The sequence below is a fragment of the Lathyrus oleraceus genome, chromosome 2, assembly GCF_024323335.1.
Source record: "Lathyrus oleraceus cultivar Zhongwan6 chromosome 2, CAAS_Psat_ZW6_1.0, whole genome shotgun sequence".
NCBI classification, from domain to species: Eukaryota; Viridiplantae; Streptophyta; class Magnoliopsida; order Fabales; family Fabaceae; genus Lathyrus; species Lathyrus oleraceus.
Window position 1 is genome coordinate 31384375 of NC_066580.1, and position 72089 is coordinate 31456463.

A 72089-nucleotide genomic window follows, 5' to 3' on the forward strand; every position below is an offset into this window, starting at 1 on the left:
CCTCACTCTGAAGAAACTAAGAAAACTTTTATAAGTATAAAATTCAAGGGGAGCTTACAAAACTATCTCTGATGTTTTATAAACACGATTAACCAAGTAAAAATTGCTCATCAAAAAATATGAATTTGTCATCATCAAAAAGGGGGAGATTGTTGGAACAAATTTGATCCTACAACTATCCTTGAATTTTGATGATAAAAAAGAATAGATAATAATTTGTACTCTAACTATTTTGATAAGTATATAGAAAATAGAAAACAGATTCTGACTCTGAAGACATCCAGAGTTTGAACTAAAAGATAAAATTAAAAGCATGTTTACAAAGAAGTCAACTATGTCTTGTCAAGTCAACATTTCTGAACAAAAACCATCCAGATAGACTCTGATAAAAGTTGTGAGTACCAGCATCTAAAATTCTCAGAACTTTACTCCAAAGACTTTGAAGCCTCACCAAATTATGAAGATAGACTTTGAACTCTAGTCAAGCTTCATCTTCTTGTATAATAAGCCTCTAACTAGAAGATTTAAATTCAAAAGTCAATAACTATTAATGTGACTGAAGTACAAAAGAAAATATACTTTCTATGTAAAGTATTGTACTTTGTACAAAAGAAGATTCTCACGTTCCATCCTCCTCACAAATTATTTGCTACAAGCGTCACTCTAATGTTGCAATATGAAGTGACCTTCATACAACGATTACATTGAGAATATTCCAACTTCACCCTCCAACAATTCTATTTATTCCTACATAAAGAGGTCTTTTTAAGATTGGAATAGAGATGAAATTATATATATCAACACATACACTCAAAGAGCATATGTGAAATAGAAAAATAAATGAAGTATTTCTCACACACATACACTTAGAACATTTTCCTTGAATATTTTTGTTAAGTGTAATATTTGATTTAAACTTGTGTACCTGCTTTTTGAAGAAACTTGTATCCACAAATCTTGTTTATCTTGACCTTTGGTTAATTTCCTTGAGAGATTAAGTGTAGTTAGAATTCTCAAAAAATCATTGACAATTATTCTTTGAGTTATTTTCCTTAAGAGACTAGGGTATAGTCAGAATTTCTCAAGAAATCTTAAATTGTGTGCGTTTGAGTTTATTGTAATCAGTTTGATTATTTGATTAAGTTCTTATTGAGAACGCAAAATCACTTAAGCGGGTGGACTAGATGTAACTTCCTTAACAACGAACCAAAATAAAAATACTTGTGTTATTATCTTTATCTTTGTTGTATGGTATACTGGATGACAGAATTTTTTAAATCCATAAATCCAATTCAAATTCCCCTTTTTTGTGTTCCATTCACCTTCAATTGATATAAGAACTCCGATTATATTTATGGACTCTTTATTAAAAAAGTTTAATGGCTCTGTATCGTCCTAGGGTATAGTATATCTGACCAACAACTTAATTTAATATCACCGAAATTAATGTTAGACTGTGTTCTACTAACATATATGATACTTACCAAATGATTTTTTGAAAATTCAAACAAAACCAATGACGAGTTAATTAAGTTGTCCTTAGATACACGATAGCATAACACCCTAGAACAAAGAATTTCTTTTACTAAATAAATTTCACCACATTTGAAAAATGTGTCGAATGAAAACTATACTAAAACTAATAATAAGAACAACAACAATTAGAAGAATTATAATATTTTCCCCTATAACAAAGTAAAAAATCATAGTTAATTTCATGTTAATTCTAACTCAAAATATAGATATAAAAAAATCAAACTCATAACAAATTGCAACCAATTTGTATTTTGTACGAGCACATTTAGTAAAATACATAAACAATCATATAATAGTTAACATGTAAAAGCAGAAATTATAATCAATTGTTCAATTGGTTCATAAATAATATTCCAAATGAATATGTTTGATTTTATTCATTTGATTTGAAAATAAATCATAATAGTCACATATTGTAAATATTATGTATTAAACCAAAAATCGAATCCCAAATCTTAGTGCTTTTTATTCTTAACTTATTTAGATTATCAGTTTAATAGAAGTTAAAAAAATATTATACATATATCCAATTAAAATATTTTAAAATATCAAATTATATAAATAATTTAAAATTTATGAGTCGATTTGACGAAATATATAATTGTCATTGATTAAAATATAAAAATAATTTCCACCATCAATGCACCATCTCTTTTAAATTATTTATAATAATAAAAAACAATTAATTCACATTTAAACCTAAAACTATCTATAGTTATAAAATATTCAAATGGGCTTATGAGCCAAGTCTAAATATTTTATTTATAAAAAAAAGTAAAAAATAAAGGACAAAAGAGTAATAATACAAAACCTAGATGCAAGGGAGGGTTTTAAGTTTTAACATCTTTTAACCATTATTTTTAATGCTATTAAATAAATTAAAAAATAGATAACAACATATAGAGGTCTTTTGCTATTAAATAAAGTGAAAAAGTGTGGTAAAAAGAATTGTGAAAGAGATTTGAATTTTGAATTAAAAGAAGAGAATGAGGATGAAGAAAGTTGAAGTTTAAAAATGAATGATTGTAATGAGGTCATATGTCACTTTGTAGTAGATTATATTGGAAAAAACTTGAAACATTAGTCATTTACTTTTTTTAATCTTTTGGTAATATAAATTAATATTAAGGAAAGAGCAATTTAAATAGTTTGGTGGTAGTTGATTTTAATAGATAGATAATTGAAGTGGCGTGAACAAATATGGCAAGGCAATATCAGGAGAAGGTTCACCTATAATGCATCTTCTCAAATTATATACTTGGTATTTGAATTAAAGATTTTAACATTTTTAATTGTACTTTTAAATTCAATTTTTGTATTTATTTTTTGAAATTGGTGAAAGGATTAAAATTAGAATAAGACTATGTGAATAATAATAATAATAATAATAATAATAATAATAAATATAAATCATAAAATGATATTTGTAAATAATTTAGTTGGATCCATTTATAAAAAAAATTATATTATTGATGTATAACTAAATTATTTTAAAAAATTATAAAAAATATTAACATGCAATTTAATTGGATTTACATTACAAATGTATATAAATTAAATTCTAAACTAGCTCGTTGATAGCTATGTAAGGATATTATATTGTAGGGACACAGATTCTAATCCACAATATTCCACTTATTCATCTTAAAAAAGTGAAATTGCAGCTAGACATGATAAAAATACTCGTACTTGCAATTATTCGTCTAAATCCACCACGAGTTTGACAGAAAAAATCCTCTTTGCATGAGTTAGAGTTTGGGTTTGAATTTTTCTCAATTTTAAAATATGGATATGAGATGAGTAATGACAACATTAGTCATGAAATTTCTCATTACAATGATGAAATCAAAGAGAAAACCAGAAAAGTAGAGAAAATGGGAACAAATGAAGATATCTCATTGATTAAAAAAAGTTAGTTATTTGATGTATTTAAAGGAATTATACCTCATAGGTAAGAGATAAAGTAGCTTCCCATCTAACCTTCTATAGTTTAGAATATCTTCAAAAGGCTTGTTCGTGTCCTGATACAAATTGAAAGATGGATCAATATGAGTTTTGACAGGTTTAGACTCAAGGAGACATGTGTTTTTCAACAAATTCAAGAAATACTTTCTTTGACAAATAATAATTTCAATTTTTGAATGAGAAACTTCTACTCTTAGACATGTGTTTTTCAACAAATTCAAGAAATACTTTCTTTGACAAATAATAATTTCAATTTTTGAATGAGAAACTTCTACTCTTATGAAGTACTTTAACTTGCCAAAGTATTTGATTTTAAATTCAACATAAAGTTGTAATGAAGCCAAAAGAGAAAGAGACAAAACAGAGGGAGGGCCCACAAAATATGCACGGAAAGGAAGTGGCTAACAATAACGCGGAAATATTGGACATACGCACAGGAGCAAGGCCACGCAAACCGCACAGCATGTGGAGGGACTACGTGAAGGAATGAGTCAGTACAAATACTGCAGTAGTGAGGAATTTTAGGGTTTATGTGATGAGTAAAGTTATTATTCTTCTCCCTCAACTTTCTGTTCACATCTGGATTTTTATTGTATGCCAACTGTTTGATTAAAGTCTTATAATATTATCCTCACTTTGCTTCCCATCTTTTCTGCCATATTTAGTACTGCTACATTGGTGCTTTCATTACACCATGGCCGAACCCCAAAACAAAGAGCTGCAAGCTGAGATCAAGCGCACTAATGAGGAGATGCGGTTGTTTCAGACTGAAGTCCTTGAGCGTATGGAACGATTAGAAGCTAGTAACACATCAAAGTTTGATGATATCCACTCAGCGCTTGACATCCTCATTCAGCAGACACCGTCGAAGCATCGCCATGGTGCAGAACTCAACAACAGGCCTCCGTTTCAGGTGAGAAATGTCAAACTCGAATTTCCTCGTTTCGATGGCACTAACGTGCATGAGTGGATCTTTCGTGCTGAGCAATTTTTTGGTTATTCCGATACCCCTGATCCTGATAGATTAACTATTGCATCTGTGCATCTGGATAAGGATGTGGTTCCTTGGTTTCAAATGTTACAACGTTCTAATCCGTTCCATTCTTGGTTAGATTTTACTCGTGCGTTAGAACTGGATTTTGGTCCATCCATCTATGAATGTCCCCGTGCTACCCTGTTTAAATTGACTCAAACTGGAACTGTTTCTGAGTATTATCTACAATTTACATCATTAGCTAATAGAGTTTATGGCCTAAGTAATGATGCCTTCACTACGCCAAAAATGACTTTTAACAGCGCATCTTAGACAGCGCTTTTAAAAGAAAGCGCTGTCTAAGGTTAAAATTAAAATAAAACACGGAAAATGTTCCAAGAAAATAATGAAAGCGCTGTCTAAGGGGGGGGTCTTAGACAGCGCTTTCTAAAAGCGCTGTCTAAGACCCCCCCTTAGACAGCGCTTTTAGAAAGCGCTTTTAAATATAGACCTTAGTCAGCGCTTTTGATAAAGCGCTGTCTAAAGTCTTTAAATTAAAAAAAAATTAAAACCAAAAGCGCTGTCTAAGGGGGGGTTTAGAAAGCGCTTTTGGAAAGCGCTGTCTAAGGCATACCTTAGAAAGCGCTTTCCACAAAAGCGCTGTCTAAGGTCTAATTAAAATAAAATTTCAGACCACAAAAGCGCTTTCGTTCTCTGTTCTTTTGTTTTCCCTCTTCTTCACTCACCTCACAAACTTCCGCCATTTCCTCTTCCCCTCAATCTCCATCAGCCATAACCTTCTTCTCAACTCACACAACATCACGCAGACACTCCAAAACACGACATCCCCATATCACCCTATTTTCCTTCAACTTCCGAAAACCCTATTTTCCGCCTTCGAGGGTCCCTCCGCCGTCACCCAAACAATCGACCGCCGCACTCGCCTCTCACCTCCGAACCTCCGCCGTCACCCAAACAATCGAAGGTTGCAGCGCAAGGAGATCACTTGAATACGGTACGTTCTGCTCTAATGCTCTTCCTCTTCTTCCATCTTTTGAAGTTGAATACGGTACGTTCTACTCTAATGCTAACATAATGCTAACTTGTTAGATGTTAGTCAATATGGTTAAATAATTAGCTTGGCTTAGAATAGAGTTAGTTTAGTTATGCTTATGATGTTATCACAGTCGATTTCCATTGTCAATTACAATAAGAAAAATTAATGAACTCAGTGGGATTTCTGTCATAGAATGAAGTTAGAATGTTGGAGTGTTCTTGGATTTGTCAATGATGCTAACTGAGCTATTGTGTTAGTTAGCTAGCTTACTAGTTATGCAATGCCATAACGCCTGCTTGTTTGACTTTGGCTTGAACTGAAATGTTGGTGTTAAAAATGTGCTTGTTTGATTGTAATGCCATGAGTTCAAATAACTTGGATTGTTACTGCAATAGTTTCTTTCTTTTATACTTGTTGCACTTGTATGTTTTGCCTATGTTAATTGCTCTGCTTGAATGGACCCGTTGTTGTTTATTATAGCCTTGTATGTGTGCAATTAGATCCATGGCTGAACGTATGTGTATGGGTTGGTGTTAGCATATGGCTGCCCTGTTTGAATCTACACTCAATGCTTGTGGTTTGTCCATTGCCCTGTTGCAATCTTGATCAAATTTTTACTATCCACCACAACTGCCATTGTTAAGATGATTAATAGGGTTGTTACTGTAGGAAATGATTGTTAGCAATGCATTCATGCCCCCTTTTGAAATGGTGTTAATGGATTGCACGTGAATTGATGTATGCTGGTTGAAAAATATGTATTGCTTGGTCTTGTTATGTAAATTTGGTCTGCAACTGTCATAGAAGTAAAAGTATGTTATGTTAATGTGCACGAAGTTTGCCATGTAATGCTATGTACTAATGCTTTGGTGTACATGTTTCTTCATTGAAATTTATAATTATGATAATTATGGTTAACTGTTTGTTGAAAATGCTATGCTAATCGGTTAGTTGCTGGTGTTACAAATGCAATGTTTAATGATAGTTGGTGATTTGGGAGTTGTTAGTTTGTGTATGTATGTATATTGAATTGTGTATGTATATGTGTATGCAATTTGATTTTCTTTATACTTGCTTGGTATGCATGATGAATTTTGAAATGCATTGCATGTTGGGGCTGTCATGACTAGGCTTGGATTTAGATGTTCAATATTGTTCAAACTTCATGTTTCCTTAGTGATTATACTTGAAGATTGAATAGGTAGTTTTTTTTTCTTTTTAACTGTGAAAGTGTTGTTCATCTCACTTTCATTCTAAAGGAACAAGATTTCTCCCATAAAATGATTGAACGAACTCTAATATAGTTATAGGTATACTTATAGGTATATTGTAATAGAAAAAGTTTGATTCTTGTAATATAAAAAATGAAAGTGATGAGGTAATTAAAGTTGGTATATTGGCGTATCGGATACGTTATTGAAGTTTATATTAACATTGGTTATGTATAGGTTTTTGAAGTTTAAAATGAATTGAACTTTATAATTGTTAGGATATTCAAAGATACTACCTTAGTTATTTATTTTCGTATGGATTAATTGTTTACTTTAATAAGTAGGAAAACCATGGATAAAACATGGATCTGTGTCGATCGAATGACCAAAGAGTACGAGAGTGGGGTTGCGGAATTCGTTAAGTATGCTGTTCAACACGCTGAAAACCCCAGACGAATGCATTGTCCTTGCTTGTGTTGTTGTTATATTGGTAAGGTTGACGCACATGGATTGAAATCGCATTTGCTGAGGCATGGAATTGATCAAAGTTATCAGTGTTGGATATTTCATGGTGAGAAAATTAACGAGAATGTTGAATCGAGTGGAAAAAGTAATACGACCTATGCTTCATACGACAAAGACACGGAAACATACGATTGTGATCGAGTTGAAGAGATTGTAGAAGCACTGGAAGAAGATCTTCATGATTGTCCTGAAATGTTTGAGAGGATGGTAAGCGATGCAGAGAAACCGTTGTACAAAGGTTGCACTAAATTCTCAAGACTTTCTGCGGTATTAAAGTTGTACAACTTAAAGGCGGGCAATGGATGGTCGGATAAAAGTTTCACAGAGTTGTTGGCCCTTATGAGAGAAATGCTACCGGATGATAATGTTCTTCCTAATCGAACCTATGAGGCAAAAAAAATGCTGTGCTCTATTGGCATGAGCTATGATAAGATACATGCTTGTCCTAACGATTGCATTTTGTTTCGTAACGAATATGCAATGTTAACTGAGTGCCCTAAATGCGGTTTGTCTCGATATAAGAAAAGATTATCTCCCGCAAAAGTCTTATGGTATTTTCCGATAATTCCGAGATTTAGGCGCATGTTTCGTAGTGAAACCGATGCAAGACATCTTACTTGGCATGCAGATGAAAGAATTATTGATGGAATGTATCGGCATCCGGCTGATTCACCACAGTGGTCGAAGATTGATAATGATTATCCTGAGTTTGGATCAGAAGCAAGAAACCTTCGATTGACATTATCTACTGATGGAATGAACCCACATGGTCTTCAAAGTATCTCACATACCACATGGCCTATGATTCTTATGATTTATAACCTACCTCCGTGGCTATGTATGAAGCGTAAGTACATGATGTTATCTATGTTAATCTCTGGGCCTAAACAACCAGGGAATGATATAGACGTATACTTGACACCTCTGATCGAAGATTTAAAGATTTTGTGGGAGAACGGTGTGGAGGTTTATGATGGATATAGGAAAGAAAGTTTCAATTTGAGGGCGATGTTGTTTGGCACAATTAATGATTTTCCAGCATACGGGAATCTATCTGGGTATAACATTAAAGGTCAACGTGCGTGTCCTGTTTGTGAAGACGGAACCGATACGATTCGATTGGAACTTTGCCAGAAGAATGTGTTTCTCGGTCATCGTAGATTCTTACATTCTAAACATCACTACCGTGGGTGGAGAAAAGCATTCAATGGAGACACCGAACATCGTAGAGCTCCACCCGCATTGTCAGGTGAACAAGTTTTTAAAAAGGTGAAAGATGTGCGTACTGAGTTTGGTAAGCCTTTTGCACATAAGATTGTGAAAGGTGGGTGGAAGAAAAGGTCGATATTTTTTGAATTGCCATATTGGAAGTCTTTGTACGTGAGACATTTTCTCGATGTTATGCATATTGAAAAAAACGTATTTGAAAGTGTTATCGGTACATTACTCAATATAAAAGGCAAGTCTAAGGATGGCCTTAAAGCAAGGGAGGACATGTTAAAAATGGGAATGAGAACTGAATTAGCACCCGTGAAGAAAGGAAGATGAACATATCTACCACCTGCTGCTTTTACTTTATCTAGAAAGGAGAAAAAAATTTTGTGTAAGTCTCTGAGTGAAGTTAAGGTTCCAGAAGGATACTCATCTGATATCAGAAGACTTGTTTCTATGAAAGACCTCAAGTTGAAGAATTTGAAGACACATGATTGCCATGTTATAATGGAACATTTTCTACCGATAGGTATACGTTCTATTTTGCCAAAAAAAGTAAGAAGTGCCATAACTAAATTGTGTTTTTTCTTTAGGTCAATTTGTAGTAAGGTGATCGATCCCGAGATCTTACCAACACTACAAAAAGAGATTGTAATTACCTTGTGTGAGCTTGAAATGTATTTTCCTCCGTCTTTTTTTGACATAATGGTTCATTTAGTTGTTCATCTTGTGAAAGAGACACAGTTGTGTGGACCAGCTTATATGAGATGGATGTACCCTGCTGAACGGTATATGAAAATATTAAAAGGGTACGTGAAATCCCGAAGTCGACCAGAGGGTTGTATTGTTGAACGATACATTGTTGAAGAAGCTGTTGAGTTTTGTACTGAATATTTGTCTAACGTTCAATCGATTGGACTCCCCAGAGCTCAGATTTTCGACAAAATGGAAGGTAAAAAATTAATTGGGAATAAAATTGTGACAATATCAAGGGATGAACGGGATCAAGTTCATTTGTATGTTCTGCACAATAATAATGAGGTTGAGCCATATGTTGAAATGCACAAGGATGTACTCCGAAGGTTAAATCCGCACAAAAATGAAAATTGGATAGTTATAGAGCACAATCAAAGTTTCATACAATGGTTGTAGGATCATATTTATTTGAAGCGCTCTTCAGATCCTTCTTCGGTAACAGAAATATTGAGATGTTTGGCATATGGTCCAAGTTTGCATGTGTTTTCTCATAGCGCATATTCAATTAATGGATACACATTTTATACCAAAGAACAAGATGATAAGAGTACTATGCAAAATAGTGGTGTCACCGTGCTAGCTGAAGCAATGCATATATCAAGTATGAAGGACTTAAACCCCAAATATGCAAATTTGTCATATTTTGGAGTTATTGAGCACATTTGGGTATTTGATTACGAGAAGTTTCAGATTCCCATCTTTGGTTGCAAGTGGGTGAATAGTAGTGGCATACGAATGGATAAGTCTGGATTTTTGCAAGTTGATCTTACTAGGGTGGGGTACAAAGATGAACCTTTTATTCTAGCATCTCAAGCTAAACAAGTGTTCTATGTGAATGACCCGAAGAGTACAAAATGGTCTATAGTGCTTTTCTCTAACAAAGTGACTGATGATAGCGGTGTCGATCAATGTGATATTGATGTTGAGAATGAGTCATGCATTAGACGGAATGAGTTGAATAGAAATGATGAAGTTGAGGATCTTATACCGGATGAGTCATATATAAGAAACGATCATAATGAGGGAATTTGGATCAATTCATCCGTACGCATTGCTAAGAAACAAGTGATTAATATTCCAAGTGATAATGTTCTTCCTAATCGAACCTATTTGTTCATCATATATTAGTTTTATCTGATCAAATTGTATGACATAATGTGTAGCTGCAGAAGGAGGAAAGTTCAGAAACATCTCTTCCTGCACATGTTTTGTGGAAGGAAGCCCGTGTGGGCAAATCTGGAGTTCCTCAAGAAGAAGTTTTACACGTATACCAGAAATGTGTAAGTATAACATTTTTTCATTAATTGAATAACATTTTTATACACAAATATTTGACAAGTATACGGTATTCATCTGATTTTTCAGGAGGAGCTATCTCAGTCTTTATCTCCCGATGATACTAAGGGCATACTTAGTCGGGCATTAGATGTCCCTGAGTATTCTGGTCGGGTGAGGGGTAAGGGATTTGGAGTCACTCCGACCTCCCTGAGTATTAAAAAAGGAAAGGCTCCTAGTAATCGGGAGCTTCATGCAAGATTGGAAGCCATGCAAGCTGAGCTTGATGCATTGAGGAGAGAAAGAGAGGCTAGCGCCTCAACAGTATACAGAGATGCTTTGGACAAAAACAGTATCAACTGTACCTTTCAGCCGAACATTCCAGAGGTAATTACATATAATTGTCTTAAATTGAACTATTTGCTTAAATTATGTATTTGACATATATACACATTAACGATTTCTTGTTATTATTGGTTTTAGGGCATTTCCCATTGTCAGCTGTATTTATCGTCACCATACTATCGGATGGTTGGCAAGGGAAAAGTGCATAACGTTAGCGGAGTATTACTCCACACTAGAGAGCTCCCTGCTGGATGTTTGAAGGTATCAGTTGATATTGCAGTTGAGCCGAATGCAGCATTACCATATCCTAGCGATGATTCGGATGCAACAACGGTGCACGAAGCAGTAGGTTCGTTTGTTGCATGGCCGACAAACCTCATATGCGTAGGATATGAGGTATGCTTAAAACTTATGTTAACTTTAATGTGTATATTCAAAGTTTAAAATTTATGCTTAAAATTTTACTTACATATTTTCCTTGGTTATGTTAAATAGACTCCCACAAAATCCAAATCAAAAGATAATGCGATTCCACGGCATACCGAGTCCACAGTTTCAAGAAAAGAGGTAATATACAATTATATGACATATATTCATGAAAGTTGTTACATTCTTAATTTGATCTAACTATTTATATGACATGTAGCTTCAAGAAAATGAGGTTAGCAATGCCTCCGCACAACAAAAAAAGGAGGTTAGCAAAGCCTCCGCACGGGTAAAAAGTTCTGGTGCTAAGAAGACCGTAGCTAGGAAAAAACCTACCACCAAGTATAGGTCGTGCCTCAGGACATTTCTAGAGATGACCGATATACCGACCGGAGGTGTTCGGAATGTACATATGGAGGTAGGGATTTTCGGCTTTGATTACGACCAAATGATTGGTAATGAAGACTTCATGCAAGTTTTTGGTCATGAAGAAATCGGCGTCAACGTTGTCAATACATATATTAGGTAAATCCGGTCTACTTTGTTTTATTAATTAAACAACTTATGTTAATGATGTTTACTTTATGTTAATCCGGTTTACTTTATGTTTCAAAAGAGGTGTTAATGATGTTTTTATATTAGGTTTTTGTATGACAAATTGATGCGCCCCAATGATTTGGACGAGTCATTCGGATTCTTAGCACCCGCGACCGTCAACTTAGGTTTAATCTTAAATAGACCGGATACCGTGACGGAGTACGTTCTTCGGATCCTCATGGACAATAAAGATGCGGAGAAGTTGTTTTTTATACCGTTTAATACCGGGTTAGCATTTCATTCTAAATTCATCTATTATAATTATTTTCCAAGTTACCATCTAACATTTGCCTAATCATTACAGTGGACATTGGTTGTTGCTCGCAATCAATCCTATCCGAGAAATTGTGTATTATCTTGACTCGTTAGAAAATGATTGGACAACATACCCGGATATGAAGGTCCTAATTGACACGTAAGTGAGAATGTTCAAAATTTTTCTTAGTTTATGTGAATTGTTCTAATTGCTTCATTTTTATTTTATTAGCGTCCTACAAGCTTTTCGGGCCCAACGAGATATCCAAACCTCAAGGAGGGGCGCCAACTCCATTACATGGATTAAAGTGGCGGTATATTTTTAATTACCACATTTTTTATTATATTAGTGATGACACTTGATAAAACTTAGGATTTATAATCCATATTTTTTTTTCATATGTAGTGTCCTCAACAACGTAATCAAATAGATTGCGGGTATTTCATGTTGAGGTTTATGCAAGATACTCTTGCTTTGGACCGATTAATGATTCCCACCGATGTATGTATTTCTAACTTATGAGTTATTTTTATATTTACACATATCTCATATAATTAAATAGTTGGAATTAATTCAAAATATGTTATATTATTATGTAGTACTTTGAGGAATTCAAGTGTGCATTTTATACAAAGGATCAAGTGGACGAAATCAAAGAGGAGTGGTGTCAATTCATGATAGAGCTCAATGTTTTTTCATAAATTTGTGTAATTAATGTGTACATTTGTAGTATATGTAATGACTTGTAAATGTGTACATAAATTTGTATATATTTTGATACATTTAAGGCAAAATTGGTTTGAATTGGTATATATATATATATTTGTTAGCCAAAAATTGGTAGAAAAAAGGCCAAAATGGCATGTATAAAATGTGATAATTGTCTGTCAAAATCTGGTTGAAAACAGGTAGAAATTCTGGTTTATAAACCTGGAAAAAATGTGGTTTAAAACAAAAGCTTCAAAAATTTTCGTATACCTTAGACAGCGCTTTTGTAAAAAGCGCTGTCTAAGGGGGGGATTAGAAAGCGCTTTAGGCAAAAGCGCTGTCTAAGGGGGGGGGGGGACTTAGACAGCGCTTTTTGAAAAGCGTTGTCTAAGGTATACCTAAAAAAATTAAAATAGGAGGGTCTTAGAAAGCGCTTTAGGCAAAAGCGCTGTCTAAGGGGGGGGGGGGGGGGGGGGGGGGGCTTAGACAGCGCTTTTTGAAAAGCGCTGTCTAAGGTATACCTAAAAAAATTAAAATAGGAGGGTCTTAGAAAGCGCTTTTGGCCAAAGCGCTGTCTAAGGGGGGGGGGGGGCTTAGACAGCGCTTTTAAGATTTAAAAAAGCGCTGTCTAAACCTTTAGCAGCGGAGGTTTAGACAGCGCTTTAAAGCGCTGTCTAAGGCTAAAAGAAGCGTTGTCTAAGGTCTTGTTTGTTGTAGTGCTTAATTGACTGTTTCATAAGTGGTCTCAATTCTGAGATCCGTCGTGACGTGTTAATTCACACACCCACCTCCATTGTGAAAGCGGTATCTCTAGCCAAAGTCTATGAGGAAAAATACACTCAAACACACAAACCACAAAGAGCCAACCCATCCACATATATCAAACCACCCTTCAATTCATCCAAACTAGAAATTAACTAGAGAAACACGGCCCCCATCCTCAACACACCCCCCACCAGACCTATGAGTCAGTTCCAAAAGAATCCCAATATCAAACGCATTTCCCCTGCAGAGATGCAACTCAGACGGGACAAAGGACTTTGTTATTGGTGTGATGACAAATTTTCATTTACTCATAAATGCCCTAACAGACAACTTATGCTATTACATTATGATGATACTGAGGATGATCAACTCAGTGGGGATATCCTGAAACCATCTGATTTCAGCACAGACAGCATTCCCACCGTCGAGCCGGAGCATCATTTGTCATTAAATGCAATGAAAGGAGATTCTCATATGGGTGTGCTAAGATTTTCTGGGTTAATTGAGAACATTAAAGTGCAAGTGTTGATTGATGGTGGTAGTTCAGACAATTTTTTGCAGCCAAGAATCGCTAAGTTTCTGAAACTGCCCATAGAAACCGGTCTGGCATTCAGAGTTCTGGTTGGCAATGGGGAAATTATGAATGCAGAAGGGGTCATTTCAGACTTGTCAGTTAAGATACAGGGTCATGAACTGAAGGTTCCTGTGTTTTTGTTACCGGTGGCTGGGGCAGATATGATTTTGGGTGCATCGTGGCTAGCAACTCTAGGACCGCATGTGGCTGATTATGCTTCGCTCACACTGAAATTCTTTCTAAATGGAAAGTTTGTCACGCTAGAAGGAGAGAAAGTTCCCAGACCTTCAGTTGCTCAACTCAACCATTTGAAGAGGCTGCAGAACACTGATGCTATAGCAGAATGTTTCACCATTCAATGGCTCAAATCAAATGTTGTTGAGGACATGTTCAAGGAGCTACCTACTGATACCAAACCAGAGATTTCTAGGTTATTGCATACATACAAAGCGGTGTTTAACACACCAGTTGCATTGCCACCGGATAGGTCACATAACCATCATATTCCATTAATGGAGGGCTCTAATCGTGTCAAAGTTAAACCATATTGATACCCTCATAGCCAAAAGACACAAATTGAACAAATGATCCATGAAATGCTGCATCAAGGTATCATACAACCAAGTACGAGCCCATTTTCTTCACCAATCATATTGGTGAAAAAGAAAGATGGTACATGGAGGTTTTGCACGGATTACAGGGCATTAAATACTATCACTGTCAAGGATTCCTTTCCCATTCCTACAGTAGACGAACTATTGGATGAGCTATTCGGGGCTAAATATTTTTCAAAATTGGATCTCAGGTCTGGCTATCATCAAATATTGGTCCAACCCGAAGACAGGTATAAAACAGCTTTTCGAACACACCAAGGGCATTATGAATGGCTGGTCATGCCATTCGGACTGACCAACGCTCCAGCTACGTTTCAAAGCTTAATGAATCATATTTTTCACCATGCTTTGCGAAAATATGTTTTGGTTTTCTTTGATGATATTCTCATATACATCCCTACTTGGCAAGCACATCTGGACCATTTAGATGCAGTTCTAAAAATACTTCAAGACAATGTTCTGTTTGTCAAGTTATCTAAGTGTTCATTTGGAGTTTCAGAAATTGAGTACTTGGGACATAGAGTTACAGGTCAAGGAGTTGCCATGGATAAAGATAAAATCCAAGCTGTACAGGATTGGCCAGTACCTAAGAACGTGAAGCAATTGAGGGGTTTTTTAGGTCTCACAGGTTACTATAGGAGATTTATAAAATCATATGCAAGAGTGGCTGCACCATTGACTGAATTACTTAAGAAGGAGAGTTTTGTGTGGAATGACCAAGCTGAGATGGCATTTCACCAGTTAAAACTTGCAATGATTTCTGGTCCAGTTTTGGCTTTGCCGAATTTCAATAAACCCTTCATTTTGGAAACAGATGCCTCAGGGGTCGGAGTTGGTGCAGTGCTGCACCAAGATGGTCACCCCATTGCTTATTTTTCCAAGAAACTAGTTCCTCGCAATCAAAAGAAATCGGCTTATTTTCGAGAGAAGCTTGCCATATCTGAAGCTATAGCCAAATTCAGACATTATTTAATGGGTCATAGGTTCATTATTCGAACCGATCAAAAGAGTTTGCGGAGTTTGATGGACCAATCCCTCCAGACACCCAAACAGCAGCAGTGGTTACATAAGTTTTTGGGTTACGATTTTGTTATAGAGTACAAGCCTGGCAAAGAGAATCTGGCAGCTGATGCTTTATCGAGGTTAATGACTTTGTCGTGGTCAGAGCCTGAGTGTCAATTCATTCAACAAGTAAAGGAAGTGTTGAAAAGTGATAACCACTGGAGTGACATCATACAAAAGTGTAGTAGCCAAGGTAATTCTTATCTCCAATACACTTTCAGAGATGGACTGTTATATTGGAAGCAACGAATTGTGATTCCTCAACACACTGAATTGGTACAGCAAGTCTTATATGAATTACATACATCCCCACTAGGTGGTCATGCGGGTTTTACTAGAACTATGGCTAGAATAAAGTCCCAATTCTACTGGCCGGATATGAAAAAGGATATCTATCACTATGTGCAAAGTTGTGGTGTGTGCCAACAAGCTAAAACTGCTAACACAGTACCGGCGGGGTTATTATAACCACTTCCAATACCATCACAAGTATGGGAAGATGTGGCTATGGATTTTATCACAGGACTTCCTTTATCTTTTGGGTTCACTACTATTTTGGTGGTCATAGATAGATTATCAAAGTATGCTCATTTCTTTCCTATGAAAATTGATTACTCTAGTAAGTCAGTGGCTGAAATTTTTATGCACAATATTGTCAAATTACATGGAATGCCCAAATCCATTGTATCTGATAGGGATAAAGTGTTTACAAGTTCCTTTTGGCAACATTTGTTCAAGCTACAAGGTACAAGTTTGGCAATGCCGTCGGCGTATCATCCCCAATCTGATGGGCAGTCTGAGGCGCTTAATAAGGCAGTAGAGCTATTTCTTAGGTGTTTCACCTTTCACAACCCTAAGTCATGGTACAAGGCATTATCATGGGCTGAATTCTGGTACAACACAGCCTTACAGACCAGCATTGGCATGACACCCTTCAAGGCTCTTTATGGGAGAGATCCGCCGGCTTTATTAAGGTATGAACCTCAAGCTACTGACCCTCCAGCACTCCAAGAGCAGCTGATGGAGAGAGACAGAATTTTACAGCAGTTGAAAGCAAATTTAGAAAAGGCTCAGCAGTAGATGAAGAAACAAGCGGACAAGCATAGAATGGATGTGACCTTTCAGGTGGGAGAGCTAGTGTTGGTGAAGCTCCAACCTTATCGGCAACAGTCGGTGGCCTTGAGGAAGAATCAAAAGTTAGGCATGCGCTATTTTGGACCCTTTGAGATCATAGCTCGTGTGGGTTCCGTAGCTTACAAACTCAAACTTCCAGATCATGCTAAAATACACCCTGTTTTCCATGTGTCTCAGCTTAAACCATTCAAGGGAACTTTCCAAGAGCAATACTTGCCGTTACCTTTGACTATGTCAGACAGAGGACCAATTATAACTCCTATTAAAGTGTTGCAAGCTAGAACTGTTATCAAAGGCAACCAAACAATTCACCAAGTTTTAATTCAATGGGATCAGCAGGATGTCGCAGATGCTTCTTGGGAAGAAATAACTGACTTGCAACAGAAGTTTCCCTCTTTCAACCTTGAGGACAAGGTTGCTTTTAATGGGGATGGTATTGTAATGAAGCCAAAAGAGAAAGAGACAAAACTGAGGGAGGGCCCACAAAATATGCACGGAAAGGAAGTGGCTAACAATAATGCAGAAATATTGGACATACGCACAGGAGCAAGGCCACGCAAACCGTACAGCATGTGGAGGGACTACGTGAAGGAATGAGTCAGTACAAATACTGCAGTAGTGAGGAATTTTAGGGTTTATGTGATGAGTAAAGTTATTATTCTTCTCCCTCAACTTTCTGTTCACATCTGGATTTTTATTGTATGCCAACTGTTTGATTAAAGTCTTATAATATTATCCTCACTTTGCTTCCCATCTTTTCTGCCATATTTAGTACTGCTACAAAAGTTTGGTTTTCAATCTATCAATTTCATCCATGGAGTTTCCAGCCAAAATGATATCATCCATACACATTGTAGTGCACTAAAATATGAACCATTATTCAGTGTGAAGAAGGAATAATCTGAACCAGATTATTTATATCATTGATTAACTAAGAATGATGTTAATTTTATACCATTTTCTATTGGCTTGCCTTAAACCATAGAGTGACTTCAACAATTTGCATACTTGATTTGACTTTGGACTAGTAACACCTTATGGCACTGACGTGTATACATCTTCATGTAAATCTCCATTTATAAATACATTGTTTATATCCAATTGATGCAAGTTCTTGGAATTTATGGATTCCAATTCAAGTAGTGTCCTCACAGGAGTGATCTTTTCCACATGTGAAAAAGTATCAAACAAATCAAACCCCTTAACATGATTATAACCTTTGGATAATGGTCTAGCCTTGTACCTCTTTATAGTCCCATATTCTTTGTGTTTTACCTTGTAAACCAATTTTCTTATCATAGGCTTGATACTAGGTGGAACATAAAAAAAATCCAATTTTTGTTGTGCTTCAAAGCATCCAGCTCAGAGTTCAATGCCTTGATCTAACAATCATACTTCCTTATTTTTTGGTAACTATCTGGCTCAAAAATAATGGTGATAGACAAAGTAAAATGTTGATGTGAAGTAGAGAGATTGTTTAATGAAAGAAAATTCTGAATAAAATTAAGTATATTTGAAAAATTTTGGTCAGCTGTTTTCTTTGAAAAATTGCATATGAAGTCTGACAAATGATTAGACTTTTGGGTAGTCGATTATATCTTCTCAATACTTGTGGTGGTTCAGGTACCAACTCATTTTGTAACTCAGACTCATAAATATTTTATCATTGGACTTGATGATTACAGTAGATTCACTTGGATTATTCTTTGCAAATCCAAATTTAAAGTCACTAATCTTTTCCAAAAGTTCATACTCATGATAGAAATTCAATATAACTACAAAGTCAAGATTGTTAGGACAAATAGTGGTCCTGAGTTTTCTATGTCTGATTTTTATTCTTTAAATGGTATAGATCATCAAACTAGTTGTGTTAAGACCTCCCCCCTTCCATAAAATGGGAGGGTGGAAAGGAAGCATCAATGCATTTTAAATGTGGGGAGGACTTTACTTTTTCACTCAAAATTACCAAAGCAGTTTTTGTCTTATGCAGTTCTTCATGCGACTTATCTCATAAATCGTATCCATAATCCTTTACTTAAAACCAAGTTATCATTCTTTCATAGATTTGATAGTAATCCTGATATCGATGAATTAAAATCTTTTGGATCACTATGTTATGCCTCCACCTTACAAAATCATAGAACCAAGTTGGATTCTAGAGGTAGAAAAATATTTCTTAGGATACAAGAAAAATGTCAAAGGTATTGTAATCCTAGACCTAAATACCAAAGTCATAATCATATCTAGACATGTTATCCACCATGAACATGTTCTACCATATTGTAATCCAAATCAACCATTCCTTTTGGACATACTATTTTGATAATGATGTTGAACTTGAACCTACCATACTAGTTAATCATGATCATAACTAAGTCACAAATCCTCCTGGACAAAATAATGATCATGAAATTTTTCATTACTATGATGAAATCTAAGAGAAAACAAAAAAATAGTAGCTAAAAATGGGAACAAATGAAGTCATCTCATTGATTGAAGAAAGTTAGTTACATGATATATGTATATATAAAAGTTAGTTTCTCTAACAAACTTCAACTAACTAACTATAACTAACTCTCTAGTTTGTAGTGCTCCTCTATATGTGGTGTACCATTAGAAAAGCTGAAGCATATGATGAAGATACTAGGTAACTTACAGTGCAAGGTAGCTAATACAGGGTCCTATAACAATTAGTATCCACCCTGAGCATGTCATGTCCTGTTGATAATTTAAAATATTTGATTTTGATAGTTTAGAATATTAATTACTTTTTTCATACATTGATGTTTATTTAGTACTTTATTATATAAATTATTTGAAATGTATGTTTGGATATGGGGAAATAAAACCATCGTCGCCCCGTTGTCATGCCTAATTTCAGCCAATAAATTATTTGACATATCTTTTTTGAAAATTTCATTGTGTTTGATTAAATTACATATAAATTTTATATAAGCTAAATAATTCATTCGGAGTATATTAGTGATCGATTTTATTTCAATCTTAATGGAATGATTTTCTTTCAAATGTCTTTTTCTACACTCTTTTAAAATATTTTTAACTATGAAATTGTCTAAATTTAAAAAAATATATTTTTAAACTCATATTTATATTATTTTATTTTGAAAACAAGCTGATTTAAGAATTGAGAAAATGTTTTAGAAGAAAAGGATCGAGAAAATAGTATGCCTTTTTTCCAATAAAGGCAAATTATTAATAAAAAAGGAAAACAAAAAGGGATGAAGGGATATAAAACTTAACCCATCAAAAAGATAAAAAAAAATGATAGTTGAACATGCCCACCCTATATCTTAAAAAAGTTTCAAAAACATAAATAGTAAGTCAATTTCACCAAGTGTCATAATCAACAAAAAAAATCTCCATAAACTAATCTATCTTTATATGCATTTTCCTCTCTGAAAATGTGACATATCTTGAATATAAAGGAGAATATAGTGTGCAAAATATTCTTCCATTTAATTAAAAGTTACCGAGGGACTACATTCAAATTAGAAAAAGCATGATTGGTCGGTATTGAGCCAATTTCAAGTCAAAGATCTCCCTAATTCTTTTTGTTAGCATATTCGATAGCAATCATGATTTTATGAAATTCGGCTTGAAAGGAGGTCCAAACTCTAATCGTAGCTGAGAAAACTCCCAAGAATATTCTTAAATTATCCTTAAATATGCCATTATAAGTTAATATTCCACAATTTTCTCTTGAAGTTTCATTCATGTTGCACTTAATCTAGTTATTACTTGAAAAACATCAATTAAAATGTTTGATTTTATATACAGAAGGGGGTTGGCATTTGATGTCAAAGAATTTAATAATTATAAATTTGTAAATTAAAGAGTACGTGTGTCCTTGAAAGAAGTAGATGCATATAGACCAGTTGTAACATGAAGAATGTCTCTATCAAAGTCAATTTAGTATTTTGAAATCTAATATCATTTCTCGCATGCCTTGTTTTCTAAAGAATTATAATGATAAGAGTCATTATCAAATTCTGAATTTGAGGATTCTAACTTCTAACAATGTGTTTAAATAAGTTTTCGTAAGTAGTTCTATAAATGTTAATGCCAAAGAATCATTTCATTCAATTCCAAAAAAGTAAAATGTACTTGCATATCATAAATAAGTGGTTTGTAATTTCCATAAAATGATTACATAGAGAGCATCTTGAAATCATATGTATATCCGTTCAAATCAAGTTTTATTGTCTATTGCAATAACATTATGCATTAGTTTCTAAGTCACTAATGATTTAGCATGTGGTATGTAGGGATACCAAATGAATTTAGTTCAAGAAGGCTCAATGTGATCCCTCCTCATATAATTATAAACATCTTTAAAAGATAGATCACCATTTGTAGAGCAATTGCAAATGAGTTTATCAATAATAGTATTATCAAATGACAAGTTAATTTTCAAAATATATTTAACAATTTGAGGAGGCAAAATGGATAAACCACGAGGAATGTTTCAATCGATGTCTTGGATAATTAAATTGACCTTAATAGTTTGAATAAATTGAATATCCACTATAAATACTTAGAATAAATCTTTAATTCTGTATTCCAACTAATTGTTAGTTTATAATTTAATGTTCTTTTCATTACCAACCTGCTATATATATTATATTTCTCTAGAAAGATTTTTTTTTTATAAATATTGTGAAATACTCCACTAATAAATTAATTATGATTTCATAAAAAAAAACATGAGATTATCATTGAGTTTAATTTTTATCAAATTTAAATTTTTTATAAGATGATTTACATTTCAAACTTTGAAATGATATTAGTAATTTTTTTCTTTTTTGAGTAAAATAAATGTAAAACATTAGATAATTGCGATGAAAAATGCATCGCTTTCCTTTCCTTCACTTTATTATATGAAATCAAATATATACTTCGTTATGTGACAGCCAAAGGCCCAAATACAGATGAATTGTAACACCCCTTTTTCTACCCCAAAATACTTAACATATAATCAGAGTAAATAAGCACGCATATAAACAAAAGGGTGTCACATCGACGTTTTCAAAAACTAAGAGCTTTCAAAAACCAACATCATTCATCATCAATATACAATACATCTGGTCATTTAAAATAACACATTTCAATTATCATGAATATTCAAGCATATGCGTTCGCAGCGGAAAATAACGAATATCCATGCATTTCATCAAATGATCCATGTCCCATACCATGATCATCTCTCAATAATCTCTTCAATTAAACATGTTCACAATTAATAACATAAAACGTATCCGAATCAGATATGAGTTCCATACTACCAATCTACCCAGTGTTACATGACCAGAGCATTGACTCACTACTTAGTCTCTAAATGAAGTACCGCAGCTCTCCAGCTAATCTCGAGTGAGCTACCGTCCACTTACTTCAGCGATACTACTCCTGAGTATCTTCGCGATACCCATGTAAAGGTAACATTCAAACAGAAAGGGTGAGAATTCAAATCATTATGAAGAAGTATTAATCAAGCACAATGATTAAATCGACAATTAAAGGAATTCGTCACACTTCATATAACCATGTAAATAATATTAACCAACATTTATTTCACATGTTTCAAGCACACATAAAAACTCAAGGAGTATAATATTCAAATCCAATATTATATTCCCAAAAATACACATAACGACAATTATCACATAATCACATAATTTGTCAAGTTATGTATCCAAACATCACCAAATTCAATTACCATATCTCATACACACATCACAATCATAACAATGCAAACATTCAACTATCACATGACTCTAATGTGACTCAATGCAAGACATGTGACTCTATGCATATGGTACCATAATGTGAACCCAACGTTTCACCGCTTTTCGATTCAATATCTAGAATCCAAGCCACCGCGTCTATTTCCAATTAAGGATCAACGTCTGCTACGCCTATTTCCAATTAAGGATCAACGTCTATTTACCACGCCTATTTCCAATTAAGGATCAACGTCTGCTACGCCTATTTCCAATTAAGGATCAACGTCTATATGGACCCAACGTTCCACCGCTTTCCGATTCAATATCTAGAATCCAAGCCACTACGTCTATTTCCAATTAAGGATCAACGTCTGCTACGCCTATTTCCATTCAAGGATCAACATCTAATACCATGTGAACCCACAGTTTCACCGCTTCCACAATGAAGCCGATCATGCCATGAATGAATGTACAAATACCAATACATATGCAATTAAGATCATCTCTACCATCTTAACATTCCACATATCACCATAATTCAACTCTATGAATCATACACCAATGGTACATATACACATTCATAACAATATATCATTCACAATCCACCAATGGTACATATACACATTCATAACAATATATCATTCACAATCCACCAATGGTACATAAACACATTCATAACAATATATCATTCACAATCCACCAATGGTATATATACACATTCATAACAATATCATTCACAATCCACCAATGGTACATATAAACATTCATAACAATATAACATTCACAATCCAACAATGGTACATATACACATTCATAACAGTATATCATTCACAAATATAGGCCAATTATCAACTACACACACTTAGATTGCATTTCAAAATAAATACAGCATTTAAAATCTCAATTTTTCCCTTTTCAAACAGTGGTAACCGGTTAACGCTCGGTGAGTAACCGGTTACTGTGAAACAGATTTTTAAGCAAGTAACCGGTTAACGCTCGGTGAGTAACCCGTTACTCAGTTTAACAGAATGCAGATTTTTAATCAAGTAACCGATTAACGCTCGGTGAGTAACCCGTTACTCAGTTTAACAGGAATGCAGATTTTTAAGCAAGTAACCAGTTAACGCTCGGTGAGTAACCCGTTACTCAGTTTAACAGAATGCAGATTTTTAAGCAAGTAACCGGTTAATGCTCGGTGAGTAACCGGTTACTGTAAAACAGCATGCAGAATTTTCTGCGTTTTTCATCGTTGGAGGACTTCCGGACCTCCGATTTCGATTCCGTAAAAAGATACACGTTCAGAAACTTATAACTCATACAATACCATAATTATATAACGTTAATTTTCATTTTTAACAGAATTAAATCACCACAATCAAGAGTACTCATCAAACCTAACAATTCCAAACAACCATACAAAATTAGGGATTTTAACCTAAACATACATTTACCCATTGACCCGATCATACTAACCCATAATAATAAGGATTCCCCCTTACCTCTTCAATTTGATGGAAACCCTAGCTCCTCTCTTGTTCTTCCCCTCTTCTCCTCACTTTTCCTCTCCTCTTTCTCTATTGCCTTCAATGATCAAATGAATCCTAATTCTCACTCTCCTCACCGCTTACTATTTATGTTAGGATTCTATTTGGGCTTAAGTCATTATACTTCTAATTTAATTAATAGGCCCAATAAGACCTAATATTTAAATATCTCTAATAAATTAAACTAACACCATATATCCACCAAGTTAATTAATTCAATTATTCATGATATCTCCTATCAACTAAATAATTAATTAACACTCCACATAAGTAATAATAGTATAATAAATAAATACTAAAAATTGGGTTGTTACACGAATCACAATCATTATACAATGTATATAATCATCACACAAGAGATGTAAGATACATTTTTTATCTTCACTTTTAACTTCATTTATCTTTTGGGAATTGACTCAAATGACGCCCTTTTAGCTCAGTGGTAGAGTAACGCCACGGTAAGGCGTAAGTCGTCGGTTCAAATTCGATAGGGCTTTTTTTATCAAAAAATGATAACAATAGTATTCCTATTTGAAGGAAGATATACAAATATTCTTGATATTTGTAAGAAGTTTCTGTTTGTAATAAAATAAAAAAATCCGAAGGAATAGTTGAATCTCATTAAAAAATTGAATTTAGAATTGAAACTCTATTAAGTTATCAATCGACAAAAAAATATTTTTTCTATTCGAAACCCAATCGAAAACAAGGAACGGTCTACAAGAAATCATATCATATATAAAATGAAAAAAGCCTTGAAGGTTCCATCCCTGAAGATGCTAGGAGGTGTTCAGAAATGGTTTGAAATAGTTGAATATGAGGATTACTATGACTATAGCTCTTGGTAAATTTACCAAAGATCAAAATGATCTATTTGATATTATGGATGACTGGTTATGGAGGGACCGTTTTGTTTCTGTGGGTTGGTCAGATCTATTGCTCTTTCCTTGCGCCTATTTTGCCTTGGGGGGTTGGTTCATAGGTACCATCTTTGTAACTTCATGGTATACTCATGGATTGACAAGTTCCTATTTGGAAGGTTGTAACTTCTTAACTGCAACAGTCTCTACTCCTGCTAATAGTTTAACACACTCTATATGGTCTTGATGCATAGGGAGATTTGACCTGTCAGTGTCAATTAGGTGGTCTGTGGACTTTTGTTGCTCTTCGCGATGCTTTCGGATTAATAGGTTTTATGTTACGTTAATTTGAACTTGCTCGATCTGTTCAATTGCAGCCTTATAATGCAATCACATCCTCCGGTCCAATTGCCGTTTTTGTTTTTGTATTCCTTATATATCAACTGGGCCAGTCTGGTTGGTTCTTTGAGCCTAGTTTTGGTGTAGCAACTATATTTCGATTCATTCTCTTTTTCCAAGGGTTTCATAATTAGACATTAAACCCATTTCTTATGTAGAGAACTAAAAGTGAATTGGATATTAAAGTATTAATTTTACAGTTCCATCCCACACCACCGTATCGGAGATCAACACTACCACTTTAAGAGTCCAACAACACCAATTCTAGTTCACGCGTGGAACAAATACCCACCTTATATAATACACAATATTTACACTTAAGAATAACTAAAGTTCAAAATCGAAAGGAAGGCAATTTTAAAGTTAGTTAGATATTTTTCGACAGATAGCAAGTTAGGAGAGTATAAGTACATTAAAAACATGATTCAATTAAATCTTTTTCAAGTCGATTGAAATCTATCATAATTGACAATACTTTAGACAAAGTCAAAACATAGTAGGGTTGGATAATTGCACTTTACGACCATGCTTTATGTACATAGAGTCACAAAGCGAAACAAGATGAACATTGTAGAGTCATGGATTTGAAAAATCAGCATGAGGAGGAGTAAACTTAACAAGTCGAAAAATAAAAGACATTAAGTCGAAATTAGGGCATCATTTACCCCATAATAAATCTAACATCTCATGTATCATCCGTGTAAATAACTACATGAAAATTCTTTTTCTATATGCCACGATTTATGGACTAGAAATACTATTTTTTTCCTATCATCACTACACTGTTATCTTAAGCACTTTATACTTTTCATTTTCTATATGCCACGATCCATGATATATTATATTGGAATTTGTCTGAATTAAAGCCAACCGACCTAATGAACCTAGAATAACATCTTGAAGAATTGGTTTATGACTTCATATATAGGTTCATAAAAAGTTTGGAAAACATTTTTGTCTCGTTTCTTGATGAATTGGTTTATACATGAATTGACTTTATCCCTGAGAGCAGTCCTTGTGGGATCTGGAACTATGATTTGATGTGAAAACATACCACTAGGCCGAATCTCGTACATATTTATAGTGTTGGAAGATCTTCAAAATCTTATTCATAAATGAGATAGTCAACCATATATGGGATCAATCTACCAGTTACTATATACCCATTGATAGTATTAGAAATCCTTTCAGTTTCCCCGTCGGTTGTGACCGGATTACAAGACCACTTTTTACATCGGTTTTATACTTAAGCGATGTTAAATCTCTTATATTTTTAAAATAGTTTTTTTGCACAATACTATTCACCATTTTCTTATAACCAATGCCATAAGAATTTCGTGTAAATATATACTCATAACTTCTATTAAGTGGTAACGCGGAATTTGAGTAAATAAGTGTTAAATGACATGAGATCCAATATCATGATGAATGGAATAACTCATGAATCAATTGTCAACATTTCTACAAAATTACCAAATAAGCTATTAATGACAATATGTTTGGATTCTCTCTTTGTAAGATCCTAACTTAATCTCTTGTACATGTATCAAAGCACTAGTTGCATCTTAATGTTTACAATGCATTGCAAAGAGATTAATTTATTACACCTTGGCATTTGTAAAATTTATTAATGATGATACATAATTATCACAATTATGTTTATTCATAAAAAGCAAAAATGTATTTAAAACAAGAATTTAATTCTAGTATCATTGACTTATGGTGATTTTACATAAACTTTCAACGACAAAAGCAGTAAATGTAAAGCAAACAACATGATAAACAAAAACCAATAAAAATAAAATTACGTAGGCTTACAAACCCTCTCTCTATTGTTAATCATACAAAAATCTCTCATAAGGAAAGTATAAATTAAACAAATATACTACAAAAGAACATAATTCATATTAATTTTACCTAACTAGATCCATATCATAGCGATACAAACCATGTGCGCATAAAACAAAGGTATAAAATGAATGAAAGATATCCAAATCAATGGCAAAATGAAGTATAAGATGTGAAAGAATACTTAGTTTTGAAAACTAAAAATCCCACATAAACAAGAAAGAAACTTGCAAAGAAAAAAAAAGTCTAATCAGAAAGTTTGATGGAGATAGAAAAGGAGAACGATACCCGTATACAATAACATGGTAAAAACAACGATTGCAGTCCGACAAATAATAATATTTTTTCTTTCATTTAAGACAAACAAGACATTGTCTATATATTTTTTTTAAAATAAAGAAATTTTACATAGATATGTTATGTTTTATGTGAATTGATGAATTGAGAATATTTTGACCGTTATTTCTTTATAAATGGACGATAAAGATTCATTAGTTAATATTTTTATGAAACTGGACAAAAGGTTTCTCCTCGGTTGTCAACTCAATTGTGGGAATAGATCATGAATAAAATAAAAATATTATAAGGTGCTAAAATATAATTGTTGGAGTATGAATGCATGTCCCTTAAAGATTTTCCCCCTTACTTGTCAACTCAGTCGAGAGAATAGGTAGTATTTTTTAAAATAAAAAAATGTAGCGTGTCTTTGGTTCATATCTTGGTTGGTTGTTGATCGAGGTGAAAACTTTGTTATAGAATCTATTCTCTCTGGTCTCATATATAAGTAATTTTACAAAAAAAAAATTCATCCTTTAAGAAAAATGTCTAAATGCATTTAAATATTACATTCTTTTTAATTTTACCTCTATTTTTTATTTTGGAAATCGTTTAAAATATATAAATGTGAAAAAATATAGATATGTTTAGAATAATGATATTTAATGTATAATTATAAGTGACCTTTGCTTATATTTAAGACCATTAAATTTTGTTGTTGCTTATATTTGAGACTAAAGGGAGTAATTTTTGTTGTAGTGTATGTGTATCAAAACACAAGAATTATCATGAGAAGGAGTTAATTAGGAATTGCTTGAGGGATATACTTTATTGACTGTCATTTCTGATAATAAATATATCATCAAAACATATATTAAGACCACTATAAATCATGTCGAACATGATGTAATGAACAGAGAATAATCAGATTTTGATTAAAAATAATTTATAGAAATCAAATCAGAAGACAATTTAGAGAACCAATGTCGACTAGATTGTTATATGCGATATATGAACTTATTTAGTTTTCATACATGATTGTTTAAAGTATAAGTTATGCATGTAAATTTCTTTATCTATAGTGTCATGAAGAAATACATTATGAATATATAATTGGTGAATGACTAATTTTTAGTGGCAGCAATTGAAAGTAAAAGTCTCATAGTGGTTAATTTAGCTACAATATAGATTTCCAAATAATCTATGTATTCTATTTCATTAGATCTTTTGGCTAAAAATCTAGCCTTATATCTTTTTATGGAACCATAATTCAATTATATATCATGTTTTATTGAGATTGAGAGCCCGAATTTCATTGTTCATGGCCTCAATCCATTGTTGGGATTTAATTGCTTCTTTGTAAGTGGTAGATTCCATGGAATTGTTTAAGGATGACATAAAATCAAAATGAGATTTGGACAATTATCATATATAAGATACAAAAGAAATAAGATTCCATGAATTTTTGTGTCTTATAGATTTCTTAGTGGGAATGACTTCAAAATATTTAAAATCACTACGCCAAAAACTGGAATAGACAGCGCCCCTTAGAGGGCGCTTTATTACAAAAGCGCACTCTAAAGTGAAGAGAAAAAATAAGGAGCATACTATTGGAATAGACAGCGCACTTTAGAGGGCGCTTTTGTAACAAAGCGCACTCTAAAGTGAAGCGAAAAAATAATGAGGAAATGGAGGGACACCAATAGAGGTTGCTTTATTAAAAGCGCCCTCTAAGGGTAACCTTAGAGGGCGCTTTTTAAAAAACGCTCTCTATGTCCATGTACATTTCCAGTTTATAAGGCGCTTTTGGAAAGCCTTAGAGAGCGCTTTTAGAAGCGCCCTCTTAGGCCCCCTTTAGAGGGCGCTTTTGTAACAAAGCGCCCTCTAAAGTGAAGCCAAAAAAAAATAATGAGGAAATGGAGGGACAATAATAGAGGGCGCTTTAGTGAAAGCGCCCTCTAAGGTTACCCTTAGAGGGCGCTTTTAAAAAAGCGCTCTCTAAGTCCATGTACATTTCCAGTTTAGAAGGCGCTTTTGGAAAGCCTTAGAGAGCGCTTTCAGAAGCGCCCTCTAAGGTCCCCTTTAGTAAACATTAAAATTATAACATATACTGCATGTCTCTTTATTTTCCCTCTTTATCTGTAACTGGGTTTTCTCTCTACTGCGATTACTCTCGTCCTCCATTCGTTCTCCCTCCCTCACCGTCATCGTCGCCGTCGCCTTTTTCTGCTGCTGCGTTCACGTTCACTGAGTTATCTGCGTCCACCGTCATTGTTCACTTTCTTCTCCATCGTTACCGTCACCTTGAAGGTATTTCTCTTCTCCATCGTTACCGTTCACTTTCTTCATGTGTTTGATTAGGGCATTTTCTAAACTTAGTTTTACATTTTGTGCATTATGTTGATTAATGTTGTTTAGGGCAAACTGAGTTTTTTATTTCTGATTGAAAACTGATATCATTTGAAGTGCGTTTGAGCTTGTGCTTGGAAGTTTGATGATTATGGATGCAAGTTTGTTCATGTTCCAAACACCATAAGTTTGCATTGGTCTTTTGCATGCAGTAGGTGTGTGTGAGTTTGTATTCAATAATGATAAAAAAAAGAGTTTAGATTGTTGTAACATGAGAGAAATGGAAGGTATATGAATGTGTTCACGTATTGAATCATTGTCTTACTTGTGTTCACGTGCAAGAGACAAGGGTGTAAAATTTGAAGTACATTGGAGTGCTGAAGACCAACTAATTGAGCCTAACGGTTCAATGTTGGCAAGTTACATTGGTTTCCTTGTTCGACAACATATTCCGATTACATGTGATAATTGGAGAAGTCCGGACTTGAAGGTTGGCAAAGAAAAAATATGGTCGGAGATACAGGTACTTACCATATATTGTTATATGTTTTTTTTTGCATCAACTTTGCAGCCCTGTATTGTAGGCAGAATTTAGGACTTCTCAAAGTTGATTTCTTGTTGCTTTGTCGTTCATAAAATACACCACTAAATTCTCTGCGTTTAATTTTTAATTTTTTTCATCAGGCTTGTGTCTCAATAGAGGATGGGTATCTACCTAAAGTTACTTTTGTAGTGGTCCAAAAGAGACATCACACCCGTCTCTTTCCTGTCAACCCCAAAGAGACCGATAGAAGTGGAAATATTATGCCAGGTTTTTTCAATATATTTCTCAACGCAGCTGGTATATATTATCATTTGAATTTATCACTTTTTGCTGATTTTGTTGTTCTAAATTGTCAAAGGAACCGTGGTAGACACCAGCATTTGTCACCCTAGGGAATTTGATTTTTACCTTAACAGCCATGCAGGAATTCAGGTAATATTAGCTATGTCATTTAACTTTATGCCATTGTTTACTATTTGTTGCTCAATCGCCTTTTGACAGTTCTGTGTTATTTGCATTTGGACGTGTTCTTTTTGCAGGGGACTAGTCGACCAACGCATTATCATGTGCTGTATGATGAAAATAAATTCACTGCAGACCAGCTACAGAGTTTGACCAATAACTTGTGCTACACGTAATGATATGATTTGCTTTTTTAATCTTAATTAATGTTTTCTAAACTTGTATTGTTTTCATTTAATTTTAGAAGCCTTCTGATACTATTTTTTTCCATTCAGTTATGCGAGGTGTACTCGATCTGTCTCAATAGGTTTGTTACTCGATTCCCTTTGCTTGTTTTTGTTTTAGGCTATACAAAACTTTAGTTTAACAAAAATGTTATCTTGTATGCAGTTCCTCCTGCCTATTATGCACACTTGCTAGCTTTCCGCGCTAGATACTACATAAGTGAAGTTGAAAATTCTGATTCTGGTTCTGCAAGTGGAAATAGGAGTGCCACCAACTTTGTGTCGACTCTGCCATCTATCTTGAAAAACGTCAAAGAAGTAATGTTTTACTGTTGATCTTGATTTGTCGTACAAGCTTCGAGGATAGATTTGGGAGTTAGGATATTCACCATGCCTTTTTTGGATATACTACTTATGCTGCCATCTGTTTTTTTGGTTGAGCCTTATTTTGTATGGATGTGCGATAGAACTACTAGACAGCTTTTGGATATACAGAACATGTTTGCCACCATGGGTGGATGGGCGTTATTTTGTTTAGTATTGGTTAGAACTACTAGACAGCTTTTGGATACAGTGGTCACTGGGTGTTGGTTGCTATGGATCTTTCGAGACTAATAGTGTATTATCTCGATTCGTTATCTCGATTCGTCACTGGGTGTTGTTGTATATTGTTGATCAAAGAATCATATATTAATGTTGTATATATGGAGGATTAATGTTGTATATAAATGGATTCATGTTGTATATATCAATGGATTAATGGTGTATAACATTGGATTAAAGGATGAAATCAATATGAATTTTACACTTTTGCAGCATGCGAACAGGTTACCAATTAAATATCCACTATTTTTCAAACAAATTTTTTTAAAATAACTAACACTTTAGAGGGCGCTTTGTCCAGAAAGCGCCCTCTAAACACTTTACATTGACAACTTTAGAGGGCGCTTTTTCCTGAAAGCGCCCTCTAAACACTTTACATTGACAACTTTAGAGGGCGCTTTTTCCTGAAAGCGCCCTCTAAGGTATCACTTTATGGACCACTCCAGAGGGCGCTTTCTTCTGAAAGCGCACTATAATGTGGCCACTTTAGACAGCGCTTTCTCCAGGAAAACAAAGCGCTGTCTTTACCTATGCCAGCGCCACTTTAGAGGGCGCTTAAAAGCGCTGTTATAGGCCAAAATAAGCACTGTTATATTTTTAAAATAGTTTTTTTGCACAATACTATTCACCATTTTCTTATAACCAATGCCATAAGAATTTCGTGTAAATATATACTCATAACTTCTATTAAGTGGTAACGCGGAATTCGAGTAAATAAGTGTTAAATGACATGAGATCCAATATCATGATGAATGGAATAACTCATGAATCAATTGTCAACATTTCTACAAAATTACCAAATAAGCTATTAATGACAATATGTTTGGATTCTCTCTTTGTAAGATCCTAACTTAATCTCTTGTACATGTATCAAAGCACTAGTTGCATCTTAATGTTTACAATGCATTGCAAAGAGATTAATTTATTACACCTTGGCATTTGTAAAATTTATTAATGATGATACATAATTATCACAATTATGTTTATTCATAAAAAGCAAAAATGTATTTAAAACAAGAATTTAATTCTAGTATCATTGACTTATGGTGATTTTACATAAAATTTCAACGACAAAAGCAGTAAATGTAAAGCAAACAACATGATAAACAAAAACCAATAAAAATAAAATTACGTAGGCTTACAAACCCTCTCTCTATTGTTAATCATACAAAAATCTCTCATAAGAAAAGTATAAATTAAACAAATATACTACAAAAGAACATAATTCATATTAATTTTACCTAACTAGATCCATATCATAGCGATACAAACCATGTGCGCATAAAACAAAGGTATAAAATGAATGAAAGATATTCAAATCAATGGCAAAATGAAGTATAAGATGTGAAAGAATACTTAGTTTTGAAAACTAAAAATCCCACATAAACAAGAAAGAAACTTGCAAAGAAAAAAAAAGTCTAATCAGAAAGTTTGATGGAGATAGAAAAGGAGAACAATACCCGTATACAATAACGTGGTAAAAACAACGATTGCAGTCCGACAAATAATAATATTTTTTCTTTCATTTAAGACAAACAAGACATTGTCTATATATTTTTTTTAAAATAAAGAAATTTTACATAGATATGTTATGTTTTATGTGAATTGATGAATTGAGAATATTTTGACCGTTATTTTTCTATAAATGGACGATAAAGATTCATTAGTTAATATTTTTATGAAACTGGCCAAAAGGTTTCTCCTCGGTTGTCAACTCAATTGTGGGAATAGATCATGAATAAAATAAAAATATTATAAGGTGCTAAAATATAATTGTTGGAGTATGAATGCATGTCCCTTAAAGATTTTCCCCCTTACTTGTCAACTCAGTCGAGGGAATACGTAGTATTTTTTAAAATAAAAAAATGTAGCGTGTCTTTGGTTCATATCTTGGTTGGTTGTTGATCGAGGTGAAAACTTTGTTATAGAATCTATTCTCTCTGGTCTCATATATAAGTAATTTTACAAAAAAAAATTCATCCTTTAAGAAAAATGTCTAAATGCATTTAAATATTACATTCTTTTTAATTTTATCTCTATTTTTTTGTTTTGGAAATCGTTTAAAATATATAAATGTGAAAAAATATAGATATGTTTAGAATAATGATATTTAATGTATAATTATAAGTGACCTTTGCTTATATTTAAGACCATTAAATTTTGTTGTTGCTTATATTTGAGACTAAAGGGAGTAATTTTTGTTGTAGTGTATGTGTATCAAAACACAAGAATTATTATGAGAAGGAGTTAATTAGGAATTGCTTGAGGGATATACTTTATTGACTGTCATTTCTGATAATAAATATATCATCAAAACATATATTAAGACCACTATAAATCATGTCGAACATGATGTAATGAACAGAGAATAATCAGATTTTGATTAAAAATAATTTATAGAAATCAAATCAGAAGACAATTTAGAGAACCAATGTCGACTAGATTGTTATATGCGATATATGAACTTATTTAGTTTTCATACATGATTGTTTAAAGTATAAGTTATGCATGTAAATTTCTTTATCTATAGTGTCATGAAGAAATACATTATGAATATATAATTGGTGAATGACTAATTTTTAGTGGCAGCAATTGAAAGTAAAAGTCTCATAGTGGTTAATTTAGCTACAATATAGATTTCCAAATAATCTATGTATTCTATTTCATTAGATCTTTTGGCTAAAAATCTAGCCTTATATCTTTTTATGGAACCATAATTCAATTATATATCATGTTTTATTGAGATTGAGAGCCCGAATTTCATTGTTCATGGCCTCAATCCATTGTTGGGATTTAATTGCTTCTTTGTAAGTGGTAGATTCCATGGAATTGTTTAAGGATGACATAAAATCAAAATGAGATTTGGACAATTATCATATATAAGATACAAAAGAAATAAGATTCCATGAATTTTTGTGTCTTATAGATTTCTTAGTGGGGATGACTTCAAAATATTTAAAATGCTTAGGAATGTTTGTGCCAGGTGTGACTTGCCAGGTGTGACTTGGTGGTGATTTTGATGTGTGGCATACTTGCCTTTAGCGGTCTATAATAAGGACATTCATGAAGGTTAAATATTCAAATGTTGTGAAATTCTCATAGTTTTTATTTTGAATCAAATCAAAGAATATATATATAATTCAATAAAATCAATGAAATAAGGCGATTGTAAGGATCCAGCCCAATAACATGGTAATTTGTCTTCATGACAATGGTAATTTTACAAGAAAAACAACCATTGCAGTCCAACAAATAATAATATTTTTTCTTTCATTTAAGACAAACAAGTCATTATATATATATATATATATATATATATATATATATATATATATATATATATATATATATATATATATATATCTATATATATATATATATATATATATATATATATATATATATATATATATATATATTTTTTTTTTAAATAAAGAAATTTTACATAGATATGTTATGTTTTATGTGAATTGATGAATTGAGAATTTCACAACATTTGAATATTTAACCTTCACGAATGTCCTTATTATTTTCTATCAATCATTAAGTAAAATTATAAAAATAATCTATTCAAACTCTTCTTGCTCTTCATCCTCTTCATCCATATCATTTTCATCATCTGATCCGATATTATCCTCAGATCCAAACTCTTCATTCTCTTCGTCCACATTATTTTCTTCCAACAATATAAATGCATCAACTTGATGACCCTCAACCATTGTATCACACAAAATTTTAATTTGTTCAACTTCAATCACATCATTAATTTGAGAAATTTCATCAACTTGGTAAGCAATGTCTTCCACTAGATCGCCAGTTTTGATCTGAAACCCTAGAGTTTTTATGGTTGTTATTGATGTTGTTTTCTTTGAAGTTGTTGTCCTTGTTTATTGACGTTGTTGTTATTGATAATGTTGTTGTTTATTGACGTTGTTGTTCTTGATATTGTGTTTGATGTTGTTGTTGTTTTATTGTTATTTTTGTTGTTGATATTGATATTGAGATTATGTGTTTTATGATTCTTTGTGCAACTTGCCTTTTGTTCCGTCTAGTTGAGTTTTTTATATCTAATATCGATTGTTTGTTACACTAACCTTTGAACATATAACCTATTAAATTGATTTTGAAAATAATCATATGAAAAACTATGTTGTATCTGAAACTTATCTTACACTGATTAATGATTTTCTAGCATTCTGCAACTCATCATTCATCTCACATTGTTTTATTGTTAAAATCTCTCTAACACTTCTAGTTTTCGTTCAACTTTTTTTCATATTTGTTCATTTTTTAAAGCATTAAATTTTATGCTTTTAAGAATGAATTAGTAGAAAAGGAAGTGTTGAATAAAGAACTTGAAATATTGGAGAGATTTTAACCACAAAACAGCGTGAGAAGAATGATGAATTGCAAGATGCTTCAAAATCATAATCAATGTAAGTTGTTCTTAAAATATAACACAATCATTTATAAAATAATTTTCCTAACCAATTTTTAGAAGTTATATGTTCAGTATAGGGTTTAGTGAAATGAGTAATCCATATCAGATTTAATAAACTCAAAATTGTCTTACCCCTCGATTTTATGAGATAATCGAGGTGAAAATATGGTATATTCGTCAGTGAAATTACAAAACCGAGGGGACATGTGTTTTCGCCATTTCAGAATTCTAAAAAGGTCTTCCTGGGGATCAAATTCATGACCTTTTCATATACTCGTATGTTTTCTTAAAACTGAGAGTAGGGTTTTCACTTTACGTGACGCCTATCGTTACCTCGCCTTTGTAGCTGAGGTTAAATTCATTTCACGTCCGAGGTTAAATGTGATTTTTCTAGTAGCGTGGGTAGAGTTTGTGAGGTGAACCGTCATTGAGAGAATGTTTGATAAGATGGAAGAAAGTGAGAGAGTGGTGTATCTAGTGAGTGTGTGTGAAAGAAACAATAATACAAAATGTGTTCTAGGATAGTAGTTATAGTACCCTATTTTTGTCCAAGCGACGACTTGGATAGGGTTTGTGAGGTGAACCGATAAATGGTTGATAAAATGGAAGAAAGTGAGAGAGTGGTGTGTGTGAAAGAAACTCTAATATAAAACTCGTTTGAGATAGTAGTTGTAGTATTCTTATTTTGTTCAAGCAATTAAATATATATTTTAAAACATCAGTAGAATTTTTTTCATTTTTATTTTATTTTAGTAAAAAAAGAAGCCAAATTTCAGAAGAAAAAAAACTCAGAAAAAAACACTATTCTAGGAAGTGTTGGTGTGTGTTTGATTCAAGTTGTGTTGGTGTGTATTCTTTCTTTCTCAATCTCATCGTTTTTCTTCTAATGCAAAGAATATTGATATGAATCATTAGGTTAAATTTTTTTATTCACAACAACATTTTTCAGTAAAAAACTAAAAAAAAACACATTTTCTGCATATATATACAACTTGTTATTTACATATCCATATACACATTTTCTACAAGAAAAAAACACACAAATCACATTCTTTAAACTCAGAAGAAAAAAAACTTTGTAAAAAAGACTTTGTAAAAAAAATCATAAAACTCAAACAACGTAAAACACAAGAATCTTAAATGAAACTACAGATATGCAAATAACAAATAGAAGATAGGCAACACCAATCATCCCCATCACCAACAACAATAACAAAACTCCTCACCTTCAAAATTTCATTCTCAGCAACAACAAGAACTTGTAGTCCATTTTGATGGAAGGCCATCTTTTGAAATTGTCATTCTCATTTTTCAAACTCTCTATCTTCTTCATCCAATTCTTCGTCTTCTTCAGCTTCTAAAATACTCTTCATCTTATTGAGGCTTCTCCCGCAATCGCCACTAGATCTGAACCTTCGATACTTGAATCCACTCCTGAGCCAACAATAATCTTCAGATTTAACATTTCTCTACAAAATTATCAGAAATCCAGATCTCTAAAAAAAGAGATATGAACTCCAAAACATAGATTTATTTCACTAAAAGAAAGACATATATGGAATTTTTGTAGTTTCCTATGAATTGTGTTGTTTTAATAATGGTGATTTAGTAAGAATAAAGAAGGAATGTATTTTCTGGATTAACGATGTTTTATGGTGTTAAGTGAAAAACATATTTCTGGGTGATAAATTTTTGTTGGTGGTGATGAACAAAAATAAATTTAAGGAATTTGCTTCTTTTTTTTATGTTAACTTTTATTTGTCTTTTCCTCCTCATCTATTATAATGCTTTTATAATTTTTCCAACAGATCTTTCCAATGTCAATCCGTTTTTCCTTTTTCATTATCCTTTTAAAAAAATAACCAATCCAGATACATAAAACAATTGTAAGCTAAAAAAACACCAGCACTGCATCATTGTAAGCATCAATTTCCATCGTCTATGATAAATCAAACTTAACACAAGTAATGACTAAGTTTTCTGAGCAACTCCAAGAAAAGCATTATACTTTGAAATGATTCATTTATATTGATCTAAATATTTATAGTGAGATACAAGTAATGATAAAAAATTAATGTCCAAAATAGAAATCATGTGGCAAAGTATTACGATGTGATTTTCATGTGGCAAAAAAATCGTCACAATTACTTTTGCCGCATGATTTTCCACGACATTAATCAATTATTGTAACGGAATTTCCACTTTTGTGATGTGAAAATCACGTAATTAATAACAGTGTTTTTAGTGTTCTAAAACAATCTATTAAATAGTTTCCCATACAGAATTTTCTCAAAGGTATGATGGTAACTTTCCCAAGTTAAAGTCACTAAATCATTATCCACTAAAAGTTCATCACAACAACTCTTTCTCATTGAAGAATATTTTACAGTATCCTTTACATTTTATTTTGACTTGTAACCATTTAAAGCTTTAATAATTCATAGATTTGTTGCAACACTGTATTTTGGTCCCATCACAATCCTTACACATTTATCATTTTCCCTCGTCTTAACCCTAATTCTTCAATATAAATAGAGGCATAAAAATAGCTTTTTGGAAGGAGGTTGAAAAAGAATAGTTCTATCGCAACACAGAAACTCTTTGTACGCATACATTAAAATAGAATAGTTCTATCAAATATAATCGGCAAAAGTGTTTGTAATACAAATTAATTCTTAAAAAATAAAACATTAACTAAAGAAGGAAAAATTACATAATAATCATTGTAAACTAATTTTCTCTCTTACATATATAAATGTGTCTAAGATATCTTTTACATTGTGTGAAATACATTCACATATAATATTTACTATGTGGAGTAATAAGTTCTACCATCATCTCATGTTTTTCATCAATCAAGTTCACCAAAGAGGAATGCATTCAGATAGCAACCAAGGTTCTAAGATCTCATATTGAGGCTCCTCATATGATAGATCTGGATTTTGAAGATACTGGTTAGAATACATTTCTTGTGGAAATGGATAATCCATATCAAGATTGTATGGATAATATTGTGGAATTTGAGGAACATCTTGAACAAAAAGCATCTGACTTGATAGATTTGGATTTTGAAGATACTGGTTAGAATGCATTTCTTGTGGAAATGGATAATCCATATCAAGATTGTATGGATAATATTGTGGAATTTGAGGAACATCTTGATCAAAAAGCATCTGACTTGATAGATTTGGATTTTGAAGATACCGGTTAGAATGCATTTCTTGTGGAAATGGATAATCCATATCAAGATTGTATGGATAATATTGTGGAATCGGAGGAAGATCTTGATCAAAAAGCATCTGACTTGATAGATATGGATTTTGAAGATACTGGTCAGAATGCATTTCTTGTGGAAATGGAGAATCCATATCAAGATTGTATGGATAATATTGTGGAATTGGAGGAACATCTTGATCAAAAAACATATTACTTGATGGAAATGATGGGAGTCTAGGAGACCTGTTAGCATTCATAATATAAACTCTAATGTTAGTCTTGAAATATGTTAATGTAATTATAAATTTTAAAAAGAAAAAATATCCTTAAATTGTCTACTCACCTATCATCCAATGTTGGGACAACATGATTGTTGAAACAAGTACTTGAATCATCAGCCAACGTTGGTAATTGTTCAAAGTTGTTGATATTTTTGTCACCATAATTTTGATCAAGAAGATAGTTACCATGTAGAATATCTACTTGATGATCAAATTCCATTCTTGGTAGAGTCGTTTCTTCTTCTTGGGAGGCATTATTTTGTTGGTTACTAATTTCTCCAACATTGTTATTCAACTCATCAACATGGTTTATGTTTTCTGGAATGAGGTGCTTTCTAGAGTTTTTTAAACTCCTTTTTTTGGAATTAATAAAATTCTTTAACTCGTTATCGGTTCTTCCAGGAAACTATCACAACAAAAACAAACTCGTTATCGGTTTTCTGGAATGTTCTAAAAAAAATTGATTATTAATTAATAAGTAGACTTCATACAAAAAATTATTACAAAAAAAAAACCCTAATCTTAATGAACATAAAAAAAAAATCATTACCTATTATAAATGGTTACAATTATAGAAAGCCTAATAAACTTTAATTTTTTATTTATAAAAGTAAAAAAAAAAATCCTATAAGAGTGAAGCATGAATAAACAAACCTGTGAAACCATTTGAGACCATTTTGGTCCTACCTCATTATAGAGATGAATAAGTTTTCTTCCTTCTTCTTCATTGAACGAGCACTTTTTTAAAATTGGATTTAGATGATTTAACCATCTTATACGACAACTTTTTCCATCTCGAACAAGTTTTGTTTTCTTTCGTACGGAATCCCACTTTCCAACTCCATATTTTGTCACATATTCTCTTAATAATTGATCCTCTTCCTTTGACCATGTTCCTTTTTTTAACACAATATTTCTAGTATCCTCACCATGATTGCATTTTTCTTGTTGCAAAGATGAAGATTCCATGATTTGAGTGAATGTGATTTTTAACTACGTGAACAATAGTGTTACTGTGTTGAAATATATAAGAGAGAGTCCTAGTTTGAAAGTATTGTTTGTTAATTATATTTAGCATTGCAATAAAATTTAATACTTGAAAGTATTGTTTGAGTACTTTATCTTAAACATTGTGATGTGGTTTTTTCTTTGTTATTATGGTTTTATATTTTCAATAAAAAATATTTTATGCACAATTTTTTATGGGATAAATTATTATATAACGTATTTTTTTAGAAATATTAATAATTTGAGTTTTTCAATCGATTTATTTAAAGATTAATTAATTAAAAAATATAATAATCGTCTACGAAAAAAATATAATAATTAGTATAGAAAAAACAAAGAAAATTGTATGTTTATAATAGTTTTTCTATTGATTTATTTAAAAGTTAATTAAGTTTTTTTATGGTGAATAAGTGTGTGTAATAGAAAATAGAGTGAAAGTTTCATAAATTGAGTTCTGATATATGGATGATAAAAGATTTGTATATGTAATTTATAATAATTTATGTTTTGATGTATTGTAAATATACAATTTGTACATGCATGTAATTTTATGTATGGAATGGAAACACAAAGGAAATAAATTAATAGATATACATAAATTTTAAGAATATTAAGAGATGGTTTATGGAATATGAAAATATATGTATTTTAATTAATATAATTTTATAAATTAAAGTTACACATTTTTCTTATATGAATAATTAAAGTATTAATAGATTATGTTTTAACAAATGTCACTTTATATTTTTAATAATGTGATAAGTAAGAGAATGAATTATCAAAACAATAGTTATTTATTAAATTTTAATATTATAATAAATAGGTAATAAATATGTGTGAGATTTATCACAACACTGATACTCTAACATTAAAATAGAATAGTTCTATCGCAACATAGATACTTTTTGTACGAATACATTAAAATAGAATAGTTCTATCAAATATAATCGGCAAAAGTGTTTCGTAATACAAATTAATTCTTAAAAAATGAAAACATTAACTAAAGAAGGAAAAATTACATAATAATCATTGTAAACTAATTTTCTATTTTCTATTGTCACAAAATCCTTCACAAATCCGTAGGATGGAATTTCTTTTCCATATATAAATGTGTCTAAGATATCTTTTACATTGTGTGAAATATTCAGATATAATATCTACTATGTGGAGTAATAAGTTCTACCATCATCTCATGTTTTTCATCAATCAAGTTCACCAAAGAGGAACGCATTCAGATAGCAACCAAGGTTCTAAGATCTCATATTGAGGCTCCTCAGATGATAGATCTGGATTTTGAAGATACTGGTTAGAATGCATTTCTTGTGGAATTGGAGGAAAATCTTGATCAAAAAGCATCTGATTTGATAAATCTGGATTTTGAAGATACTGGTTAGAATGCATTTCTTGTGGAAATGGATAATCCATATTTAGATTGTCTGAATAATATTGTGGAATTGGAGGAAAATCTTGATCAAAAAGCATCTGATTTGATAGATCTGGATTTTGAAGATACTGGTTAGAATGCATTTCTTGTGGAAATGGATAATCCATATCTAGATTGTCTGGATAATATTGTGGAATTGGAGGAAAATCTTGATCAAAAAGCATATTACTTGATGGAAATGCTGGGAGTCTAGGAGACCTGTTAGTATTCATAATATAAATTCTAATGTTAGTCTTGAAATAGGTTAATGTAATTATAAATTTTAAAAAGAAAAAAACAACATTAAATTGTCTACTCACCTATCATCCAGTGTTGGGACAGCATGATTGTTGATACAAGTACTTGAATCATCAGCCAACGTTGAAAATTGTTGAAAGTTGTTAATATTTTTGTCACCATAATTTTGATCAAGAAGATAGTTACCATGTAGAGTATGTACTTGATGATCAAATTCCATTCTTGGTAGAGCCGTTTCTTCTTCTTGGGAGGCATTATTTTGTCCAACATTGTTATTCAACTCATCAACTTGGTTTATGCTTTCTGGAATGAGATGCTTTCTAGAGTTTTTTAAACTCCTTTTTTTGGAATTAATAAAATTCTTTAACTCGTTATCGGTTCTTCCAGGAAACTATGCAAAAAAAAAATTCAAAATAATTATATAACCAATTATCAGTTATTCTAAAAAAATATCGGTGCATTATTAATTAATAAGTAGACTTCATGCAAAAAATTATTACCAAAAAAACCCTAATCTTAGCGAACATACAAAAAAATCATTACCTATTATAAATGGTTACAATTATAGAAAGTCTAATAAACTTTAATTTTTTATTTATAAAAGTAATTTTTTTTTCCTATAAGAGTGAAGCATGAATAAACAAACCTGTGAAACCATTTGAGACCATTTGGGTCCTAACTCATTATAGAGATGAATAAGTTTTCTTCCTTCTTCTTCATTAAACGAGCACTTTTTTAAAATTGGATTTAGATGATTTAACCATCTTATACGGCAACTTTTTCCATCTCGAACAAGTTTTGTTTTCTTTCGTATGGAATCCCACTTTCCAACTCCATATTTTGTCACGTATTCTCTTAATAATTGATCATCTTCCTTTGACCATGTTCCTTTTTTTAACACAATATTTCTAGTATCATCACCATGATTGCATTTTTCTTGTTGCAAAGATGAAGATGCCATGATTTGAGTGAATGTGATTTTTAACTACGTGAACAATAGTGTTAGTGTCTTGAAATATATAAGAGAGAGTCCTAGTTTGAATAAAAATCATTTACCCTATTCTAACTCCTATTTTTGCGAACTAAATCACATTATCTAATATGGAAGATAAAACTAGACAAACTCCACTTTTCTATAACTTTTTAAATTAACTCATGTTTGATTGTGTCCAAGTCGTATATAAAAACTACCTCAGCTACATATCTGGTCCACCGCTTTTAAGTAAAATACAAATTAAAATGATAGCAAAATTAAAGATAAAAATTATATAATAATTCAATTTTAGTGATAAAAAGATAAAATAAAATATAATTTTTTTGAGAGACATGATTTTGGAGATTAAGGCGGATGTGATAAACTACGCTTTATAAGTGCCATCTTTTTATTTTAATTTAATAAGTTTAGTACCTCATCTTTCTATAACAAAAAAAACTTGTTAGTTTTTTTTTCAAAAGTTCACACTCATGATAGCAATTCAATATAATTACAAAATCAATATTTTTAGGACAAACAGTGGTCCTGAGTTTTCTATGCTTCATCTTTATTCTTCATACGACTTATCTTATAAATCGTGTCCATAATCCTTTACTTTAAATCAAGTCATCATTCTTTCAAAGATTTGGTAATGATCCTGACATCGATGAATTAATTTTTTTTGAATCACTATGTTATGCCTCCACCTTATGATGAAGATACTAGGTAACTTGTCGGGTAAGGTAGCTAATACTAGGTGCTTTAACAATTAGTACCTACACCAAACATGTTTTAATGATAATTTAAAATATTTTACTTTGTTAATTTAGAATATTAATTACTTTGTTAATACGTTGATATTTATTTTGTACTTTATTATATAAATTATTTGAAATGTATGTTTGGATACGGGGAAGATAAAACCATCATCGCCCCATTGTCATGCCTAATTTCAGCCAATAAATTATTTGACAAAAAAGTTCTAAAAAACTAGATATTGATTGATATATTCATATCTTTTTTAAACGTATCATTGTATTTGATTAAATTATATTTAAATTTTATATAACCTAAATAATTCTTTCCGAGTATATTAATTACCGATATTATTTCAATCTTAATGGAATGATTTTCTTTCAAATGTCTTTTTCTTCACTCTTTTAAAATATTTTCTAACTATGAAATTGTCTAAATTTAAAATATATATTTTTAATTAATAATTATATTATTTTATGTTGAAAACAAGTTGATTTAAGAATCGAAAAAATGTTTTCAAAGAAGCGGATGGAGAAAATAGTATGTTCTTTTTAAATAAAGGCAAATTAATAAACAAAAAAGGAAAACAAAAAAGGATGAAGGGATATATATAAAACCTAACATAAAAAAGATAGAAAAAAATGATAGTTGGATATGCCTAACCTATTTGTAAAAGAAAATTCAAAAATATAAATAGTAAGTGAATTTCACAAAGTGTCATAATCAACAAAAAAAACATGCATACACTAATCTATATGTATAAGCATTTTCCTCTCTAAAAATGTGACATATCTTGACTATAAAGGAGAATATAGTGTGCAAAATATTCTTCCATTTAATTAAAAGTTACCAAGGGACTACATTCAAATTAGAAAAAGCATGATTGGTCAGTATTGAGCCAATTTCAAGTTAAAGATCTATCTAATTCTTCTTATTAGCATATTCCATAGCAATCATTATTTCATACAATTCGGTTTGAAAGGAGGTGCAAACTCCAATCTTATGCATTTTTCTATAAAACAATTACATAATTCTTCTTGTTAGCATATTCCATAACAATCATTATTTCATACAATTCGGCTTGAAAGGAGGTGCAAACTCCAATCTTATGCATTTTTCTATAAAATAATTACATAAAGAGCATATCGAAATCATACACATTTTTCTTCGAATCAAGTTGTTGTCTATTACAATAATAGTATGCATCTGTTTCTAAGTCACAAATGATTTAACATGTGGTATATAGGGATGCCAAATAAATTTTGTCCAAAAAGGCTCAACGTGACCCCTCCTCATAGAATTGTAGATATTTTTAAAATATAGATCACAATTTGTAAATAATTTCCAAATTAGTTTATCAACAATAGTATTATCAAATGACAAGTTAATTTTCAAAATATCTTTAACAATTTGAGGAGGCAAAATGGATAAATCACGAGGAATGTTCCAATCGATGTGTTGGATAATAAAATTGACCTTAACAATTTGAATAAATTGAACATGCACTATAAATACTAAGAGTAAATCTTTAATTTTGTACTCCAACTAATTGTTAGTCCATATGTTAATGTTCTTCTCATTACCAACCTGCTATATACTATATTCCTCTAGAAAGAAAAAAAATTATGAATATTGTGAAATAGGCCACTAATAAATTAATTATGATTTCATAAAAAAATAAAAAAATAAAAAAGAGATTATCATCTAGTTTAATTTTTATAAAATATAAAGTTTTTACAAGATGATTTAAATATCAAACTTTGAAATAATTTTAGTAACTTTTTTCTTTTTTGAGTAAAAGAAATTTAAAACATTAAATAATTGAGATGAAAAATGTATGGCTTTCCTTTCCTTCACTTTAATCTATGAAATCAAATATATACTTCGTTATGGGACAACCAAATGCCCAATACAGGAGAAGCATAATCATTATACAATGTATATAATCAGCACACGAGAGATTTAAGATACATTTTATGATCATCACTTTTAACTTCATTTAGGTTGAACTCTATAACTAAATTGGGTATTGGAGTATTAACCTTGAAGGTCCATCCCACACAACCGTATCGAAGATCAACACCACCGCTTTAAGATTCCGACAACATCAATTCTAGTTCATGTATGGAACAAATACCCACCTTATATAATGCACAATATTTACACTTAAAAATTATTAAAGTTCAAAATCAAAAGGAAGACAATTTTAAAGTTAGTTGGATATTTTTCGACATATAGCAAGTTGGGAGAGTATAAGTACATTAAAAACAAGATTCAATTAAATACTTTTCAAGTTGAGTGAAATTTATCATAAATGACAATACTCTAGGCAAAGTCAAAACATAGTAGGGTTAGATAATTGCATTTTATGACCATACTTTGTGTACATAGAGCCACAAAGTGAAAAAAGATGAACATTATAGAGTCAGTGATTCGAAAAATCAGCATGAGGATATGAGTAAACTTAACAAGTCGAAAAATATAAGACATTAAATCGAAATTAGGACATCATTTATCCCATAAAAATAACATCTCATACATCATCCGTGTAAATAACTACATGAAAATTTATTTTCTATATGCCACGATCTATGGACTAGAAATACTATTTTTTCTATCAACACTACAATGTTATTTTACGCACTTTATACTTTTTATTATAATTTACTCTCTTTGGAGTAGTTAAGGATCTCATAGTTGAGGAACATAGTTCATTCCTCAACATAATCGTCTAAAGACACGGGAATCAAAGTTGATAGTTATGGCTAAGATCACTGAAGTTGGTACTCCTAGGGGGACACTATGGCTAAGATCACTGAAAAAATCCATTCACACGGTTAATCACTAGAACAAAAATGGATTTAGGCAACAACTGAAAACCGTCTCTTAAAGGTAGAAAACCGTGGTCTAAGTCATTAAGGGACGATTTACCAAGCGTGGAATAAACGGTCGTTGCCTATTTCTTTAGAGCGCGATTTTTTATTTATACCCACAGATTATGAGCACAGTCGCCTTAAATATCAAAAGTCCACGTATTTAGTTAAAGTTTTAGATCACAACTTTCTAGTAATAACATAAAACAACCGTACCCAAAATACATGAAAAGGAAACAGTTATTGATAACAACAAATTAAAACCGTAGCTCAATCTATAATTTCATTTAAACTAAATATATAATCGCCCCTAAATCATGGAAAAATCCACAGTTTTTAATAAGCTACAATAAAAAACGTTGCCTATAAATAGAAAACACATAAGTAATGCTAAATCTTGCAACACACACACACACACATATATATATATATATATATATATATATATATATATATATATATATATATATATATATATATATATATATATATATATATATATATATATATATATATTGAAATTTTAGTACGATAGAATCTCTTTTCGACAACAATGCAAATAATGGCAGTAGAAGAACATGAGAGTGATATAAGAAAACCTTTATACCATTTAAAATTTGTGCTAACATAAACAACAAAGGTGTCAAGTAACATCATTCATACAACAATTAAAAAAATTAATTATCCATTGTTAAATTCCATTTATTTAAAAAACAAATTAGAAGAATTCTAATGAATATATAGTTAAGTTAATCCACTAAATATGAGATAAGTAGCTCTATATCCTCCTTGTTTTGGATAATTCACTTCTATGTACTCAAAGTCTCTAACATTGAAATCAATCATCTTTGGAATCCTGCATTTTAAAATCAACACAAGTATATAGTTAAAAAAAGGGGTTACCAAAAAAAAATGAGACATTTATCTCAATGGAAAGTAAGATATACTTATAAAATATCTAAAAACTTCCACAAACACAATTATAGATCTCAGTTCAGATTATTAAAGTGGTCAAAATAATTTTAATTAAAAAGAAAGCTGCAAGAAGCTATAAATAGGGTCAAAATACATTGGATAAAAATCAAAAGCAGAACCATATTGATGATCATGTCAATCCATATCAAAGCTCCCATGCTTCTACTCTATTGAGATGATGACAATCAATGTCATCAAAAATCAATGACTAATGGTTTTAATCCCCCTTTTCAATTTAAACACCAAATATTAACTGTCTGATCTATAATATAAAACAAAATTTGTACATGTTTCATAATTAACAATAAAAATCTTAAAGCTATCATGACCCATTTGAAAAAATATAATGTCCCTCTAACATGAAACAAACACTCAGAATAAGAGCTACCTAAAAACAAACAATTACAACAAAACCCCTATAGAATGCTATTAACATAGAAAGGGTAGAGAAAATTAAATATATAATAGAAACCAAGTGCTCGAGATATTGTTCATTCTTAAGGACTCTTATTATGTTTGCCATTACTATAATTTTCTTCCCTATTCTTAGAACAAATTTTTTCATGTATAAAAGTATCAAATTCTTAAATCCAACTTACAATATGTCAGAATATGTCAGATTACTGGAATGAAAAGGAAAATAACATACCCTGAAGGATGGTGAGTTGACTATTCTTCCGTTACCTAAAGTAAAAGATAGTGTAGGAATACCCGCATTGCATATGCATCCACAATCTAAAAATATATTTTCCAAGATATTTTCTTACACCCACACTCTGAAACCGTAGTCTAAATTGAATAAGGGACGGTTTCTATACAGCCACACTTCAGAAACGTAGTATAAAACGAATAGGCGACAATTTTGTTATTACCACACTTTTAGAACCGTAGCCTAAAGTAAATACAAAACAAAATTCTAACATAAAACTTGACAACAAGAAAAAACGCAACCTATTACTACTTTAAGCTATGGTTTTTAAGCCGTTGACTATTCTTCCGTTGTCTAAAGTCAAAAATAGTGTAGGGAGTACTCGCATTGCATATACATCCACAGTGTAGAAATATATTTTCCAAGATGGATTTCCAAGATATGTTCTTACGCCCACACTCTAAAACCGTAGTCTAAATTGAATAAGGGACGATTGCTATACAGCCACACTTCAAAAACGTAGTTTAAAAGCAATTGGCAACAATTTTGTTATTACCACACTTTCAAAATCGTAGCTTAAAGTAAAAACACAACAAAATTCTAACATAATTCTAGAAACTTGAAAACGAGTAAAAAGCGCAGCCTATTCCCACTTTAAGATATGGTTTTTAAGCCATTGATTATTCTTCCGTTGCCTAAAGTCAAAAATAGTGTAGGGAATACTCGCATTACATATGCATCCACAGTCCAGAAAGATATTTTCTAAGATGGAATAACTATCACCATCAAATACAAGGATATCAATCCAACAAAGATCAAATGAACCTTACCAAATCATGTATTATATTGGAATTTGTCTAAATTTAAGTCAATCGACCTAATGAACCTAGAATAACATCTTCAAGAATTGGTTTATGACTTCATATATAGGTTCATAAAAAGGTTGGAAAATGTTTTTGTCTCGCTTCTTGATGAATTGGTCTATACATGAATTGAGTTTATCCTTAATAGCAGTCCTTGTGGGATCTGGAAGTATAAACTGATTTTTAATTTATTAACAACCGATATGTATCATGACCTTTCTTAATTGATTTAATGTGAAAACACACCACTAGACTGAATCTCGTACATCTTTATAATGTTTGGAGATCTTCAAAGTCTTGTTTATAACTGAGATAGTCAACAATATATGGGACCAATCTACCAGTTACTATATATCCATTGATAAGATTAGAAATCCTTTCAAATTCCATGGCCATTATGGACATTCCAAAATTTATTATAACTGACCCCCGAACATTATGGATATTGCAAGACATAGAACAGTCTAAAAACATCTTATCACTACCATTAAAAAAGGCTTTTACCTTGGTTGAAAAATGACTTTTACCTTTGTTAGGTGCGTGAGAAAACGTAGTGTGTTATAGAAAGTGTGTTATTTTCCCCTTGAGCCAGATGTCGATATATAAAACTTGAAAGTGTGCTAGATTTTACATCAGATGAACTGTGAATAGAGGTGAAAACTTTGAAAGCGTGTCACTTTTCACATAGGGTGGACAGTGAACCGAGGTAAAATCCTTCGGTTTCCCCCTCAGTTGTGACTGATAACCGAGGGGATAGGGAGTTGCAACACCACTTCTTACATCGGTTGTATATTTAAGCGATGTCAAATCCCTTGTATTTTTAAAATAGTTTTTTACACAATACTATTCACCATTCTCTTGTAACCAATGTCAGAAGAGTTTGGTGTGAAGATATACTCACAACTTCTATTAAGTGGTAATACATAATTTGAGTGAATAAGTGATGAATGTCATGATTTCCAATATCATGATGGATGCAATAACTCATGAGTCAATTGTCAACATTTCTACAAAATCACAAAATAAGCTATTGATTGCTCCAACTAAATAAATAAGTCATTTAACAACTCCAATTCCATTAGATGGAAATCCTATTTCTTTATGTATAAGAAGCAAATAAACAAGTCACTAAGAAAAAAAGTATGCATAATATGTTTGGATTTTCTGTGTAAGACCCTAACTTAATCTCTTGTACATGTATCAAAGCACTAGCTGCATCTTAATGTTTACAATGCATTGCAAAGTGATAAGTTTATTACACCTTGGCATTTGTAAAATTTATTAATGATGACACATGATTATCACAATTATGTTTATTCATAAAAAGCAAAAGTGTATTTAAAACAAGAATTGACTTAAAATTTTACATAAAACTTTCAACGGCAAAAGCAATAAAATTACTACGAATCATAATTAAAACCATACTAAAATCGTTCCCTATATGTTAATCATACAAAAATCTCTCATAATTGATATTAAGCCCTCAAATCATAGTGTTTCAAGCTACAATATGAATCAAATAGTTTCAACATTTCCAACAATTACAATATATAACGAAGTAATATAATTTTACCTAACTAGATCCGACAATCGCGTCGTAAATCCTGTGTGAGATCTTGTCACTTCTAGTCCTAAGAAATATTTTAGGTGTTCTAAATCTTTGATCTTGAATAAGGAGTTAATTAGGAATTGCTTAAGGGACATACTTTCTTGACTGTCATTTATAGACAGAGAATAATCAGATTTTGATTGAAAATAATTTTAAGTGTATTCAGATTTTGATTGAAAATAATTTTAAGTGTATTCATACATGATTGTTGAAAATAATTATAGTGTCATAAAGAAATGCATTATGAACATATAGTTGGTGAATGACTAATTGGTTAATTTAGTTACTTTCCAAATAATCTTTTTATGGAACCATCACTATCATGTTTGATTTTAAAATGCCATTTGCATCCAATAGACTTTTTATTGGATGATAATTCAGTTATATCTCATGTTCATGGCCTCAATCCATTGTTGGAATTTAATTGCTTCTTTGTAAGTGGTAGATTCCATGGAATTGTTTAAGGGTGGCATAAAATCAAAATGAGATTTGAACAATTATCATATATAATAACAATTGTATCAGGCTTGTCTTGACTAAGGACATCCATGAAGGTTAAATATTCAAATGTTATAGAATGTGATGTTTTTAGAGATAAAAGTGTTTCTAGTAAGTAAGTAATAAAAGACATATACATTTCCCTAGGATCTAATTTGGTCCTGTTAGACATTAGGTATAGGCAAGCAAATATATCTAAAAACTTAAGATTACGAAATGTGGGAGGGTATTTGGATAGAGACTCAAAAGGAGTTTTTATTGTTTAGAACATGATTATAAGAGTGTCTCAGCAAAAGAAGTTTGATGGGAAGATTCCTACTGAGGCATAGAAAAATGACACGAGGAATTCAACTCCATTGTCATTTTTAAAATAAGAAGAACAAAAGTGAACGAAGACCATGTAACGTCAGGATAATTGGAAGAGATAAATTATGGGAGTAAAAAGGGATGTGGATATGGTAATGGGTGGATTGATGGAGGTGGTTAAAGGTGAAAGAGTGATGACTTGGGTAGGGATTCTGAGGTGAATCATCATTGAGAGAAAAATGATTGATAGAACGGAAGAAAGTGAGAGAGTGGCGTGTCTAATTAGTCTGTGAAAGAAACTCTAATACAAAATGTGTTTTAGGGTAGTAGTTGTAGTATCTTAATTTTGTCTGAGCGACAATTTAGGTAGGGTTTGTGAGGTGAATCATCATTGAGAGAGAAATGATTGATAAAATGGAAGAAGGTGAGATAATGGTATGTGTGAAAGAAACTCTAATACAAAATGTGTTTTGGGATAGTAGTTGTAGTACTCTTATTTTGTCCGAGCAATTATATATATATTTTAAATTATCAGTATAATTTTTTTTTCATTTTTAATGTATTTAAAGAAAATCTCAAAAATAAATAAGTTAAGAGTTTTATTCCTTTTGACCATTAATTAAGCAAAAAAATGACATTACATTTTATTTAATTACATTTATCATTATTATTATTTTCCTTTTGAATTTTCAAAAAACCAAAAAATACATCTATTTGTTTTAAGTATGAATTTCTAATTAAAAAAACAAAATTAGATTTAACGTTGTTATTATTATTATTATTATTATTATTATTATTATTATTATTATTATTATTATTACTATTAAATCAACAAAACACATTTAAATCAACACATTATTTTCTACCAATAATTAAGTAAAATTACAAAAATGATCTATTCAAACTCTTCATGCTCTTCATCCATATCATTCTCATCATCTGATCTGATATTGTCCTCGGATCCAAACTCTTCATTCTCTTCATCCGCATTATTTTCTTCCAACAATATAGATGCATCAACTAGACGACCCTCAACCATTTTATGACACAAACTTGTAATTTGTTCAACTTCAATCACATCATTAATTTGAGAAATTTTATCAACTTGATAAACAATGTTTTCCATCAGGTCGTCAGTTTTAATATGATCCAATGATTTTGTTTGATTACAATACACCACCCTCGTTTACGTGGCACAGTTTAAGGATAATGAAAATAATAAACTTGCCTAACAATATGTGACACTATGAAAGGGTCATACTCTTTGTACCTTCGTCCCATTCGAATCTCAACAGAATTATATTTCTTTTCTATTTCGGTGCCTCTATCAGATGGATCATACCAATTACAATAAAACAATACAACTTTATTTTTCGAGTCCAACTAATTATATAACAAATCGTAGATATGCGTAACAACGCCATAGAAGTCTTCTTCACCATCATTTTTAACTCCTTTAACGAATACACCACTATTTATGGTTTTTTCCCTTCAATCCATGTCTCTGTGTGAAATTCATATTCGTTCACAAAGTATATGTGCCATTCAATTGCGCTTTGAACAGGACCTTCAGACAAGTTTCTCAAATGGAGTATTTCTTGAGTTGGTGCAACAATGCATGACAATTTCTCCTTGAACCATGCTGGAAAATACGCATGAATGAGATTGACAGTTGCTTGTTCACCTGTAGTATGAAAATAGGAGGTGTTAAATGGCCTATATACAAAGGAGCAATTTTACCAGGCTTGTCTTGACTAAGGACATCCACGAGGGTTAAATATTTAAATTTTATATAATGTGATATTTATATAGATAAAAGTGTTTCTAGTATGTGAGAAAAAAAGGAGACAACCTTTAGTATTGGTTTCAAAACCTAGACATGTACATTTTTCTAGGATCTAATTTGGTCCTGTTAGACATTAGGTATAGGCAAAGAAAATATATCTAAAAAATTAATATTACGAAGTGTGGGAGGGTATTTGGATAGAGACTCAAAAGGACTTTTATTCTTTAGAACATGATTACAAGAAGTGTCTCACCAAAAGAAGTTTGATGGAAAGATTCCTAGTGAATCATAGAAAACTGACATGAGGAATTCAACTCCATTGTCATTTTTAAAATAAGAAGAACAAAAGTGAACGAATACCATATACCGTTAGGATAACTGGAAGAGATAAATTATGGGAGTAAAAAATGATGTGGATATGGTAATGGGTGGATTGATGGAGGTGGTTAAAGGTGAAACAGTGATGACTTGAGTAGGGATCCTGAGGTGAACCATCATTGAGAGGGAAATGGTTGATAGAACGGAAGAAAGTGAGGAAGTGGTGTGTCCAATTGTCCAATTAGTGTGTGTGAAAGAAACTCTAATATAAAACATGTTTTGGGATAGTAGTTGTAGTATCCTAACTTTGTCCGAGCGACGACTTGGATAGGGTTTGTGAGGTGAATCTTCATTGAGAGAGAAATGATTGATAAAATGGAAGAAAGTGAGATAATGGTGTGTGAAAGAAACTCTAATACAAAATACGTTTTGGAATAGTAGTTGTAGTACCCTTATTTTGTTTGAGCAATTATATATATATATATATATATATATATATATATATATATATATATATATATATATATATATATATATATATATATATATATATATATATATATATATAATTTAAAATATCAGTATAATATTTTCATTTTTAATGTATTTTGGTAAAAAAAAATCTCAAAAATAAATAAATAAAGAGTTTTATTCCTTTTGACCATCAATTTCGCAAAATTCCTAAAAAATATAAGTTGTATTACATTTTATTTAAGGGTAATGTTAACTTGTTCTCTAGGGGCACATGTTAAGAAATCCACAAATGAAAAATTTATATTAAAAAAATAGTAAAAAAATTAATTACAAACTTTTGATAAAATCAATACACAATTTTTAAGAAATAATAATATTATATATTTAGTTCTTAACATGTGTTCTAAGGGCACAAGTTAGCATTACACTTTATTTAATTATGTTTATCATAATTATTATTTTCCTTTTGAATTTTCTAAATAACAAAAAAAACATCTATATGTTTTAAGTATGAATTTATGGTTTCCTTTATAATGATTCGTCGTGGAAACATTATGTTCAATGGGTTTAATCAACCTGCATAATGATTTTGGATATAAAATAGATTTTAGAATTCAAGCAAAGCAAATCATTATGCAGATGAAAAGATTGATTTTATTCTCTTTTTTAGGGTTTTTTAGTGATCACCAATTTCATGCAAAAAAGAGAAAAGTGAAAATAATTTGGAAAAATAAACATTTAACATGAATTTATTGAATGAATTGTATTTATGGGCCAACAATGTCATCACTTCTCCTTTTGGCATGGGAGAAGGATTTTTAAGCAAAAATGAACATTACGTGGACTTATGGACAACTGTTGGAACATCAACAGCGACCCAATTATTGCAGACCCCTCCAGGGATGACAAAGTTGCCAGAATCTTCCTCTACATCCTCTTCCATAATAGCAGCATCTTACTGATCTTCAACCGTGTGGATGAACCCACCACTATGAAACAGTCCGTGCTTGTTGAAAGTGCCTGAAGAATACCCTATGACAGCCCGGGATTTATTGTCTTCCAGCTTGATCATTTGTCCTAAACTAGTAGTTACGCCATGCTCAATGGCCAACTTCGCATCATTGTAGGACGCAAATGAAGAAGTTCCTTTCTTAGAAGGCTCAACAATAGACAAGGCTTGGAATGGCGTCCCAACCTCGTCCTCGGCATTAATATAAGAAAAGGAAGACATATGGCTAACCAAGAGAGCCTTCTCTCCCCCTACCACCACCAACTTTTTATTCTTCACGAACTTCAACTTTTGGTGTAGGGTGGATGTCACGGCGCCTGTCTCGTGAATCCATGGTCTTCCCAACAATCAGTTATATGATGGGTGGATATCCATGACCTGAAAAGTGATATGGAAATCACTAGGTCCAATCTTGACTGGGAGCTCAACCTCGCCAATCACAATCTTGCGGGATCCATCAAAAGCTTTCACGACCACTCCACTCTGCCTCATGGGAGACCCCTGGTATGAAAGTCTGGCGAGAGTGGATTTTGGCAACACATTCAGCGATGATCCAGTGTCTACCAGCACATTAGACATGGCATCATCCTTGCAATTCATGGAGATGTGAAGTGCCAAGTTGTGGTCTCTTCCCTCCTCGGGGAGATCAGCATCACAGAAACTCAGATTGTTACAAGCAGTAATGTTTGCAACAATGCTATCAAATTATTCTATAGTGACGTCATGATCTACGTACGCCACGTCCAACACCTTCTGCAAAGCTTCACAGTGTGGCTCAGAATTCATCAACAAAGACAACACAAAGATCTTTGAAGGCGTTTGTAGAAGTTGATCTACAACATTGTATTCACTCCTCTTGATGAGCCTCAACATCTCATCACTGTCCTCTTTCATCATGCCATTCTGGCCAGCAGGGACAGGAGTTTTAACAATAGCGGCAAGTCTATTAACAACAAGTGCTAGATTCGGAGAAATAGAAGAATTCCCCAAAGGACGAACGACACTATCAGCAGTATCAACTCTTCTAGTGTCAGCCTGAGGTTTCGGCGGCGCCGAGAAAACACGACCACTACGAGTCAGACCACTGACATCAGCAATATTCACAACAGAAGTGGAGGGTAGGGGCACCTCCTTCCCCTCTTCTAATGCAACTGCATTATAACGATAGGGAACAGCCTTGTCAGAAGAATATGGCACAGGGCCAGCTGGCTTAATTATGAGAGTAGGAGAAGCCTTCTGCTTGCTGCCATCATATCTGATGACAACAGGCTCAGGTATCCTGAATACAGGTGATATCACATTAACTTCATCATCCTTATCACGATACTGAAGTATCTCTATCACACCCTGATCCAGCATTTCTTCGATGTCTTTTCTGACTTGACGACATCCTCTCTCATTGACAGTGCAAATACGGCAGTTGTCATGGTCATGCTCATAATGACTGTATCCACACAACAGTCTATGCATATCGACCAGAGATTGTCGGATATGGCTGACATATCGGACCTTATATTTTCCAGGGCAACCCTGAACCATATTAACAGCAGATTTCCCATGCTCGGGCAATGGGTTTTTCTTGACATTAGGACCTACGTCCTCGAAAAATAATATACCGCTTATCACAAGGTCTTGAACCTTGGTCTTCAACGGGTAGCAGTTCTCCACGTCATGTCCGGGAGCACCGGAATGATAAACACAATGAAGCTCAGGCTTATACCACCACTGAGGGTTGGTAGGTATAGCAGGTGAGTCACGTGGAGTGATCAACTTCCTTTCAATTAAAGAAGGATATAGCTCTGCGAAGGTCATGGGAATAGGATCAAAACTGACCCTCTTCCTATCATAGCTTGTACTGGTCTGATTGTTGTTTCGAGGTTGGTAGGCCTGCTGTTGAGGACGGTGTTGTTGTTGTTGATGATATTGTTGATGTTGCTGTTGTTGGTTCTGATTTTGATGCTGATATTGTTGATGTTCTCTGAAAACAGGTGCTATATGAGCCACATGGTACTGGTTACTGGCTGGACACACAGTCTTCCTCTTTACAGAGGATCTTCTGGATTTAATATGGGAGGTCACAGCATGTTCCTCACTATCTTTCTTCTTCGCAAACGCCCCATAACATTTGGCAGAAGAGCCTTCTTCTCTAGTCAGGCGCCCTTCCCTGACTCCTTCTTCTAGACGCATCCCCATATTCACCATCTCGGTGAAATTAGAAGGAGCGCTAGCAATCATCCGCTCATAATAGAATAAACTCAAGGTCTTCAGAAAGATCTTGGTCATTTCCTTCTCTTCTAGCGGAGGCACAATATATGCAGCCAATTCTCGCCACCTCTGGGCGTACTCCTTAAAAGTTTCCTTATCCTTCTGGGACATGGCTCTCAGCTGGTCCTTATCAAGAGCCATATCAATGTTATATTTGTATTGCTTGACGAATGCTTCGCCAAGGTCGTTGAATGAGAGGATGTTCGCGCTGTCCAAACTCATGTACCATCTCAATGCGGCACCGGACAGGCTATCCTGGAAATAATGGATTAGGAGTTGATCATTGTCGGTCTGAGTCGACATTTTACGTGCATACATAACCAAATGGCTGAGCGGGCAAGTGTTTCCTTTATACTTTTCAAAGTCAGGCACTTTGAATTTGACAGGAATCTTGACATTAGGAACAAGGCAAAGCTCAGTAGCAGATTTGCCAAAGAGGTCTTTCCCTCTGAGATTTTTAAGTTCCTTGCGCAACTCAAGGAATTGATCGTTCATAGCATCCATTTTCTCATACACGTCTGGGCCCTCAGATGGCTCAGAGTAGTAAATTGTGTCATCTACTCTCGGCAAAGTATGCACAACTGGAGGTGGCACAGCAAGGACCGGGCTAGATGCCGACAGAGAAGCAAAAGTAGGGGCGAGACCCTCAAGAACAAAGTTCGTTGGCATCCCCCAAGGAAACCCGGCTGGCATAGCAGTAGGCGCGGAGTGGGCACTGGCAGCAGGCACGGTAGAGGAGGCAATCTCAGAAATGACTACCCTCTGGGGAGGAGTTGAAGGCGTTGGAGAAGACTGGCTTTGGGCGGCCAAGAAAGACTCCATCAGGGCAGTCAATATTGCCACTTCCTCCTTCAGTTCTCTGTTCTCTTGCTCTAGGTGATCCATTAGCTTTGATGAGTTGGCTCTGGTGTAGTACCAGTGCGTCATTTTGTCTTCAAAATAAATGAAGAACACAGAGTTAGACCACTGAACAAGACCTGCTTATGCACATGATGCATGCAATGTTTGTGCATATGATTTTATTTTTTAATCAGAGGAACTTTTAGAGTTCTATTTGCAAATATTAGTCATTTAGACATATATGAAAATATCATATCAATAATATCTGGAAAAAGTTTTACACCAAAGAAGTATAGTCTTGGTAACCAAATATAATACAAGAGAGAAGCAAAATGAACATCCTATGGAACCCTAGAAACAATCGTCCAAAGCTCTTGAGACTGGAAGATAAACTGCATGAAGCCTCTTCACCTCTCTCTCATAGGTTGCCTCCATATTTGCCTTCTCTTTGGCGAGTCGATCATACTTCCTCTTCCAAAACCTGGAAGATTGAGGAAGAAGAGAAGTCACCACATCATCAGGCTCGTCGATAACCTGATGCTCCAGAAACTCTATTAATGCATCCTTATCTCTAAGCTGCTGAAGTAGCTTCTCTCTCTCACGGACCCAAGCACGCGAACGGTCTTCATCTCTCAACTCCTCTACTCCTTGGTTAGGGAGGGTTGAAGGCCCAACCATAACCATAGGTGTATGTCTTGGATAGTCATAAGGCATAAGGTACTCATAAGCTCTCCTCCTAACCCATGAGGTGTAGGGTTCCAAAGCAATACAATTCTTTGGACCAAGCTCTTTCCTTCCCTTCCTATGAACCTTGTGCCAAGCGCGGACCATCCTGCCCTTCAAGTTTTAGGGATCATTACCCTCTTGAAAGAACACACCTTCTAACAAAATGTTATTAGGTTTATCCTTTAAGGGGAACCCAAGCTGACGACGTGCCAAAACAGGGTTGTAGTTAATCCCACCGCATGTACCAAGAAGAGGCACATTGGAGAATTCACCACAAGAGTCAATAATCTGCACACCATCCTATACACAGTTGTACCAAAAGATATCATCATTAGTGAGAGACATAAGTCTCGTGAACCACCGTAGACATCCTTTGTTGTCCTTGAAGGCGACCTTCTGTGGCAAGTGCGAAATAAACCACTTGTACAATAGAGGCAAATAACACACAATGGTACCACCTCCCTTTGCATTCCTCAGATGCAAAGAAAAGTAAGTTTCACCCAACAGAGTCGGAACGAGATTAAGAGTAGAGAAAATCCTAATAGCGTTCACATCCATAAACTTGTCAATGTTAGGGAATAACACTAGCCCATAGATGAGAAGTACAAATATGGCTTCAAAGGCGTCCTCACTCATGGCCTTCCCATACAAAGTAGCTTGAGCAATGAGGAAATCAGATGGGAGACCTTGAATTCCACCTTTGGTAGTCATATGAGCACCAATAATAGATTCATCTATATGCAACAGATCAGCAATCTCTTGAGAAGTAGGAACTCTCTCCAAGCCACTGAACGGAAACTGATCTAGAATGGGTACACCCACAAGATAGGCATACTCCTCAAGCGTAGGCAAAAGCTGGAAATCCGGGAATGTGAAGCAACGGTACAAGGGATCATAGAACTGCACCAACACACTCATCAAACCTTCATCCACCTGAGTAGCAAGAATAAACATAAGCTTCCCATGACGAGCCTTGAACTCCAAGGGATCTAATACATAGGATGTCAAACTCCTTAACTCTTTCAAGTCGGGTTGTCTAAAACTGTACTTCTTTGTATTCCTTCTTTGCTTATCCATGTCTGAAAATTTGCAAATAGACCTCTTAAGTTCCTTGAAAATTTTCTCATTGTTGATGATATGGATGTGTATGAATGCATGAATGCATGGATGCAACAATCACACTCAAGGATCAAGCAAATCACACCACACAAAGGTCATGGGATGGATCAAGTCATCCTTAATATCAATCATCCATTTTGGTGGATTATGGTTTACACCTTATCAACACCCAAGTTCCATTGATATTAAGGATATACAAGAACGGATCAACCATGAATCAAGGGTTTGTTGCAAGTCACGAGCATGGAGTCTCGGTTAAGAACCACCCAAAGGGAGTGTACTACGGTTAAACCTGACAATTATGTTCTACAAGAGGTTCCCATAGTCATCATCCTATCTTTCGGATATTATCGGATAAACGACTACTCGTATTCCAAAAATATTCTCAAGAGAGACTCTTATGAGTGTAGTATCGCATAACAATCGTATCAAATCTTACACTTGAACGATCTTCTCACTACATCCTAAAAATAGGCCAAGATGGGATAGGTAATCTAAGGTTCTTGGCTTCTAAGGCATATATTGGAAAGAGTAATGCCTAACCACGACTACTCGTGTGACATTATTGATCCCAACATAACCTCCACCAAGTGAATGGGCTTGCAAGTCAACTTGCTAAGGAATAACTCCACACAAGTCAACAAGACTATGCCATTCTTCTATCATAGTGCACTCGAGTTCGGGTATAGAACTCATCTCACAAGAGACCACCAAGCACACAAGCAATTGATATATCAAGCAATTCATACATTACAAACAATCCAGTCATCCCAAATTTGCACAAAATATGTCACAAAATAATATAAACAATACAATACAACAAAAGTGAAGAGTAGGCAAAACCCACTAGGAAAATGTCCCCAGCAGAGTCGCCACTTTTCTGTAGTGGGGTATTCGTTACCTTTAGATTTATTGACTAAACCAAAAGTAAATCATACAATTCGATTCACCACCGCACTTCTATTTATCCAAAGGAAAGGTTAGAAAGCGAACAAAAACCGAGAAGTTTTATCAAATCAAAAACTAATAAAAATGTCAGAGATCTGGGTAAGGGGGTTGGTTATGCAATGGGAAGGTTTTAAGCACCCAAAACATCCTTTGTACTCTAAGGGAGCCCTTTTCACTAATGTTGTAAGGTAGGTTGGTATTTGTGAAAAATATTTGTGCAAACATGATTGGGGAGATGAGAAGAGAATATACAATTTATTTACAATTTTGTTTTTGAATGGATAAATCCATTGCCTACGTACCATCTTAAAAAAAAGATTAGGATCAAAACCTCGTAGTTCGGGGTAAAAATCTCAAAAAAAGTTGGTGAATTGATTGGTCCAAAAGCCTTAAGATCTTTTGTTATCAAAGGGAGAAAACTCAACCTAAAACCACAAATCCACCATGTGAGGAGAGCTTCAACATGCTAGTGAGGGGCTAACCCTATAATAAGCATGGAAGTCTTATAGTCCATCACTAAGGATATAGGTGAGTATTATATCAACCTCTAGGATAACTCAAACCTAATAGCTAATGTTTATGAAAAGCTTTGGCAAAAGTGGCCATTGAAACCACAAAACAATTGAGTGAGTTGTATTTACAAATGGAAAGTATTCATAAAGTATGGTCAAGGTTGACTTAAGGATTCAATTCAAAATAAGTGTTATGAAAAGAGTTTGGAAAATCAAAAGCATAATGCTTAGGTTTTTAATTTTGAAAACAATGTTAATGTTTGCACAAAAGTTTGGCTTGGGTTAGAGTGGAGAGAAGAACAAGAATGGCTAAGTCCTAAACATACAAAGATGAAGGAAGAGAAATAAAACCACATGGAGTTCCCTTCTTGAGATCATAGTGATGATCCAAGTTGCTTCCATCCTTTGGAATTAGCAAGTAATAAGCAAATAACTCAAGCAATCAAGCAAATAACAATCAAGCTCCTAGGAATCTTCCAATGGCTTTTGTATCTCTCACTTTGGATGCTCATGACAATGGTTCTTCTACTTGGCAAATTTGGGGTCCCTAGCACAAGAACACACAAATCAAAAAGTTCCACAATGCAATAGAAAGAATGGACAAGAGTGAGTTTAGAATTAGGTCCTTTCAATGTTCATCTTCAAGCTTAAGCATTCTAAAGGCATGAGGCCTAGTTGCTCTTTGACATTTTATATCATTTTAAACGCATGAGGCCTAGTTGCTCTTCAAACTCCATTGGCATAGGTAAGGTCCTAAAATCTAAGTCCTTTGTCCATTTGCATTGGGTTCACACAATCAAAACAAAACAAGCATAATAGTATATACACAATAATGTGCTCAAGTGAGCAAAAGGCAAATTGCATTAACATAAACATGAGCTCAAGTGAGCAAAGGGAAAAAGCAAATGAATTAATGTACAAGAATATTAAATTGCATTAAAATAAATTGCAAGAATTAAATGACTTGAATTAAAAGTTAGTGTTAATAGTTAATGTTAGTGTGCCATAACGCAATTTAGCGCTATGTTAAGCAATCGTAAGTGGACTAATATAGTAGTCACACCTATCTGAGGCCGGTCAATAAAACTATAGGCAACAAACACAAGTTAGAGATCATGACTAGTAAGCCAAGCTCCTACAACTTGCCATGCCAAAAGAAAAGAAGAATGATCTTGTATTGATTTAGGTTTTTTGCTTGACTAAGAAGTAACCTATCTCTAATGCAAAGTCATTCACTTGATCTTTGATCAAGATGAATTAGATTTGAATCAAAGAAGGTTAAGCCCCTCATATGTCAAGGCTAACCACCAATCTCTAACTCATTGATCAAAAAGAAAAAGAAGAAGAAGAAGAAGAAGAAGAAGAAGAAGAATGTACATGAATTGAAATTCAAATGAAATATCCAACACACATTGACCAAACATGAATAGAATCAAAGTCAATCAATGGTAAACAGAAGCAAGATGAAGCTTAGAAGTCAAGAAACAAACAAAATATTTTTGGCATTTTTTAGAATTAAAATAATACTTGAATTAAAATAATCAAACAAAGGTCAAACTTCAAATCCATTTCAAATCAACTTGGAAAAGTCCAAATGGATCATCCTAAGTTCAACAAGGTCAAACAAAGTTTGACAAAAAATTTCAGCATTTTTGAAAACCAGAAACTATTTTTAAACAACTAAAATGAATAAAAAATAACATAATTGAACTAAAATCTCAAATAAATCTCAAACCAATTAGAAAATTGATGAGAATATTTTTCATAGATTCATCATCATTCAAAGATGTTAAGAAAATATTTTTGCATTTTTTGAATACTGGAAACTATTTAAAATGAATTAAAAATAACCAAAAAAGAGAAATTTCACAAAAAATATCAAATGACAAAATAAAAAATATTAAAAATCATTTTTAGAAACTAGAAATTGAAAGGAAAATAATGCAATTGGTCCCATATTTTTTGGATTTAAAATGAAAGAGATATGAATTTTTGAAATAAAAGGAAATAAAAGAAAATAAAATAGAAAAATCAGAAATTAGGAAAATCATGGTGCGTTAGATCAATTTCATTAAATGACATGGCACATCCTAAGGAGAAGAGACGCGCGCGCACCATGGACTTTGGTCAAATGAGAAACACCCAACATTATTAAAAGTCATAAGATCTGAGCGCTGGGATTCAATTTGGAAATGCAATCACACAGTCCAAATTCAATCTGGCAACGGGGACGGTGGTGTACACCACCATCTTCTCCGGCGAGCATGTTAGCTCCGGTGAAAGTTGCAGGTCATGAAATCTTAACCAAAATGGACGATCCTCGTATCATTGGAAAGCTGGGGTGATGTACATCACCCCTGTGCCATTGGTTTCTCCTCTAGACTCTCATAGAAAGAGAAATCAGAGAGAGAAAATTATGGTGTTCAATCTGAACTTGATGGATTCCTGAACTTAAATACACAATTCAATTGCCTCTTATGAGAGAACTTCAGAGGAGCCAACAAACACAAGAAATGAGCAAGATCCAATGAGATTCGAATTGAAAAAGTTTGAACAACAACCTTTGAAGTGCAGCTCTATGAAGCACGATCCTTCCCAATTCTTGATAGCAGTGTGTTCTTGAGATGGAAATAGAGCTAGGCTAAGGAATTAGAGTTCAATAATCAATCGAGGAAGTTGAAAATTGAAACTGAAAAATTGAAGTGAAATGCAAAAATTCCTTTGAGTGAGACAGGGATTCAGTTCTGCAGCATGTAAGGCGCCTTAAGGTTGATTTAGAATGAAGCTGAGCATCTCTATTTATAGCACAAGGTGATGTAAGTCATGGAAAAATCATGTGTGCATGAGATGAGGGCCTCCATGCATGGGCCTGTACAGGCGCATGGGAGGCCCAAATGCAATTGATTTGGCATGCTAAAATCATATTAAGCTGAATTGGACGTGTACATGGCATTGTAAGTGAGTGTGCATGAAGTTTCAACATTGTTTCCATAAATGCACACAAACTTTCACCTCTTCGAAAATGCACCTTGCCAAATTAAAACATGGCCTTGTGGGTAATGGTTGGAAAGGTCTTGACATGAGGAACAATTGTTATGTTGAACAAAATTCCATTTGGAGTTGGGAAATTAATGAAAACTGATCATAAAGTTCAAGATGCAAAACATGTGTATGTGAATTTTGCCAAAATGGACCAAATTCAACCCCTTCTGTTTCAATGATGCAAGCCTCAAATGACAAAACCTTCAACATCAAAGTTATGTATCTTTTCAACACAATCAATGTGGACTTAAATTTTGCATCATTTGGATTTTTGATGAGAAATTTATGGGCACTTGAAGTTGGACTTTTTCATATTTCAATGACTTTGGTCCAAAGTGACCTATAATGTTTTGCATTATCACATGTGTTTATTTTAGGATTATGAAAATTTGTTAAGCATAACAAATGAATTATACATCTTAAAATTTCCAATGCATTTGATCCCACCTCAAAATCATGAAAAATGAGTGAGTTAGGTCCTTGGGAAGTTGACCTAAAATTAGGGTTTCAGTCAAAATGACCTATAATGTTTTGAAATGGATGATGACCTTCCAAGCTTCAAATCAAATGTTTATGAACATGAAAGTTGTTCATATGGTTCTTAAGAACATTTTTTCTCTTGGGGTCATCTTCATTTGACAAACACATCAAAAGTTAGGTCTCAATGGATTTCAAAATAGTCAAATGAATTAACTGATCAACTTCTCAAGTCCAAACTACAAATCTTGATGAATTGATGATTGAGGACCCTCACATGGGCACATATATGCATAAAATTATGAATGAAAGAACTTACCTTGATTGTATTTGATCATGGGTTGAGGTTGCTTCATGAGCAAAGCACAGTCAATGCACCGATGAATTAGGGTTTCCTTGGGAAACAAGCCTTGCCCTTTGGTTTATCTTGATAAAATTTACAAATTGAGATGCTTGGGAGGCATATATGATGATTGGGAGCTTTGTGAACCATTTCCATGCTTGCTTTCATCTTCATCTGGCCACTTCAATAGGTATGGGGCCTCCTAGGAGCCTTGGATCTTATGATTGCTCAAGCTACAAAATAAAGTTAGTGACATATTTTATGCTTTTGGTTAGTAAACAAAATAAGAAAAGCAATAATATACAATTCAAGCATGCTTGGTGGTCTCAAACCAACTCACACAAATCCCAACCGTAGGGTTAAGGAGCCAAAATGCTATGATCCTTGAGGCAAAATGCAAAGTGCAATGATATGATGCCATGAGGGATCTTAGGGTCAAAACTAGGGTCTTACAATCCCCACCAACAGAGTCCTCAACATCGGTTCCTTCATTGTCATCACCACCCTGTTCAGCTTCCTTCATCTCTTCTTCCATCAAAGCCTTCATCAATTACTCAATTTTGATCTTTGTAGCAGTGCTAGACCTGATGAAAACCCTCCAACTCTTTACAAGTCTCCTTCATCTATGCAATAACACTCTTCTTGGAGGTAGCAGGGCCAGGTGCCTGAGAAGATGTCATGACAATATTTGGGACATGCGTTCCAGCAAAAAGTTTGTAGTGGAGTCATAAAGGGGAATCCCCTTTCTTCACACTATCTATAGGCAGTAAAATACCAGGATGTTGGTTCAGGATTATCCCACAGATGAGAGATGGAAAGCAGATAGGCATTTTCACAAAAGTAGAGAAGGCTTGTTTTAAAACTTGTTCAAAGATGTATTTCCCAAAGTCAAACACTATTCTTGTCCCAATAACATAAATAAACTTCCCAAGACCAGTAGAGATTGTTGAGGTTTGATTTGTGGGCACTTAGTTGGCATTCCCAATCCTATGAAGGATATCATATTTGACACTCAACTTTCCAGCAGACAACTTCCCTTTGTTTGGCCAGTGTCTAACCTGCTTGGCAGTTATCTCATTGCACACTTGGTCATCTATAACCTCTAGCTCAACCCGAGGTTCTTCTATTCTTCCTAGAAATTTCTTGATCACAGCTGGAGAAAATGTCACAACATTTCCTCTAACATACACCTTCCTATAGTCAACACTTTTCACATCATCACACCCATCAGGAATAGTCACCATAAACTCCTTGACTAGGCTTTCATAGCAAGGGCCAAATTTTGTGACAGTCTTCATCAACCTAAAAGCTTTTATAAGTTATACAACCTCCTTACATTTTAGGGCATCCTTACCCAATTCCCTCTCCAGATCTACCCTCATTTGAATAACATACTTCCACCTTTCAGCATTCTTCACATAATGTAAAGAAACATTGTCTAGTGGATCCTCGGGCACAACAACATGAGGCTTCTTGGTAGCAAATCTTTTTACAGGCGTGATGTCCTAGATATCCTTTTCGGCATCAAACTCATAATCACTAGAAGAGACATCTTTCATCTTTCTAGTAGGGGTAACAACTTTACTCCATGATCTAGTAGGACCAACAGGAGATTTTCCTATGATCTAGAGGGAGTGCTTTTTAAACCATCAGATTTTCTTTTCATCTCCTTGGAGGGAGAATCTTCAAACACCACTGCCTTTCCTTTTCGTCTTTGCAGTCTCTTGGTTATACCAGGAGTTACAATACTGGTAAGAGGTTCTTCATCAGAAGTTAGTTCATCAACATTGATAATATGATCAACTTTATTTTTACTTATTCTCTCATGAGCAACATGCTCAAGGACACACTCATCGGCCTTCTTCTTACTCCTTCTTTAAAGAGCAGCATGTTCAGGAACACTTTCCTCAACTTTTTCACTAGAGTCATTATCAAGGCTAGTTTCTTTTGCCAAAGATGTTTGAACATCTGGAAAAACATCTGAGTTCACTTCCTTCAAAACAGATGTAACAAACTTCCTAAGTTCCTTATCAATGACACTCTTTTCCGCTTCCGTTTGGTTCTCAGTGCCGCCCGCATGCATAGTAGGGTTTTTCATCTCAAACCCTTTAGACCTAGACCCTTCTTCAACAACAGATTTATATTTACTAGGGATTATAGGTTCAGAAGACTTACCAATAGTCTTGACATTCTTTAACACAGATGGCACAACTTTCTTCTAAGACGGTGGATGAATCATGGATAAGGAAGCAATATCCAAGACCAGATCAGTCAGGTTGATCATTTGGAATGGTTCATTTTCCCTAATAGTTGGGAAAGATGATCCACTGGTTTTAGTTGGGACATGCATGTGCTTAGGTGAAGATTGTTTTGACATTTTAGGTAACACTTGATACATATGGAATTGGGAAAGACACTTGAGAGAGGGTAAGCACAAATATCTGGAGAGGAATGAAGCGTTTGAATGGAATGGGTAGCATATTTTTGTCCAAAAGGATACACAATGAGGTAAAGGGTTTAGGTAAATGTGTCTAGTGTAATGATGAGAGTTAAACTCTTGTCTGACACACTTAAATAGCTGTAATTTCTATAAATGCTCATTAACACAAATCCCAAGTTTTCCTCTTAATTTTTCAAATTGAACTACATCCTAGGATTTGGTAAAAATGTCTGCAAGCTGATTTTCCGTGCTAACATGCTCAATTGTTATGTCTTTATCTTCAACAAGTTCTCTAATAAAATGATGCCTAATATCAATGTGTTTAGTCCTACTGTGTTGAATAGGATTTTTGGAGATATTAATAGCACTCAAGTTGTCACAGAATAATGTTATGACATCTTGCGTGACATTGTATTCAGTCAACATTTATTTCATCCACATTAGTTGAGAGCAATTGCTGCTTGCTGCTATGTACTTAGCTTCAGCAGTAGACAGGGATACACAATTCTGTTTCTTGTTAAACCATGAAATCAAATTGTTTCCCAAAAAGAAACATCCTCCAGAGGTACTCTTGATATCATCATCACTACCTGCCCAATCAACATTACAATATCCCATTAACATGGAATTTGAATCATGAGAATACAACATTCCATAATCACACGTGCCATTCACATACTTCAGAATCCTTTTTACTTGATTGATGTGACTCACTTTGGGTTTTGCTTGATATCTAGCACATACTCCAACATCAAAAGTTATATCTGGTCTGCTTGCTGTAAGGTATAGAAGTCTATCAATCATGCTTCTATATAAACTTTGATCAACACTTATGCCTTTTTCATCTTTAGATAACTTTAAGTGAGTAGGTGCAGAAGTTCTTTCGTGACTAGCATTCTCCAATCCAAATTTCTTCACAATACTCTTTGCATATTTGCTTAGACACAAAAAAATAGAGTCTTCCATCTATTTGACTTGGAGTCCAAGAAAGTACGTTAGTTCACCTACCAAACTCATTACAAACTCAGATTGCATTTGCTTGACAAAATGTTAGACCATCTTACCTGACATCCCTCCAAAGACAATATCATCCACATAGATCTGAGTTATCATAAGTTTTCCATCCTTCTCTTTGACAACAAGAGTTTTATCAATTCCATCTTTTCTATATCCATGGTTGATGAGAAACTCAGTCAACCTTTCATACCAAGCTCTTGGAGCTTGTTTTAAACTATACAATGCCTTCTTTAGTTTGAACACATGATTTGGGAACTTAGGATCAACAAATCCTTTTGGATGTTGAACATACACATCTTCATTTAAATAGCCATTTAGAAAGGCAATTTTAACATCCATTTGGAACAATTTTAACTTTAAAAGGCATGCCATTCCAAGTAACAATCTGATAGACCCCAGGCGAGCCACTAGAGAAAAGGTTTCATCAAAGTATACTACTTCTATTTGAGTGTGACCTTAAGCAACAAGTTTGGCTTTGTTTCTGGTAACAACCCATTGTTCATTTGACTTGCTCTTATACGACCATCTAGTGCCAATAACATTTGTTCCTTCAGGTCTTGGAACTAAATCCGGCACCTTATTTCTTTTGAATTGGCCAGGTTCATCTTGCATAGCATTAATCCATAACTCATCAGTCAAGGCCTCATTGATATTCTTGAGTTCAAATTTAGAAACAAAATAAGCATTTGACACATCTTCCCTTGATCTAGTAATTATCCCTTCATTTAGATTTCCTATAATAATCTCCTTAAGATGATCTTTCTGAATTCTGATGGAAGGCCTTTTGTCAGTTGGCCCAGTCTCTGTAGGTTCAGTATTAGCAGTTGAGTCTGCAACATCTTCTGGAACATCATTCATTGATGTTTCGACATCATCTATGACATCAACTTCGTTAGTTGAGTCATCCATAACTATGTTTATGGATTCTATCATTACCTTGGTTCTGGAGTTGAATACTCTGTATGTGCTAATGTTTGTAGAGTACCCCATAAAAATTACCTCATCAGTTTTAGGATCCATTTTTCTCCTCTACTCACGATCTGCCAGAATTGGACAATTTTTGCTCCATGGAATTGTTTAAGGATGACATAAAATCAAAATGAGATTTGGACAATTATCATATATAAGATACAAAAGAAATAAGATACAAAAGAAATAAGATTCCATGAATTTTTGTGTCTTATAGATTTTCTAGAGGGGATGACTTCAAAATATTTAAAATGCTTAGGAATGTTTGTGCCAGGTGTGACTTGGTGGTGATTTTGATGTGTGGCATACTTGCCTTTAGCTGTCTATAATAAGGACATTCATGAAGGTTAAATATTCAAATGTTGTGAAATTCTCATAGTTTTTATTTTGAATCAAATCAAAGAATATATATATAATTCAAAAAATTAATGAAATAAGGCGATCGTAAGGATCCAGCCCACTAAACAGACAAAGGGCAACCAAAGATTAAAACTCTAAGCTACACCATCATATTAGCAATATGACCTATAAGTTTAGGCCGCATCCAACCCCTATAAACAATATAATCTATAATTTTTCTAACTATATCGTGTGATATATATTTCTATCAAAACAAATATCATTCATATATTGCCAAATTCCATAGAAGGTCTCAGCAATGGCAATCTTCATGATGGTAGCTTTATAGATTTTACCTTTAGTGTATCTTTCTATCTATTTGATTTCCTCTTTATAGTCTTGTGGGCTGTGTTGCACCTCCATCCAATGGAGGATACAATCCCAAATCTCAAATGTGTTCTTGCACTAAAAAAGAAGGTGATTTATGGATTCATCATCATTACAACAAAAGCTACAACTGCTATCTTGAATCATCATAAATATGATTAATCTATCTTTAGTAGCCAATTTTCTGTGACAGGCAAGCCAAAACACCTACATATCTCTAGGACGCGTATAACTTCATCTCAGTAAATGGCTCATGCTAACTTTGGTATTGTCTTCAATCAACTCACAATACACTTTCTTCATGGAGAATCTTTGATTGCTTATCATGTCATCCCAATGTTGTTGCATCTGGTTAACACAGTCTCACTTTTGCATGATGTGCTTCATAATCCAAGAACTGCTGCTACTAATATTAGCAGTCATCACATCCTTTCCTTTGAGGTAGTACATATGGATCCACTTGACCTACATATTTCATCCTTCCTGCATATATTCCACATGCACTTCAACAGGGACACAACATTCCAAATTTCAAGATTTATCACATTAAAACCACCTCGGTTGATAGGGATGCAAGTCTTTTTCCAAGCTATAGGACACTTCCTACTGATCCCAGACTGACCAGTCCAAATGAAAGATCTGCAAATGTAATCAATCTTCTAGATAACCATCTTAGGTATTGGGAAGCATTGCATCTAATACTGAGTTATGGCATGAGATATGCTTTTGACAAGTTAGATCCTACCAACAACACTAAGAAGCTTTGATATCCAATGCCTAACTCTCCCCACTATCCTATACACAAGGGGAAAGTAATGGTTAATATTAAGCTTTTTGTTGGACAGAGGAACACCAAGATATATGACTGGCAATTAGCCTTCTCCAAAACTTGTCAAGTGAATCAAAGATCTCTTTGTATTATCATCAATACCTCTACACTAAATTTTACATTTGCCAGGGTTAACAATAAGGTTAGTAGACTCAGAGAACTTTTTAAAAGCATCAAGCATCATCTCCACTGACTTTTGGTTCCCTCTACTGAAGAGCGGCACATCATCAACAAAAGTGAGCAGTGTATGAAAATAATTTTTTTATAGAATGTGATATT

At 33.3% G+C, this 72089-nt stretch overlaps 2 protein-coding genes and 1 pseudogene across 2 annotated transcripts; 1 reads left to right on the forward strand and 2 right to left on the reverse strand.

Annotated features, from left to right (window-relative positions):
* Window positions 1-25104: 25104 nt before the first annotated feature.
* Window positions 25105-25693, forward strand: LOC127121756 (photosystem II D2 protein-like; annotated as a pseudogene).
* A 13450-nt stretch (window positions 25694-39143) lies between these two features.
* Window positions 39144-40748, reverse strand: LOC127121758 (transcription factor MYB41). Its single transcript, XM_051052200.1, has 3 exons — window positions 40434-40748; window positions 39842-40185; window positions 39144-39741 (listed from the first exon to the last, which is right to left on the reverse strand). Exons 1-3 carry the CDS (start codon window positions 40746-40748, stop codon window positions 39144-39146), a joined length of 1257 nt encoding a protein of 418 aa, XP_050908157.1.
* A 1251-nt stretch (window positions 40749-41999) lies between these two features.
* LOC127121759 (transcription factor MYB101) lies at window positions 42000-43429 on the reverse strand. The gene is made up of 3 exons (XM_051052201.1): window positions 43115-43429; window positions 42531-42859; window positions 42000-42429 (listed from the first exon to the last, which is right to left on the reverse strand). The coding sequence occupies exons 1-3, from the start codon at window positions 43427-43429 to the stop codon at window positions 42000-42002; spliced, it is 1074 nt and encodes a 357-aa protein (XP_050908158.1).
* Window positions 43430-72089: the final 28660 nt, after the last annotated feature.

Bases quoted from the DNA above. Each gene is read 5' to 3' on its own strand.
- LOC127121758 (XM_051052200.1), bottom strand. From the start codon at position 40,748: ATGGAATCTTCATCTTTGCAACAAGAAAAATGCAATCATGGTGAGGAT. The intron at 40,186-40,433 runs GTTTGTTTATTC...TTGTTGTGATAG, and splicing joins GGTCTCAAATGGTTTCACAG to TTTCCTGGAAGAACCGATAA. The intron at 39,742-39,841 runs GTGAGTAGACAA...GAATGCTAACAG, and splicing joins GTCCCAACATTGGATGATAG to GTCTCCTAGACTCCCATCAT.
- LOC127121759 (XM_051052201.1), bottom strand. From the start codon at position 43,429: ATGGCATCTTCATCTTTGCAACAAGAAAAATGCAATCATGGTGATGAT. The intron at 42,860-43,114 runs GTTTGTTTATTC...TTTTTTGCATAG, and splicing joins GGTCTCAAATGGTTTCACAG to TTTCCTGGAAGAACCGATAA. The intron at 42,430-42,530 runs GTGAGTAGACAA...GAATACTAACAG, and splicing joins GTCCCAACACTGGATGATAG to GTCTCCTAGACTCCCAGCAT.